Source organism: Micromesistius poutassou (genome assembly GCF_964030765.1).
Source record: "Micromesistius poutassou genome assembly, chromosome: 9".
NCBI classification, from domain to species: domain Eukaryota; kingdom Metazoa; phylum Chordata; class Actinopteri; order Gadiformes; family Gadidae; genus Micromesistius; species Micromesistius poutassou.
In genome coordinates this window covers 11,554,097-11,624,083 of record NC_140279.1, presented here as the reverse complement: position 1 = coordinate 11,624,083, position 69,987 = coordinate 11,554,097, and the positions used below count along the sequence as shown (strand labels likewise).

Genomic DNA, 69,987 nt, shown 5'->3' with positions numbered 1-69,987 from the left:
ATATTTATTGACTATTTATCCATTTCCCAGACGCTTTCACCCAAAGTGAATTCAGACACATTCATGAGCAGGTTAGTGTGATACACTTTGCAGAAAGATAACGAAAGACCGACAACGGCCCGGACTTCGGGTATCGAATCCAGTACCTTTCAGCTGGGAGTCAAACCCTCTAGCCCACTATTCTACCCCCATATTCATAGGGAAACATATCACTTAATAATCATCACTTACACGTCTCCATGTCTGAGTTTGCTTTTCCACGCATCGGACCAGTACCTCTACTGACCCAGACTCCCCCTGGCCTGGCCATGTTAGGCTGAGCTTGTGGCCAGACCACAAGGCGGCCATTTTCACCGGCTCTGGAAACTTGACTATGATTGTGAAGCATGAACAGAGGTTAAAAAGTTAATATAGCGATGTGTCTGCCATTGTGACATATTACTCCTTCTATAGTGTCTCTGGTTAACACTCTGAAGAATAAGTCCCGCCTCCGAGTCTCCGGTTCCCTCTGTCAAATGTCTATGGAAAATAACACCTACAATCCAAAAAGCCAGTCAAAACTAGATGGAAAATGTGTAGTTCAAAACGTGATGCAGCTTTTACTTCTTCGTCACCTACAGAGTTTGCTATGTACGATCATTCAAAAACCCCATGTTATTTCCCATAGACATTTGACCGAGGGAACCTGCCACTACGAAGTGTTGGGAAAAACAGTCTGCCTAGTTACTTGACCAGATAAAATGAGACAGAGAGGTAATAGTCTGTCAGCACGAGGGCCTCGGATTTATTGAGTAAAGTGGCAAAGGTAATACTGATTCATAAAGAGTGAGAGATCAAATATTCTACGTCCCCTAACAGCGCTGAGGTCGTCCGCAGCTTCGCCTCCGTGGAGGTTCTGCTTCGGAAGAGAAACTTATAGTTCTTTCCTAGCCAGGTGTGTGTGCTAAACTTTGTGTGGGTTATAGAGGGTTCTCTTGTCCCTGAGCCTCCGGGTTGTGTTGTCTTTCTGTGTGATATGTGTGTCCTCGCCATCTAGCTGTGGCAGTGTTCTCCGCAGACTGATAGGGGGGCTCGAGGGTCATCTTGACCCTCTTGAATGTGTGGTGTGTTGTGTTCGTTAAGTTTGGACCCAGAGTTGACTATATTCGTAATGTAATGTGTCCGTTAGTTATTTTTGCCCATCAGGAGCCAAACTTGTGTTGTTGTTGTTGTTGGGTTAGCTTAGCGTTACCTACAGTACTCAGCACTACAGTGCTGTTGTTGGGTTAGCTTAGCGTTACCTACAGTACCCAGCACTACAGTGCTGTTGTTGGGTTAGCTTAGCGTTACCTACGGTACTCAGCACTGCAGTGGTGCTGTTGGAGGTACAGGCAGCAGCCCCCACATGGGCGGTGACCACCATGGAGACGTTTCGGTTCCTGATCAGACAGTCGTCATCCAGGACAACCCGGTTGGTCCGTAGGCGCATCAGCAAACGCGCGTGGTCAAAGGGCGATTCTGTGGTGCTGATAGCGACAAACACAGTCATTTCAGCAGCACCAAATGATAATTCCGAGTCTAATCGCCACACTTGGGAAGCCATGGGTGATAAAACAACGGAGACTCACAGCTTACCATCGGCGATTTAACACAGCTATTTATTTAAAAGTAAAAATAATGCTCTCTGTCACACACATAATGATCTCTCACACGCACACACATTATCACTCAGCGTCTCTCTCTCTCACACACACACATACACATTATCACTTACTGTCTCTCTCTCACACATACATTATCACTCACTCTCTCACACACATTCTCGCTCTCTCTCTATCTCTCTCTCTCTCTCAGACAGACATTAAAAAAATCTTGTGTTTGGAGAACGTTACTTACTTGATTAACAGGTCATAGGTCACATTAGTGGCAGAGGAGGACCTTCCCCATTCACATATGTATTGATATGAACTGGAATTATTCCTAAAACACAGCGGGTTCCCAGGGGCCTCACATGCTGGACATTAGAAAGAAACTCTCAACTCTCAAAACACATTTGCCTCTCCCAGTTCAACTGTTGTCATCTGTTAGCTAACAAAGGCTAATGCTGTATTTATTGTTACCATTGTTTGAATGAGTATCACTGTTTTCTACACTGAGATTTAAAACAACTTAAAGAAGAATACAAAATATAACAAAAAAATCAAGGTTAAGCAGAAAAATAAAAACAGGTAAGACAGCTTGTTTAGCATAATAATCATTATTCTAATCATATATTTCCTGATAGTCAAAGGTAGTGGTGTCAAAACCACATTAATCTGTCTGTGGTCTTATCCGTTCAAGACAGCAGTGAAAAGAGAGATCCCGTTGATTGATAACCATGCGGCATTCAAGAAGATGTGAGGGTGTGATCTTGCGTGATTACCTTTGCTGACCCTGGCCGCCACCACCAAAACCATCACGGCTAACAGACAGAAGAACCGTGGGCAGCTCCAGCGGGTCAGGCGACCAGGAGATGGCATGATGGGCCGCGGGAGACGGTCTCACAGCCAGCCCATGCGTTATGGCGCATTTCTTTCACATGCCTTCCTGTATCTGACTGTGGCTGTGGTAAGGAAATGTCAAGGGGGTTTCGTACCTCAGCTTTGGTCAACCACAGGGGACGTGAGTCAGAGTGCATGCATGCATGCGTGCAGGCGAACAATGAGAACCGAAAAAGAGACTCGGTAATACTTAACAAAGGTACGCAAAAACGTGGGTAGTTACTGAGGAACGAATGAGTAACAAATGATGAACAGTTAAGGTAAGGTGACCAGATTTCTGAGACAAAATCCGGGGACATTTTGGGTTCAGCGGTGTAAAAACCTCCAAACATAGTGTTTTTGTCCTAGGAAAATTAAAAGGGGGACACTGCCCTTATCCTGGCGGACGGGACGAGGGGTGTGTGGGGGGGGGGCGGGGGTGGTAGGGGTTTGTGGGCGGACGGGATTGTTGACGGGGGGGGGGGGGGGCGTTCAGATCTTTCAGTCACAGTGAACCTGCTGGGACAGTCTGCTCCGGTAGCGCAGGTCTTTAGGGGAGCGTAGCTATGTTAACCCTGGGTCCTATGTTCCCCCGGTCGCTACTGTTCCGTAGGTTCCGTTGTTTCGTAGGCGGAATCCGGAAAAAGTACCGCCTCAAGCACTAGGATTGGACAGGCAGCCTGTCAGGCAAACTCACACGCTGACTCCTAACCCTAAACCTAACCATAACCGTAACCCTCACCCTAACCCTAACCGTAACCCTCACCCTAACCCTAACCGTAACCTTAATATTCATGATTATTCCGGATTCCACCTACGAAAAACACATCCGCTCCCTGGTCACATACAAAGCGGGGAACATAGGACCCGGGGAACATAGCACCCGGGGGGAGCATACCTATGTTCCCCGGGTCCTATGTTCCCGGTCGCGACTGTGTATTTCGTAGGCGGAATCCGGAAAACACAGTCGCAACCGGGAACATAGGGGGAGCGTACCTATGTTCCCCGGGTCCTATGTTCCCAGTCGCGACTGTGTTTTTCGTAGGCGGAATCCGGAAAACACAGTCGCAACCGGGAACATAGGGGGAGCGTACCTGTAACATATTTCAGCCATAATATTCTCCCAACATAACATAAGCTGTAAGACTTGCGCATAGCCACAAGGGGGCAACAGCTGATTCATACATAGATGAAGGGGGCGGGCTTTTAAAGCCACAGAACACGCCCACCTCTACCTGCCTATTTAACTCGGACTCCGCCATTTTAGAATCAGAATCTCTTGGGCGGCGTATCGATTAGATGTAAAGCTTAGAGACGCTCCGCGCGTGTTATATACGATCCCTCTCCTTTTGTTTCATAGACGATAGACAATAGACCAATAACCTTAACCAAATAAAGTGAGTTAAAAGCGATCCTGTCTCGGCGGCCTTTCCTGGACTAAAATACCATAACATTCAACATGCATATGCAACTCCGAATATTGTATTTCAAAAGTACTAAACATTTTCTCGGGGAATGAGACCTTTAAATGTGAATATTAATGTATATGTATTGTTAATATCTTTATTAAAATATGACAATCATCCCGTCTGTGCCCTGTTCATTTAATAACTAATTGTGAAATCCCAGGAAAATTCAGTTGCTTTCATAATCAATTTGTCAGTTTGCTAATTCACATAATGATTAATAAATACAGTATCCCCTAGTCTGTTTACCAGTAGCTCCTCAGTAGTTACTGAATAACTTAGGGCCGCAGTTAGGGCCCCAGTCGTTCATCATTCGCTACTCATTCATTCCTCAGTAACTACCCACGTTTCTGCGTACCTTATTGTAAAGTGTTACCAAAGACTCATTCAGCAAGGTACTCATAATCCCTGTTAAGCAAAATGTTTAAATATGTCCTCAGTTGTTTTTATATATATATATAGATTGTGTCTATTCTGTACGCAAGTTCACAGAAGGGATGCAGTATTATTATTGTACCACGGGGAGGCGCTATGTAAGAACGCAGACTTGCGTCATATGTTAATGAGGGTGTGTACACCTGATGCACATGCTCAAGATGATGAGTATTCTAAGTGAGCTTGGCTGAGCGTAAAGATGTATGAGAAAAATAAACCATGCCCAAAGGGTTCATAAAAAAGAGTTCATCATCTCTGTCCCAACTATTTCTCCCTGAGTGCAACATATGAGGAAGCTGCCATCCTTAGCGTCAACAATCCCCACTTTCGGTCTCAACCAACAGGTCTATGGACGGATATATTCAATCCTGAACAAAACATTTTAGCTTTAGATAAAATGGACTACTACGTAATACATTGTCCTTCACATAGGATGACCACGGAGTCCTGGAGGAGACATAGAGGATTTATTTTTTAAATACTTACTTTACGTACTTTACATACTTTTAGTACATACTATTAAGGGCTTGGAATGCTTTCTCCATTCTCTTCTCAAAAGTTAACCCTAAAAACCAGACAAATCTTGCGAGAGCTCATGTTTTATTTGTGCTGCATTTAATTTTATTTGAGGCTGGAAAGATACAAAATGAGGTGGGGAAAAATACGACGACAGTGACAGAAATGGCAGCTGCTGTCGTTTACAACATTGAGACAACATTGAGTATTAAACAAACTTGACGGTATATTTTTTAATTGCAGACTACTGCACTTAAATATTTTGTTGAGAAGAAGATATATTTTTATCACTCAGTGCTGCTCATTAGATGACTCCTTTCCCACCATGCCACATATTTAGTGGGTTGTAGACAGTGGCGGACTCAGGCCTTCACCTCTGGTTGAAAAAGCACGCTAAAGTGCCCTCAAGGGTGGCGAAAACGAGAGGAAGTGCCTTATTGGCTGCCCTTTACACATGCAAAACATTATTGGGTGCCCTCTAGGTTGCCCCTTTGCACAACAAATTATGATTATGTACCCTCTAGAGCAAGAAAATTAGATAACGTGCCTTAATGAGTGCCCTTCTAGTGCCCTTCTGCCCATCTGGTGCCTCCATGGTTGAAAAAGTGTTGCTTAAGTGCCCTCTGGTGGTGAAAACGAGTGGTGAAAACGAGAGGAAGTGCCTTATTGGCTGCCCTTTACGCGTGCAAAAAATTATTGAGTACCTTTTAGGGTGCCCCTCCATACAATCAATTATGATTATGTGCCCTCTAGAGCAAAAGTTTAAAGTCACAATTCTGACTTTAATCTCAGAATTTTGACTTTTTTTCTCAGAATTCTGAGAATAAGGTCAGAACTCTTTTTTTTTTCTTATGTGTGGCCCTAATCCTCTTCCATATAATCTTAATAAGGATGAGGACTATTTCATCATACATGATGCATCATAGCTTTTTGCGCGCTGGTGGGGCCCCATGTTGTGCAGAACATGCTCTTTTTATTTTTTCACCCCTGCCCTTCAAACAGTCTGAGTCCGCCACTGGTTGTAGATATTTCACATCTGACTTCATTGTTTTTGTTATCTGATCAAAAACTCCAATGCAGATGTTTTGGGGTTGATCAGGTTCTGTAATTCGACAACATGCCCTTCAAAGAAAATAAGTGTGAAAGAAAGCCTTTTTTCATCAAATGAGTAATATGTGTTTCTTTTCATCTTTAATTGTAAAATATCTCAAATATGCAGACAAAGGTTTTGTACCTGTACCTCGTTTGTAATCGTAGATTTGATCCGTTCATGAAAAATTTGTATTCAAACATAGAAGTTCTGTTGGAATGTGTGTTCACCAACAAAGAAATAGATGATGGGATGATGGGAAACTGAAATCCTGATAGGCTATCTGAAAACTGTTCATGTGTAAACTGTTAAAAAAAATTTGCAGATCGGTTTTTCACATATTTAAATGTATCGACACAAAAGGAATGAGCATTTACATATGCTATTACACAGCTACAATAATGTTGACCCAAATTTTATTCCATAGTACTCTTCGTTACATGTTGTTCTGAGGCACTAACTGGAAGTAGGTGCAGCCCACTGGGGTGTGGGGCTGGGACTATGGAATTTAGGGCCCCTAGGCAATCTAAGTGTGTTGTTTCTCAGATCTATAAGGCCGCCTGTACTTCTCAAAAAGTCCAAGCTTACTGTACAGGGCTGCTGCACCTCAGCTACCCATACACAAGTGGTTGTCAGGTGGGAATATTTGAATAGAAAATAATTGCATTTTATTTCAATAACTCCCGTTTCATGTGAGCGGTGTCATACCCAGCGCCGTCGTATAGGGGGGAAAGGTTATGACAATTATAAGGGCCCACAGCCGGCTAGGGCCCACACACAGCCCCCAGTAGCCTCTATGACAAAATGATTATGCATACACTGAACTAATATATATTCCTATGAATGAATCCGAATTAAAACAAAGCCACAAATCATACAATATTGTAATTTTAATAATTTCAATAATTAGCAACTGCCCTGGTCATCATACCGGGGGAAAACAAGTGAATGAGATGAGCAAGTCGTGACGAGTAGCGTGACTTGTGGTTAACTGCGACATGCAAATGCAGAGGTGCAAAAAAAATGTTAGAAGAGCGTCCTTCTAACGTGGGCTCAAACAGGCATTTTATTACTCAAAACCAGTGTCGGCCCGTAACTACACCAAAACAACATCGAACCTGTCCACTAGTCTCATGTCTGCCCTTCTCATTCACACATACAGACACTAGGGCTGTCAACGAATATTCTAAATTCAAATATATATTCGAATAGTTTTGAAAAACAGACATTCGAAGGTGAAAATTTATATTCTAATGTGGAAAAAAAACACACCCGCGGCAGCCGCAGCGCGGCTATCTGCTTTGCGAGTGGGCGACCAGAACACTACAATTCGGGGTTTTATTCGGGGCTAAAGCCCCGGATCAAATTGAAATAGCCCCGAATCTATTTTTGTTTGAAAAAATAATAATAAAAAAAAAAAAGACAATTCAACCTTCCGTTCCGTCCTTAAATTATCCCAATTGTAACAAGGTTCAAACCCTGATATATTATTCAGGGTCCATTCGATATGGGGTCGTATGCCCTTTACCCCCAAACCATGGACGAGGTCTCCGTCCATCAGCCGGTTCTGGGGGGAAAGCACCACTGGTTTGAGGACCTAGAGGAGGACATGGATGATGCCTTAATAGGAACTGATCATTTGAGAGCCCTGGTGATCAAGAGTCTGATAACTCAGTACAATGCAAGTGTGGCGGGAGCGGGTGTTAGGGTGTTTGCGACTCGGGACACCATATCGGTAGAACCATTCATTCAACAAAACCTGGGCAACAGTAGAAGCCTGCTGATCCCGGGTGGGAACAGCTATAGAGAATTTGCTAAAGACATCGGTCATGACAAGAACATTTTCAATGCCACTCTGGGAAGGTTCCAGCAGCGTGAAATCCACAGCCACAATCTCGTTTGGCCTGGATGCCAACAAATGGCCCATGAAGCTATGTGGTGTCGAGCCAGAGTCTTTTGCAACTTGACAACGTTCGCATTCTTGTACCCATCTCTTTATGTCTGAGGACATTCCTGGCCAATAGCAACGGCGCCTGACCAATTCGGTGGTCCGTTCAACGCCCTGATGACCATGCTGTTGGTGAAGTTGTGTCAAGGTTTCCTCTTTGAGAATGGCTGGTAGGAGAAGCTGAAAAATCTCCTCTCCACCATCAGGGTGGAAGATCCGGCGATGCAGCACCCCCTCATGTTCAACCAGGCGGTCCCACTGGCGTAACACGGCCATGACGGCTCGTGACAACTGATGCCGTTCAGCTGCAGAAGGCTGGATTTGTCTCTTCCAGAAAGACAGGACCTCCTTCAGGAGGGGATCAGCCTCCTGCAAGGAGCCAATGTCAACAGTGGAATGGCCTGGGAGGACAGAGACGATGGACTGGGTCAGCGTCACCCCCGACACTGGACCTGACGCTTCCTGAAGGACCTTGGGAACTGCTGTACCAGGCGCAAGTTGTTCGGTGGCGCTGGATACAACCTCAGGCTTACGGGAGAGTGCGTCTGCATTTTTATTGCTGCGACCTGAACGATACTTTATTTCAAAGTCGAAGATGGCAAGCTGTGAAGCCCATCGTTGCTCGGTAGCCCCGAGCTTGGCCGAACGAAGATGACTCAGTGGGTTGTTGTCTGTGAAGACAACACACTTGTGCCCCAGCAGATAGTCACGGAATTTTTCAGACATGGCCCACTTAAGTGCCAAGAACTCTGCTGCTAGCATAAGCCACCGGTCTTACGCCATTTTCTGTCTCCTGGGAAAGGACGGCCCCCAAACCACTATAACTCGCATCAATCTCCAGGATGAAGGGACGTGAGAAATCGGCATAGTTCAACACAGGAGCGGAAATCAGCCTAGACTTAAGGGCCTCAAAACTCTCCTCGCAGTGGGATGTCCAAGCATCACCCAAGACCTGTCCTGACCCTCTCCTAGACTTCGTGCCAGCAAGAGTCGCCACCAGCTTGTGGAGGGGGGCAGCCAGTTTTGCGAAGCCCTCTACAAAACGCCGGTAGTAACTCGCGAAACCAAGAAATGACCGCAACTCAACCACTTGACGTGGTCGTGGCCACTCTGCCACGGCCTCGATTTTAGCAGGGTCGGTGGAGACACCCTGGCTGGAGATGACATGCCCCAAATAATTGACCTGCTGCCGAAAGAATGCACATTTCTCCCGCTTAACTTTCAAGCCTTCTTGCTGGAGCCGGCCCAGAACGGCCTCCAGTCGTTGCAAGTGCTCACTGACCGACGAGGAGAAGACTATGATATCGTCTAGGTAAAGAAGCAAGGACTGACCTTGCTGGCCTCCGAACATTCTCTGCATTAACCGCTGAAAGGTGCTCGGGGCATTGCATAACCCAAATGGCATCCGATTAAACTCAAAAAGTCCAAACGGTGTACAGAACGCTGTTTTGGGTTTGTCGTCCTCTGCAACTGGAACCTGGTTGTACCCGCTAGCCAGATCTATCGTGGAAAACCAACGAGCACCACAAAGCAAATCCAAACTCTCCTCGATGCGAGGGAGAGGGAACGCATCCTTCCGGGTCTTAGCATTCAACAAGCGATAGTCTACACACAATCGAAGTTTACCATCCTTCTTCCTGACCAGAACAATCGGCGACGCAAAGGGACTGCAACTTTCCCTAATGATTTTGGCCTCAAGAAGTTGGTTAATGTGAGACTTTACTTCTTCGTACTCAGAGGGAGGGACGCGGCGGTAACGCTGCCGGACTGGTGCGTCATCCAACAGTGGTATGTGGTGTGATATGAGATTTGAACACCCCAGGTCACCATCATGAGTGGAAAAGACTGAATGGTACCGCTGCAACAATGACCTCACCTCCCTCTGGTCTTCCTCAGGCAATATGCCCAAGTCAACAGATGCTAGCCCGTCTTGGGCTACACTGGCGTCTCCCTGGGCAGAAACACTGGCTGTGATTGGATTGACTTCAGTCACACCCCGAGGTAGACTGATCACCTGGGCACCACAGAGGGAACCAAGACAAGTCCGAGGGTGTAGAAGAACATCCGTCGTACCCACATTGACCACCGGGATGTAGACCGTGCCTCGGGTGACCTGAACAAGACAGGGAGAAGCAAGCAGGCCGCATGGCAGACCAGAACCTGACGGCTCGAAGAGTACAGCCTGGCCACTGGCCTGCTCAGGGCAGGTGCTGGCAACGAGCTGAAGGACCCCACCAGGTATTCGTATCGTCCTCTCACCTCTGACCCTCACAGTGCCCGTGTGCGGGCTTGGCTTTTTGACCGAAGACTGATGGTACTTCTGCAGAGCTTCAAAGACCGGGCCTGGAACATGTGACACGGGTGGCAAGGCAAACAGGGAAGGACCATTAGTACCAAAAAGCTCTCTGTAACACTTGCGAATGACGTTCATCCCCAAGATGCCAGGGACAGACGATGCGGTGCCGGGGGGGTCTTTAACAACTAGCACTCCACAGCCAGGAATGACCTTTCCACACAATGCAACATCAAGCTCCAGGTAACCAACATAGGGGATATCTAACCCGTTAGCGGCACGCAGACGCAGCCAATTGCAAGACCGAAGCCGATCCTGGCCCCAAGACGAGAACTGCTGTTGAAAGAAGCTCTCAGTAATGGTGGACACCATAGACCCAGTGTCGACCAAGCAAGGGACATGAACACCACTAAACACAACATCAGTTGTTGGACATGATGACATCAAATCAGCGACCACCTCCTCCTGTGAGCCCTTGATTTCCCCATCTGAGCGGAGGCCCGCCGACTCAGAGGGCATCAGTTTTCCGGCTGATGGGCTGAGGAGGCCGTCCTGGGAACCTGAAGGTTCGCACCACTGAAAGAATTGGCCCGTGAACGAGGAGGTACAGTTGGGCCCCGGCACTCCCGTGCGATGTGGCCTGGCTGTTGACACCTTCGACAAATCAAAGGGCCCCTGCGAACGAAATTTCCAGGTGGTCGTGGGGCCTGCAAAGCAGCTATGGTCTGTGTGAGCTGGTCAAGCTGGGCCTGCTGACGGTTCAAGATTTCCATTAAATCACTCATCTCCGACCTGGGAGGAGCAATAGGATGACGTGAATGGGAATCACTTTGCACCCCATACTGGAGACCATAAGCTGATGGTACCGAATGACTTCGCCCCCTAAACCCACCTGGTTGGCCCTCCCTTTCCCATCTGATAGCCTCACTACGTACATCCAACAAGGAAGCTGTCGGCCTGTTGCGGACATACTGTTTAAGCGTTCGACGGAGAGAACTGTCAAGAGCATGCTCTACAAATTGGTCACGCAGAAGATCCCCAGCATTAGGTATACCATCTGGTGCGCACTGTTTAACCTGCTCCATTAAAGCCATCAGGCCCAGGGAATACTCCTGCAGAGACTCCCCCTCCTGCTGCCTTCTGGAGAAAAAGGCCTGCTGCAATGTTACATAGGACTGTGCACAGCCATACAGTTCCCTCAGAATAGCGAAAACCTTAACTGGATCTTCTCGCTCTACCCGGGGCCTAAACCTGATCTCCTCTCTGGCTTCTCCCTCCAAGTGATCAAAAACAAAGAGGGCCTGATCGGCTGCTGAAAGGTGGCGAACCCGCATGCATGCCCGTATCTCCTCCGTCCACTCAGCTATCCCTAAGCCGGTCTTCCCATTAAACGCGGGGCATTTACGGTCCCTGGGAACTACAACCAGCCGCTCCATGACAGGAGCAGCACTCGCAGACGGGGCATGGCTAACTGAACCAGAGGGGCCTGCAGCAGCTCCGCCAGGCACGTCCCGGAAAGCAGCCCGCTCCTGAAGCAGCTGCTCGTTGTCTGCCTCTAGTTGTGACACTAAATCCCTAAGTCGCTGCACCTCATCCGCCATACTGACTGTGAGGTATTACCAATACTCAGAATACCAAAGTCTGGTTCTTGGGACGGCCGCTGCTGTCCTGGCTCCTCAATAGTCTCTCCACTCGAGAGGCTCGCCTGTCGAAAAAGAAAACACAACCAAATACGCCAAACAACAAACAAAAAAAGAAAGAAAAAAAAAGAAACCACGCCTCGACCCTTTAATGTGATCCTGCCGTCAACGCCAGAATGTGGCGGGAGCGGGTGTTAGGGTGTTTGGTGTATGCGTGTGTATGTGTGATGTAGGTTGCCAACAACGCCACCTGGGACTCTACCCCAGGAAATAGCCCTCTAAAGGCCAACACAGGTCCGGAATCACACAAGGTCCAGAGGTCGTGGTTTCAAAAAGAATAAAATTTTATTTAACAATTATTAAAATAACAAAACTAAGAGTAATGCAGGGTGAGAACAAGGGCACCCAGATGGGACCACCACACTGGCAAACTAAACCAGAAGACACCAATCAGGGCTGGGCTTACCACGGCGGCAGGAAACTCAAAAGGGGATAAATGCAAACTAAAACCACCAGTGCACTGCAACAAAACTGTGTCAAACACCACCACCAGGGAAGGGCTGCCGCTCGCTGGGACCCAGCACCTATGGTACAAAACAAGAAAACACAAATTACAATCAGGCACAGTGTGGGGACATCTGGGACCTCTCAGTTAAAAGAAAGGGAAATCAATTACAATTATTGACAAAAAAGAAATATCAAAACCAAATAATACAAATTTATGTATAAACAACTTAACAAAAGAACGAAATCCTAATTTAACCCAATGAATGGCTGAACAGAAACAAATCAAAAGTCAAACAAAAGAATATATTATTAAAAATTTATATTGCTGCGTGAGGAGCAGCAATTACATAAAACACAACCAAGACAGGCGAGCCACTCGTTTGGAATTGTGTCCACACTGGACCGAAGCTGCGGCCACGTATAGCGACCCGAGCCAGTACGAGCTTCTCCGTCTGATTATTCTCGAACCAGGACAGCTTCGCGAACCAGGACAGCTTCGCGAACCAGGACAGGAGCGGACCTCGTCGTGGTGGCCAATGACTGGAACACCCCAGGACGCCAAATGGATCAGTGCAGCACTAGTGGGAGAGTGGGAGACGCTGGTTGCCGCGTCCCGCTGTACAGCGAGAAAGAGAGAGAGCGTCACAACTAGTGCAGAGAGGAAACTGCAGCAGCAGACAATTACGAGCAGCCTACCTCCGAGCTCCACTGCACCCAAGCACGCGCCCACCGAACTGCTCGCCCCCTCCGGCTCACCGTCACTCCAAGTACTGTACAACGGAGCGGGAGGATGAAACCGCAGGGCCCGATAAAACGAACACAACCTGGCAGTTGCAGTTGACACGGGATGCCTACCTTAATATTGCGACGCGGAGACATGGGCATGCACGCCGACCGAGACAGACGCACTGCAGTGTGGAGTAAAGAGGGAGAGTAGTGCCCAACACACCTGTTTTAAATCACGCACGCAGCGCCGCCCCCCCAATTAACCTGTGCACGGCTGGCAGAGCATCATGCAGTGACCAGGAGGGAGATGGCTCACCCGGTCACACAAGGAAAGCAGAGAATGTGCCAGAACAGCTGATAACGAGCATACTAGAGAGACGTTTTTATTGGATGAATCGAGTGATCAGAGGTCCAAAAATCCCTCCGGTGGGTCTTAAAGTAAATAACGAACAGTCCCTTAAATGCCACTGTCCAGATACCCTACTCAGTGGGTTATTCTCACGAATCACAATCCTGACAAAGAAAATACATACGTAAACATAAAAATGTTTACATTAAAAAATCCTCCAATATTAATTATATATTTTAAGACATACATATTTTATTGTAAGGCATTTAAAAGATCCCCTTTATATTGCCTAGTAGGTCCCTCAGATCATCGCTTACGTTTCATACGGAACTATTTTGACGGGACACACATCGTGGCGCCTGTAAGTGTGGCCGATGCTGCTGCTACAACTGTTGTGAATGCTGTTTGTTTTTTGGGCATTTAATCCGTTTAAATGTATGCATTTGTTTGCATTAAATGCAACGCATGGCTGATCCAAAGCAACTACCTCGCCGTGAGTTACTGAAATAAAACACATTCAACACAAATCCCGTATTAGTTACAACAGGACGTGTTGCTGCGTTGGCTGTTTTTGTTTATTTTGATCACGCACGTTAATAAATACCCACTATTTATCCATCCATCTATTAACAATCGCAGGTTCATCCAACTGTCAAGTCTATGACATCAACTAACAATGACCTGGACACAAACATGCCTTTCCTTGGGACTGTTGTAGAATAAACGCCACTGCGATCCCAGCGCCCACCATGGACCGAGATCTGCTGAGGCAGTGTCTGACCCACCACGGAGAGTCCCTGTTCAACACCCTGCAGTGTGAGCAAACGGAGAACCCCGACTTCCAGGCGGTAGCCTCTGACCTGGCCAAGGCCACCTACGAGAGGTACGGGTTCAGACGTGACCATTTTTGGGCGTGCATCCCTAATAATGCATTAGGATGTTGATGCATGATGCAGGGCTGTATTTTTTTTACCATTCCTTTTGTGCATCCACTATAAGAAGGTTTCCATCTGGGTTACAATAGCATGTCTTAAACGGCTTGACGTCTCAACGTCTTCCAAATGTTCTTCCAGGTGGTCTTAAGGCTAGGGTTCAGGGTTTAAGACCCACTCCCCTTAAAAGTGTTTTCCCTGTGGGTAAAGGATTTGGCCGTTTTGTTAAGACTATTATTGTTATCGTTATGTTAATTGTTGTTGACTAATTCGCCACCGTTACCATTTTTCTTGCATTCATTTTGTATTAAGAGTGAATGAAACTAATGATTGTGAATGAGAAATCAGTTTATTGAGAAATCCAGGTATTTATGGGCGTTCCTAAAGCCATATTTGAGGAATTATTGAGAGTTGACGGGGTGTGGCCCTAAGTCTGTTCGCATGCAACTTTGACGTGCACGTTCAAATTTCCCGCTGACCATTTATTTGCGCGGAGACACCTACGCAGAGCTCTATTCATGTTGCTCCAGGAAAGGGACTGATTTAAGTCTATTTGTATCCCCCAAATCCCTGTTCCCCTGACGGAGATCTGAGTACAGCCAAAGCCCCTGATCAGTGTGTGTTTCTGTCTCCCTATGCAGGAGGGATACGGGGGAGGGAAGTCCCCTGGTGGAGCAGTTCATCGCCCGGAAAGCCGACATCCTGTTCTGTCCCACATGGAGGACCGCCGTTCCCTGTGAGGATGAGTTGGAGGACGAAGAGGCTACAGGTGAAGACAGACACTGTTGTTCTGATCTGAAGTAGAACCTGCTGTTTCGTGAAACTCCCTGGATCAACTGTGTCTATGTTTCCTCTGTGTGTTTATGTAAGATAATATTTTGTTGATCCCTGACTTGAAATACTGCCACAGCAGCAAGTACAGGATAGTAAAATGAGAAAAAAATAAGAAAATAAATAAGAAAGGCCGTTCTGTCTCTGCCACGTAGCCACTCTCTGTCCATCATGTATTGTCTATCATGTATGGTCTTATATGTCCTGTGTATGCGGTCTCTACTCTGCCTGCTAGCTTTTAGAAATCACCCCTCTGGGATAAGTAATATCTTTCAATGGAAAAAAATATATATATTTATAAGAAAGTAGTATTATATATATTTATATATATAAGAAAGTAAGCAAGGGAGAAGGGTGGTCCAGAATTACAATCAGAAAGTGCAAGTGTCCATGTTATGTGGCTGGTGTTGGCATTCATACCCATCTGTACCCCCCTCCGTCCCCAGAGCCGTACGCCATCATGCCCCCGGCGGAGCTCTTCATGGAGGTGCCCTTTGAGGAGCGGCGGGCCATGCTGTACCGGGACCTGGAGCGGGGGGACGCGGTGGTGGGCCGCATCAACAACATCCGGGAGTACGGCTTCTTCCTCACGCTGCTGTGTGCGGCGGGGGGGCTGAGGAGGGACATCGAGGACCTGGAGCTGTCGGTAGGTCGGGCCCGCCCAGCGCCGCTCCCGCTTAGCTCAAGACTGGGCTCCTTTAGAGCGGACCACTTGTGATAGCCAATAGGCCGGCTGCGGGGTTAGTTTCACTTTACGGCCACGGACTAGTTGCTCATGGCTTCAGAACCAATTCTAGGAAATCTTCGAGGGTCCTCTCAGTGGCCACTCCCTCCCTCTGGAACTCCCTCCCCAACCACATCCGACAGGCTAACACACGCCCTTCATTCAAAAAGGACCTTGTTAAGATTGCTTTCCACACATAACCTCACATAACTATCTTTTTTCTTATATACATTAATGATTATATTAACGTATATTAACAATAATGATTTTATTTTGTGTTCACTCTGGAAAGCGTCTTATTTTTTTAGAAAAGCGCTATTTAAATTGTATGCATTATGAATGTATTATTGTTAATCCTCTCAGAAAGAGGAGAATGTAATCTGAATGCCATAGAAAGGTTTTTCCCCAAACATTATGGGGTACTAAAAAGACCTCATTACAACCTGAGGCATCCAATCCAGATCTGTAAATAGCAAATGTTGCAGTGTTCACCCTTTTGAAGAGGTACAACAGACCTTTGTTAGGGATGATTCTGTTGGGTTGACTCTTGTTTACTTCCACCAGGCCTTGTGTCACATCAAAGAGATTCCTTCCACCGGTAGCCATGACGACCCTCTCTCCTACTACCAGATAGGAGACCTCATCCGAGGTCAGTTTCCTCCTTCTGTAGCATGTAAACAAATGGGAGTCAGCCAGGCCAGCTCTTAGGGTTTAGGGAGCAGTCAGGGTGAGGCGTCTTGCTCAGAGGTGTCTTGCTCACTGCATTAAGAGAATGCAGTGCTAACCACAGGCTGTGTCTTCTGTCTCCTGGCCTGAAGGCGGTGTGAAGGACCTGGACCGCTACCAGGAGAAGATCACGGTGTCCCTGCTCCCAACCTCTCTCTGTCCACGCTTTGCACACATCAAACTGGGCGTGGTCGCCAGGGAGGAGCTGCCAAAACACTACAGGTACCCCCATCAGGGTGGAGCTGTGTGTGTGTGTGTGTGTGTGTGTGTGTGTGTGTGTGTGTGTGTGTGTGTGTGTGTGTGTGTGTGTGTGTGTGTGTGTGTGTGTGTGTGTGTGTGTGATCATATATTTAGTGTATCTGCACAAAGAGAATGTTTTATTAGAGCCTCCTACACTCCTTACATGTAGTAGGTCATATGGATGAAGATCATTTGCAGGACATAGCACAAAGGGCAATAAAACATAAATTGCTGAAATACATTTCCACTGCACAGCAGAGTTAAACAAGCCCGTCAATGCAGAGCTGATTCATTCTCACGTTGGGGCCGGTTAAAGCAAAGAGGCAGATAGGAAATAAATAAAGCCTGACTTCATGTTGAAGTCGGACTGTAGTTTATTCCACTTGCTGCAGCTTCTTTGCCTTACCCCAGCTTGGCTAAGATTAACTTCAATTTAAATATAAGATTGCTATCTAAGTGATACAGCTGGCAGACAGTAAGAGACTCAACTTGTATGGGTCCTTGAACTTGAGATGGTCGCCCGTCGTGCTGAACCTCTGTCACAACGCCGTCTCCGCAGCCGGGGGCTCCGCGTGGCCAACGACACTCGCGAGACATACGAGCGGATTCTGCGCGGTTGCCACGGCTACCACAACCCCTCTGTGGTGGAGTACCTGCTGGGGAGGGCGGGGGTCAGCGACGAGCGCCCCCCGTCGCTGATGAGAGGACTGCAGAGGTAAGTCGCGGTCTGTTTACGACTGTGATCTCCAACAACAAAATGGACATTTCTTTGGGTGTTCACTGGACTACGATATTGGAATATATAATATCTTTCTGCGATTAGATATTAAAATAAATAAACAATAATTCATCTTAGAATATTTGTTTGTCATTGTATAATGATTGGGGTGATTTTGTGGCGTTATACAGAGCTTTATGGTGGCGAATTAAATGGGAAAATACTAGTTGTGTTGCATTTGTTGTGGCAACAATTGCAAGGCACTCTGGACAAAGTACCTGTTTTTGGTCAACGTCGTCTTTTCTGTAACCAAAATAATGCCATACAACTGACGTTGTTATTGAATAAGAATATGATTAGTCATTGTGATTTAAAAAAAAATTAATTTGCACTGCACGAATATCAAACATGCACGTATCGAGATTTCGATGCAAAATTGATACATCGTGCAGCCGTACACTGGACCCTGTCTTAGGTGGGCTGTAATCAGCATGGTGAACAGCAGTGGTCCTACTTGATACGGTCTTTATCATGGTGACTCATGGTTCTGCTTGCTCTGCTTGTCCACAGTAAGCATTTCCACGAGGAGGACTTTGCGACTGTGATCAGGAAGAAGCAATCCGCCTCCTGGGCCCTGAAATGGTAACCCTCCCCTTCTCCCAACCTCCCCTTTATTTCCATTTTCTTTCTCTTTGGCGCCACCTCTGGAAATAATCTGTCGTTTTTCAAAGAGATGCAAACAGTCACCACCCAGTTTGTAACATTCATAATACTGCAAAATCAACCACCATTGTGTTACCTTGTGTGCTGAAAGATAATGATTTTACAGACATTCATTCACCTGAAAATCTTTGTGATTCCACTTCAACTGCAATTCCGCAATATCTCCCTGACCACCTTTTAATTTGAAATATTGTAAATAAAAGCAGTTTAAAAGATAAAACCACTTACCAATTAAAAGGCATAAATTCTTAATCTGATATTTTTTAATGTAAACTGTTATCTCAGTTAAGATTAAAGGAATTTCACAAAGAAATAAAGATGGTCAAACCACAGCCCAAAACAACTAATACAAACTGTAATTATTGAGACACTTACAGACAGGAAGGAGTTACATTTGGCAGGATAGAAAAAGTGTGTGTCTGTGTGTTGTTAGTGTGCGCTCGGGCGTGGACCACTTCAAGCACGGCCGTCACGTGGAAGCCATGAACGAGTACAACAAGGCCCTGGAGATCGACACCAACAACGTGGAGGCGCTGGTCGCACGAGGAGCCCTGTGAGTACCCCGTCACACTGCTCCTCCTCAGAGCTCCTCCTCACGCTCCTCCTTAGGCTCCTCCTCATCCACCCAGTCAGGCTGAGGTCTGGCCCGGAACAGAGGGCGGTGTGATGAGGAGGAGGTGCTGGTGGTGCGCGGAGCTCTGTGAGTACCCCTCAGCCTCACACACCTCCTCAGAGCCCCTCCTCATCCACCCAGTCAGGCTGAGGTCTGGCCCCGATACAGAGGGCGGTGTGAGGCGGAGGCCACCGTAGTAAACACCTCCACTTGTTACCAGGTACGCCAACAAAGGAGGCATGATGAAGGCCATCTCGGACTTCGAGCTGGGCCTGGAGACCTGCCCCGATCACCGCAACGCCAAGAAGTACCTGTGCCAGACCCTGGTGGAGAGGGGCAAACAGTGAGTAGCACAGAGCCTGGGGGAGAGGGGCAGACAGTGAGTAGCACAGAGCCTGGGGGAGAGGGGCAGACAGTGAGTACCACAGAGCCTGGGGGACAGGGGCAGACAGTGAGTACCACAGAGCCTGGGGGACAGGGGCAGACAGTGAGTACCACAGAGCCTAGGGGACAGGGGCAGACAGTGAGTACCACAGAGCCTAGGGGACAGGGGCAGACAGTGAGTACCACAGAGCCTGGGGGACAGGGGCAGACAGTGAGTACCACAGAGCCTGGGGGAGAGGGGCAGACAGTGAGTAGTACAGAGGGGCAGACAGTGAGTAGCACAGACCCTGTGGATGCACATAAAACCATTGTTTATGCGGGCCGATTGAAGCGACGGGACAAGGTTCTTGTAGGGCGGCGACCGCCAGATACCGGGGTTTGGTCTTTCCTCTCAGCGTTTGATTTATTGTTTGTTGTCTGAATATTAAGGCAATTATCAACCACGAATGCTGCAATAATAAATGGCCTACAATATCTTTAATCGACCATACACACATTAATTGGATTTAAAAGCTCCCTAGCCAAGATAATAATTATAATCCTTTAGATTTATATAATGACTTACAATGAACCCAAGGCATTTGACAGTGAGAGGAGGAACCAGAATCAAGAACAGGAAACCAGAATCACATAAGTAAGTAACTAGGGGGATTGTCCAAAGAGTTGGGTCTTCGACTGACGCCTTTCATTGACACTCGTCATTCAGTTTGAATCGTGACGGATTTGGAGATGTGAACCCAATATGTGCGCCGGCCATAGTTCCATGTAGATTGGATCACGGAGCAGCCCCGCCCACACTGAAGTCTGCGTTCCCTCTCCAGGCTCCAGGAGCAGGAGAAGTTTGTGACGGCCGAGGGGCTGTACCGGAGGGCGCTGTCGCTCGACGACTCGTACCCCGAAGCACAAGCAGCCCTGCGCAGGATCACTGACACCATCCAGGTGAGTTGGCACACACACACACATACACGCACACACATACAGCCTCCAGAAGGCCATGGTTCCCATTCCCGTAGCCCGTTAATTACAGGCATGTGGGGGGAAGTAAATGCGACGAGAGGTGTAAGCCTTTGTGTTTGCTCTACAAAGGCTGAGGTTACTTCGTTTTTTCTCAATGTGGGCTGGCGTACCTTGTTACTAAAGATCGCATGCGTGCGATGGAAAAGCCAGCGTACATGTACACACCTGAAGCGACTGCGGTTTGTAAGACTGATGAAGTGTTTTGGTGTGTGTGTGTCTGTGTGTGTCTGTGTGACACTACCTCCTCCTCCTGCTCCTCCTCCCTCTCCTCCCTCACCCCGGGGATTCTCTGATTCTCTGCTCCAACCTCTACCGCCTCCTGGTGACGACTGCGTGTGCGGCTGGGCGGTGAACCAACGACTCTGCTCTGGGACGCTTCTGTGAACCACGACTACCCCGGTCCAAATACTGACGGTTACAACTATACCCTCTATGTGGGAAATGTCGGGGGGCTGGGAAATAAAAAACACCTGGACCACTGCTGTATCTGTTGGTGTTGGACACACCTCTCTGTCTCTCTCTCTCTCTATCTGTCTCTCCCTCTCTGTCTCCCTCTCTCTCTGTCTCTCTCTGTGTCTCTGCCTCTCTCTCTCTCTCTATCCATTTCTCTCCCTCTCTGTCTCTCTCTCTCTATCCTCCTTTGGACTCCATGCGGGTGGACCTCACTCTCGGGATCAACTGGCTTCTGACACGGTAAAATGTTTCCTTTGCATAAGCCTATTTGTCTATCTGGCTCTCTCTCTCTCTGTCTGTCTGTCTGTCTGTCTGTCTCTCTCCTTTTCTCTCTGTCTCTCCTTTTCACTCTCTCTCTCTGTCTCCGTCTCTTGCTCCTTCTCACTGTCTCTCCCGGTCTGTTTGTCTCTCACTCTCGCCCTCTGCTCAACTCTCTTTCACTCTCTCTCTTGATCCTCTTCCTCCTCTGAATCCTCTTCCTCCTCTGAATGCACGGCCGGCTGAATGTTGTGTGCGGGGAATGGCCTGGTGGTGTGGGTGTCTGTATCGCCGCCCGCGTGCGCGCGCTGGTGTACCCCTGGCCCTCTGCCCATCTCCCCCGTGTGCCTCCAAAAGAAATCAATCCGTCTGCGAGAAGAGGCTCTGGCTAAAGAGACCGAGAAAGCTAAGTCTGGGAAGACCAGTGCACAGAAATTGCGTAAGATCTTAAAAGATGAAAAGAGGTGAGTTTGCCCACCGGTTACGAGGGACGGAAGGTAACGACTGCTGTTGAATAATGTTTCAGAGAAAGTGTAAAAGGTGCTTGGTTTGTAATATGACAATAAAGTTAATATCTGAGGTAAAGTAATACTACATGCACTATACACATATCTATATAGATATTTTGTTTTTTATTTTGTACTCATATTTGCAGTTTTAGTTTTTCTGTACATCTATGTTGTCAACGTAGACCCCAGACGTCTTCAGGTTGAACCCTCATTCCCTGTCCTGTCGTCGCCTTCTCTAGGATGAAGAAAAAACGAAAGCGGTCGTCTTCCTCCTCCTCCTCCTCTTCCTCTTCCTCAGAGCGCCCCTCCTTGTCCCCCACCTCGACCACCTCCTCACGCCGGAGGTCCAAAAAGAGGAGGCGCAAGCGGGGGGGCTCGGAGCGGGGGAGTCAGCGCCACCGCAGGCGCTCCTCCAGAGACGACGGCTCAGGCAGGAGGAAGAGGAGTGAGGAGGAGGAGGAGGAGGAGGAGGAGGAGGAGTACCCAGCTCCCCCCAACACGTCCGCCACCTTCCTGTACCGGCAGGGCTTCCTTGGGTCGGGCTCTGGGCGGGGGGGGGGAGGTGAGGAGGAGGATGAGGAGGAGGTGGTGGTTGACGACAGGAGGATCTCTCAGCTCTACTCCTTGTCCGCAGCGTCGGAGGACGAAGGGTCGGACCCTCGGGGGGGTGGCAGGGAGGGGAGGCAGGGGAGGAAGGACCGGGAGGAGAGGAGCTTTAGCAGCGATGGCAAGGGAGGGAGGAGGAGGAGGAGGAGGAGGAGCAGGAGCAGGAGAGGGAGCAGCAGTGAGAGCAGCGCAGAGAGGAAGCAGGGGAAGGCCAGGAGGAGCAGTGGAGAGGGGGGGAGGAGGAGCAGTGAAGAGGGGAGGAGGAGGAGCAGGGGGAGGAGCAGTGAAGAGGGACGGAGGAGGAGCAGGGGGAGGAGCAGTGAAGAGGGGAGGGGGAGGAGCAGTGAAGAGCGAGGGAGGAGGAGCAGTGAAGAGGGAGGGCGGAGGAGCCATGAAGAGGGGAGGAGGAGGAGCAGGGACACAGTCACAACGGGGAAGGGAGGCGACGTGGGCCAGAGTAGTAGCAGGAGGAGGAGGGGAAGCAGCAGCAGCACAGATGAGGGCAGGAGGAGGCGGAAGGCGTCCACCTCCTCACTCGAGTCCCAGCGCTCGCGGAAATCGACCGTCGCGGCCGAGCGGCCCCCGGCCTGTCGGAGGTCCAGCTCCGGCAGCCTGGGACAGCCGGCCCCGGCCCCGCCCCCCCCGGCCTGTCGGAGGTCCAGCTCCGGCAGCCTGGGACAGCCGGCCCCGCCCCCGCCCCCCTCGATTACACGGAGGACCTCGCTGGACGGCGGCCGGTCCCAGACCAGGCCGGGGTGGGGGACGGAGCTCAGGGCAGGGGGAGTACAGGGAGGGGAAGGCCCTAGAGCACCGGCCCCCTCCACCTCCACCAGTAACGGACAGGGGGGCGGGGCCAGACCCCCGCCCCCCCCGCCGGCCGCAGGAGGGGGGGTGGGCAAGAAGGGGCTCCCTCCCAACCTGATGGACATCTTTAACAAGATCGCCAAGTTTGAGAAGGAGAAAGGAGTCGGGCCGAGGAAATAGGACCTATGTGAGCGCTATGAAGGCCGCTCTGTGTCTTAAAGTGTCAGAGCGAGATGTGATGGGAGCGGGAGACCAGTTAACACGATGACATGGTGTTGACTTCTAGGTTATGGAATCCAAGCCTGATCAAGAGAATCCCGTTTTGTTATTTCTTATGTTGTAGTAATCCGTTAAGTGTATTTTTTTTAGCATAAAAAGACGGGATTTATCGAACCTCCAAGGCCTTATTGTCCATTTTGCTATTGATAGAGATGCTTTATTGGTGTCATGTGCTGCGTCTCTCCCTCTGTCCACCGTTACCGTCGGTTACGGACGGAGATGCTCCCAGTGTGGTGTGGAGGTTGTGTTCTTAAACACTGGTACCCACAATGCAGTGTGATTTAGATCCTGGCTACGCAGCATCACCATGGGCATTCTATCGTTAATAAATGGTGTAACGACAGCAGGGCTGGTGTGTTTTTGATTTTAATGTGATTTTTTAATTTAATGTTGTGGCAACCCCGATCGTCGGCGGTGTAGTGTTTCTTAAAAGACGCACTGAAACAGGGTGGCGGTGCAGCGGTTTTATTACTTGCAGCTCACAAAAAAAGGAAAATCATACGGCAACTCAGGTACTTCCCCAGCGGGGCAAACAAAAAAGGAATGCCCCTCGGATTCGGGTCCGTTCGGGAGGGTGGCGTGAATCTTGCTCCCGGCTTCCACCCGCTCAGTACTGTGGGTGAAACGCATAGACGTTAGTGCTCTGTCTCGGTACGTGTCTCTTACCGCGTCCGTCTTCCACTCGACTTTTCCCCCCGTCTTCCCCGGGCCCGGCCCTTAAATCCCCTCTCCCGTCTGGCCCCCTCAGGTGATCCCAATGTCCCTGATTGTCCGGGTCTGCTCGACGCGTCCTCTAGCGCCGCCGCGCTGAACGGCACATATCTCCCGCGGACTACCTGTCCGCGGAGAGGGAGCCGCTCCTGGTGCTGGCGCGCCAGTCAGCGCGGGGTTGCCACAATGTGCAAACAATACAAAATATCCTCCATTTCTTTATTTGTGTGATATACATAGATATATGTGTAGGGACAAGCCAGTGCCTCTCCAACTGATACGAGGTGTTATTTCCAACAATCCTCCATTTGTTTATGTCCTTACAAGGACGAACCAAATGCCAGTCCCAGGCCGTCTGGGTCATAGCCAGGAGGGCCATAAACCTTATCAAGGGAGACACTGCTTCTGCTCTCTGAAGCTGAAACCTAACAACACGTGTTGTCCACTGGAAAGTAGATATCACATGCCGAAATAAAGTTCCACCTTTATGTCTCACGTCACTTTATGGCCCCATACAAGTTCAATATTACGGATCACTATTCAGTCTTCCTCCAAAAACCACAGAGCTGACAAGGAGAGCCGAGATGTGGTAAGAACTGGCTATTTTGACATTAAATACAATCCTTTATACTCTATTATATCTTTGTATACGGGGAATGGGTTAACCAAACAATTGTTGGTGCTTGGCACTTGGTTCTATGGGCATCCTTACTGTACCGACAGATATATTGTTGTTTCTCATCTGACAAATGTACTTAACTTTTTTTATTAGATATTAATTATCTTAAGTTTCTTTGAATAAAAGCACCTGCTAAATGTACATTTAAATGTATTCAACATCAGCAAGATGGTTTATATCCCAATAAAATAGGACCAAATTAAAATTTAAATATAAATGATGCGTAAAATGTTAAATCCTGGTTATTTCTTATCAAACATGAGATGAAACATCGAAAAACTCAAATCTTCTTTGTCTTTAATTGGCCCTTCAGTGCACTTCCAAGTCCCCCGACCCTGAGGGCCAAACTGGACACCTTAGAGTGCCACTTCACGTGGGACCTGAACAGCCACAGAATACAACTTCTCGGTCTCAGGGACAGACTGGAGGACATCGGCACCGAGGACGGCAACCGCTGGCTGGGACACATCTACAACCTGCAGGCCCACGTCCACTTCCTCCTGTCCTCCGGAGAAAAGGAGACCCCGGGCTCCACCATGAGCGACGCGCTGCGCTGCTTCGGCCGGGTGGCGGAGGCCTTTCGGCAGGTGAGGAACACCGTGGCGGACGAGGGGCCCTGGCTGCTGGTCAACTACGCCAACCTGGCCTGGCTGCACTACCACCAGGACGAGTGGTCCGAGAGCCTCTCATACGTGGGCAAGGCAGAGGCGCTGCTGCGAGAATACCCGTCTCCGGTACCGGGGCAACCCCATCAGGAGGTCCTGGCCGAGAAAGCATGGACCCTCATGAACTTCGGCCGGGACGGCCAACGCAGAGCGGTGGAGCTCTTCAGGAAAGCCATCGAGCTGGAACCAGCAGGCCCCGTGGAGTGGACCACCAGCCACGCGTTGGCCTTGGCAACTTCTTCTCCTCCAGATGCCTCGTCACCAGAGCAGGAGGCGGCCATCTTGGAGACCCTGCAACGCGCCGTTGAAGGCGATCCAGACAACTTGTACGTGGCTACGAAGTACCTCGGGAGACTCGCCATGACCGACAGCAGAGGGATCGCAGAGCGAGCCCGTGAGCTGGCCAAGCGGGTGCTGGAGAGGCCCCAGAGCAGCTACAGCGGGATCCGACCTCTGCTCAGAGTCTACAGACTGCACGTGTCCCTGGATGAGGCCATCGACGTGGCGAACAAGGCTCTAGAGAGGGATCCGACCAAACGGCATATCAAATACGGCCTGGCGAACTGCTACAAGTGGAAGATCTTCTCAGACGGGGACAGTCCCCGGATGGAGGGCCTGAGGAGACGAGCCATCGTGCTCTTTGAGGAGCTTTGCAGCCTGTATCCTCATTCTTTCCTATTGGATAGGATCACCCTGGCGGATTTATACGCCCAGTCACGCAATCATGACAAGATGGAGGGTGACAAGATATTTAAGGAGTTGTTGGAAATTGATTTAGAGCCTGCCCAGCGGCAAATACTTTGCAACAAATATGCAAAATTCCTCAACTTCAGCCTTCAAGACCGACAAGGGTCAATAGAGTATCACATGAAGGCAGCAGAAATACTGCATTCCTCCTGGTTTCAGAGGAACAGCATACACATTCTGACCCAGATAAAGAATAGAAGGATGAACCGAATGTGTGGAGAAATTGAGGACTTTCTGGCCCAACTAACCTTGTAGCTCAGCACACAATAAAAAGAAAATCACGTTACCTAATTAGACGAAATCCTTTATTTATTAAATATGGCCCCAACGGTCAGTGTGGAAATCCCCCATACAATGAAAGAATGGTTACAAAGCACATTTTGTAATGACCAACTACTAAATTATTTTTGTACAAGGGGATCTACAAATGGGAGTTTTATTTAAGACAGAAAAAAAATACAATTAGGCAAATTAATATTCGTATTGCCTCTTCTCAATTGTTTTATGATTTGTGCTATCACAAAGTTATCATACCGTCCAAAGGCCAGGGGAGTATTACATGAACGGAACTGGGTGGGGATCCTCCACCTCCACGCACCATCGGCTATCGGGTCAAAGGTCCTTACAAACGTGACATGTTTTGGAATGGCATTTTCCACTTTTATTTTGAAGTCTCAATAAGAATGAAAAAAGACACAGAACACGCTAAATTGAAATAATACGTAGAAAGACAGAATGGACTAGTCGTTTCCTCTTCGGCTCTTCTTGTGACTTTTCTTTGAACTCCTGGTATGAAAAACAGAGGTTGGATTAAGTCATTCAATCAATGTTACGATTTGGGCTTTTTGTTCATTGCTTATTTAGACATGTTTATTGCAGAGAAATGATCAGTGAAGAATAAACAAAAACAGTGGTATCCTGATTCTTCTGTATCATTTTTCTCACACACACACAGTATTTTTATTTTCATGCAACACATTCAGACTGCTCAGTTTAGCCTCACCTCTCTGGAGACTTGGAATGACTGCGATGTCTGTGACTTCTGTGGTGACCTGGTGAAAACATTAAGATGAGTGACTCGTTATAGTCACATATACTGCAATATACACCGTTATATTGCAGTAATATATATATATATATATATATATATATATATATATATATATATATATATATATATATATATATGTGTGTGTGTGTGTGTAATATATATATATATAGTATATATTTGTATAGCCCTTAATCACAGGTACAGTCGCAAAGGGCTTTACAGGCCATATATTGTCACAACCCCCTGAATAGCCCCCCAGAGGGCAAGAACAAAACTCCTGTAATTGGCAAGGAGGGGGTATTGCGGAATAATGCAGAGTGGGGATCCCTCCTTCCAGGGATGGTCAGGAGTGCAATGGGTGTCATAATTGACAGACATAAAAGCAAACATTTTAAATAATTTGGTTAAGAAAAACCTGCTGTCACCGGCTTTATATGTTCACCTTTTTTTCCTTACACACATTATCTGTCTGAATACAGACGGCAGCAAGGGCTTTTAATAAAACAACACACACACACACACACACACACACACACACACACACACACACACCTTACACAGCATAAATGTTTATGAATGATCATAAATGACATGGCATGCGTCACCCTATTTGTAGTTACTTTAGGGCAGGTTGAGTGATCCTACATTTTACGAGATGTGATGGGAGCGGGAAACCAGTTAACACAATGACATGGTGTTGACTTCTAGGTTATGTAATCCAAGCCTGATCAGACGGGGACAGTCCCCTGATGGAGGGCCTGAGGAGCCAAGCCATCGTGCTCTTTGAGGAGCTTTGCAGCCTGTATCCTCATTCTATGCTATTTGGTAGGATCACCCTGGCGGATTTATACGCCCAGTCACGCAATCATGACAAGATGGAGGGTGACAAGATATTTAAGGAGTTGTTGGAAATTGATTTAGAGCCTGCCCAGCGGCAAATACTTTACCATAAATATGCGAAACACCTCAACTTCAGCCTTCAAGACCGACAAGGGTCAATAGAGTATCACATGAAGGCAGCAGAAATAGGGGACAGCATAAACATTCTGATAAAGAATAGAAGGAGTAAACTAATGTGTGGAGAAATTGATGACTTTCTGGCCCAACTAACCTTGTAGTTCAGCACTCAATAAAAAGAAAATCACATGTTACCTAATTAGACAAAATCTTTTATTTATTAAATATGGCCCCAACGGTCAGTGTGGAAATCCTCCATACAATGAAAGAATGGTAACAAAGCACATTTTGTAATCACCGACGACTAAATTATTTTAAATTTTTGTACAAGGGGGTCTACAAAAGGGAGTTTTATTTAAGACTGAAAAAAATACAATTAGGCAAATGAATATTCGTATTGCCTCTTATTTCAATTGTTTTATGATTTGTGCTATCACAAAGTTATCATACTGGGTGGGGATCCTCCACCTCCACGCACCATCGGCTATCGGGTTAAAGGTCCTTACAAACGTGACACGTTTTGGAATGGCATTTTCCGCTTTTATTTTGAAGTCTCAATAAGAATGAAGAAAGACACAGAACACTCTAAATTAAAATAATACGTAGAAAGACAGAATGGACTAGTCGTTTCCTCTTCGGCTCTTCTTGTGACTTTTCTTTGAACTCCTGGTATGAAAAACAGGAGGTTGGATTAAGTCATTCAATCAATGTTACGATTTGGGCTTTTTGTTCATTGCTTATTTAGACATGTTTATTGCAGAGAAATGATCAGTGAAGAATAAACAAAAACAGTGGTATCCTGATTCTTCTGTATCATTGAACAGTGAACTAGAACTCTTTGGAGCTTGAGAGAAAGCTATTTCTCAAAATGTGTATTAAGTTAGGGTAACTCAAACCATTTCAAGTATAGCCCTTAATCACAGGTACAGTCTCAAAGGGCTTTACAGGCCATATATTGTCACAACCCCCTGAATAGCCCCTCAGAGGGCAAGAACAAAACTCCTGTAATTGGCAAGGAGGAGGTATTGCGGAGAAATGCAGAGTGGGGATCCCTCCTTCCAGGGATGGTCAGGACTGCAATGGGTGACATAATTGATATACATACAATATTTTTTCATTTAATTTGTAGTTACTTTATGGCAGGTTGAGTGATCCTATACATTTACCGCAGTGTCTCTCACAACACACTTAAGGATCAGGGTGTAACCTGTACTAGCAGCCTTAGTCCACAGTATTCCCACGCAGGAGGAGGAAACCTACCAGGGGATTTGGAGCGGTGGCGGTGGTCCCGGGAGCGGCTCCGGGGGCTCTTGCTGCGGTGTTCTCTGCGTTCTCTCCTCGGGGGGGCTCAGGGCAGGGGGAGTACAGGGAGGGGAGGGCCCCAGAGCACCGGCCCCCTCTACCTCCACCAGTAACAGGCAGGGGGGCGGGGCTACCCACCCCCCCCCCCGGCTGCAGGAGGGGAGGGGGGCAAGAAGGGGCTCCCTCCCAACCTGATGGACATCTTTAACATGATCGCCAAGTTTGAGAAGGAGAAAGGAGTCGGGCCGAGGAAATATGACCTATGTGAGCGCTATGAAGGCCGCTCTGTGTCTTAAAGTGTCAGAGCGAGATGTGATGGGAGCGGGAGACCAGTTAACACGATGACATGGTGTTGACTTCTAGGTCATGGAATCCAAGCCTGATCAAGAGAATCCCTTTTTGTTATTCCTTATGTTGTAGTAATCCGTTAAGTTTATTTATTTTTTTAACCATAAAAAGGGATTTATCGAACCTCCAAGGCCTTATTGTCCATTTTGCTATTGATAGAGATGCTTTATTGGTGTCATGTGTTGCGTCTCTCCCTCTGTCCACCGTTACCGTCGGTTACGGACGGAGATGCTCCCAGTGTGGTGTGGAGTTTGTGTTCTTAAACACTGGTACCCACAATGCAGTGTGATTTAGATCCTGGCTACAAAGCATCACCATGGGCATTCTATCATTAATAAATGGTGTAACGACAGCAGGGCTGGTGTGTTTTTTGTACAAAGGGAAAATTTAATGTGCAAACAATACAAAATATCCTCCATTTGTTTATTTGTGTGATATACATAGATATATGTGTAATGACAGGCCAGTACCTCTCCGACTGATGCGAGGTGTTATTTCCAACAATCCTCCATTTGTTTATGTCCTTACAAGGACGAACCAAATGCCAGTCCCAGGCCGTCTGGGTCATAGCCAGGACCTTATCAAGGGAGACACTGCTTCTGCTCTCTGAAAATAAGCTGAAACCTAACAACACGTGTTGTCCACTGGAAAGTAGATATCACATGCCAAAATAAAGTTCCACCTTTATGTCTCACGTCACTTTATGGCCCCATACAAGTTCAATATTACGGATCACTATTCAGTCTTCCTCCACAAAACACGGAGCTGACAAGGAGAGCCGAGATGAGGTAAGAACTGGCTATTTTGACATTAAATACAATCCTTTATACTCTATTATATCTTTGTATACGGGGAATGGGTTAACCTAACAATTGTTGGTGCTTGGCACTTGGTTCTATGAACATCCTTTCTGTACTGACAGAGATATATCGTTTCTTTCTTCTGACAAATGTACTTATTGTTAACTTTTTTTTATAAGATATTAATTATCTTGAGTCGCTTTGAAAAAAAGCACCTGCTAAATGTATTCAACATCCGCAAGATGGTTTAAATCACAATTAAATAGGACAAAATTAAAATAAAAATATAAATAATGCATAAAAAATGAAATTCTGGTTGTTTCTTATGAAACATGACTTAAAAATTACATCAATCTTCTTTGTCTTTAATTGGCCCTTCAGTGCAGTTCCAAGTCCCCCGACCCTGAGGGCCAAACTGGACACCTTAGAGTGCCACTTCACGTGGGACCTGAACAGCCACAGAATGCAACTTCTACGTCTCAGGGACATACTGGAGGACATCGGCACCGAGGACGGCAACCGCTGGCTGGGACACATCTACAACCTGCAGGCCCACGTCCACTTCCTCCTGTCCTCCGGAGAAAAGGAGACCCCGGGCTCCACCATGAGCGACGCGCTGCACTGCTTCGGCCGGGTGGCGGAGGCCTTTCGGCAGGTGAGGAACACCGTGGTGGACGAGGGGCCCTGGCTGCTGGTCAACTACGCCAACCTGGCCTGGCTGCACTACCACCAGGACGAATGGTCCGAGAGCCTCTCATACGTGGGCAAGGCGGAGGCGCTGCTGCGAGAATACCCTTCTCCAGTACCGGGGCAACCCCATCAGGAGGTCCTGGCCGAGAAAGCATGGACCCTCATGAACTTCGGCCAGGATGGCAAACGCAGAGCGGTGGAGCTCTTCAGGAAAGCCATCGAGCTGGAACCAGCAGGCCCCGTGGAGTGGACCACCAGCCACGCGTTGGCCTTGGAGACATCTTCTCCTCCAAAGGCCTCGCCAGTGCAGGAGGCAGCCGTCTTGAAGACCCTGCAACGCGCCATTAAAGGCGATCCAGACAACTTGTACGTGGCTGCGAAGTACCTCGGGAGACTCGGCATGACCGACAGCAGAGGGATCGCAGAGCAAGCCCGTGAGCTGGCCAAGCGGGTGCTGGAGAGGCCCCAGAGCAGCTACAGCGGGATCCGACCCCTGCTCAGAGTCTACAGACTGCACGTGTCCCCGGATGAGGCCATCGACGTGGCAAAAGAGGCTCTAGAGAGGCATCCGACTAAACGGCATCTCAAATACGGCCTGGCGAACATGTACAAGTGGAAGACCTTCTCAGAGAGGGACAGTGCCCTGATGGAGGACCTGAGGCAACAAGCCATCGTGCTCTTTGAGGAGCTGTGCAGCCTGTATCCTCATTCTATGCTATTTGGTAGGATCACCCTGGCGTGTTTATACGCCCAGTCACGCAATCATGACAAGATGGAGGGTGACAAGATATTTAAGGAGTTGTTGGAAATTGATTTAGAGCCTTCCCAGCGGCAAATACTTTACCACAAATATGCAAAATTCCTCAACTTCAGCCTTCAAGACCGACAAGGGTCAATAGAGTATCACATGAAGGCAGCAGAAATACTGCATTCCTCCTGGTTTCAGAGGAACAGCATACACATTCTGACCCAGATAAAGAATAGAAGGATGAACCGAATGTGTGGAGAAATTGAGGACTTTCTGGCCCAACTAACCTTGTAGCTCAGCACACAATAAAAATAAAATCACGTTACCTAATTAGACAAAATCCTTTATTTATTAAATATGGCCCCAACGGTCAGTGTGGAAATCCTCCATACAATGAAAGAATGGTAACAAAGCACATTTTGTAATGACCAACTACTAAATTATTTTAAATTTTTGTACAAGGGGATCTACAAAAGGGAGTTTTATTTAAGACTGAAAAAATACAATTAGGCAAATTAATATTCGTATTGCCTCTTATCTCAATTGTTTTATGATTTGTGCTATCACAAAGCTATCATACTGGGTGGGGATCCTCCACCTCCACGCACCATCGGCTATCGGGTCAAAGGTCCTTACAAACGTGACACGTTTTGGAATGGCATTTTCCGCTTTTATTTTGAAGTCTCAATAAGAATGAAGAAAGACACAGAACACTCTAAATTAAAATAATACGTAGAAAGACAGAATGGACTAGTCGTTTCCTCTTCGGCTCTTCTTGTGACTTTTCTTTGAACTCCTGGTATGAAAAACAGGAGGTTGGATTAAGTCATTCAATCAATGTTACGATTTGGGCTTTTTGTTCATTGCTTATTTAGACATGTTTATTGCAGAGAAATGATCAGTGAAGAATAAACAAAAACATTGGTATCCTGATTCTTCTGTATCATTTTTCTCACACACACACAGTATTTTTATTTTCATGCAACACATTCAGACTGCTCAGTTTAGCCTCACCTCTCTGGAGACTTGGAGTGACTGCGATGTCTGTGACTTCTGTGGTGACCTGGTGAAAACATTAAGATGAGTGACTCATTATAGTCACATATACTGCAATATACACCGTTATATTGCAGTAATATATATATATATATGTGTGTGTGTGTGTGTGTGTGTGTGTGTGTGTGTGTGTGTGTAATATATATATATATACAGTATATATATTTGTATAGCCCTTAATCACAGGTACAGTCTCAAAGGGCTTTACAGGCCATATATTGTCACAACCCCCTGAATAGCCCCCCAGAGGGCAAGAACAAAACTCCTGTAATTGGCAAGGAGGAGGTATTGCGGAGAAATGCAGAGTGGGGATCCCTCCTTCCAGGGATGGTCAGGAGTGCAATGGGTGTCATAATTGACAGACATAAAAGCAAACATTTTAAATAATTTGGTTAAGAAAAACCTGCTGTCACGGGCTTTATATGTTCACCTTTTTTTCCTTACACACATGATCTGTCTGAATACAGGCGGCAGCAAGGGCTTTTAATAAAACAGCACACACACACACACACACACACACACACACACACACACCTTACACAGCATAAATGTTTATGAATGATCATAAATGACATGGCATGCGTCACCCTATTTGTAGTTACTTTAGGGCAGGTTGAGTGATCCTACATTTGACCGCAGTGTCTCTCACAACACACTTAAGGATCAGGGTGTAACCTGTACTAGCAGCCTTAGTATTCCCACGCAGGAGGAGGAAACCTACCTGGGGATTTGGAGCGGTGGCGGCAGTCCCGGGAGCGGCTCCGGTGCCTCCGGGGGCTCTTGCTGCGGTGTTCTCTGCGTTCTCTCCTCGGGGGGGGGGCTCAGGGCAGGGGGAGTACAGGGAGGGGAGGGCCCCAGAGCACCGGCCCCCTCCACCTCCACCAGTAACGGACAGGGGGGCGGGGTCAGACCCCCCCCCCCCCCCCCCCCTCCGGCTGCAGGAGGGGAGGCGGCAAGAAGGGGCTCCCTCCCAACCTGATGGACATCTTTAACAAGATCGCCAAGTTTGAGAAGGAGAAAGGAGTCGGGCCGAGGAAATATGACCTATGTGAGCGCTATGAAGGCCGCTCTGTGTCTTAAAGTGTCAGAGCGAGATGTGATGGGAGCGGGAGACCAGTTAACACGATGACATGGTGTTGACTTCTAGGTCATGGAATCCAAGCCTGATCAAGAGAATCCCTTTTTGTTATTCCTTATGTTGTAGTAATCCGCTAAGTTTCTTTTTTTTTTTTTTACCATAAAAAGGGATTTATCGAACCTCCAAGGCCTTATTGTCCATTTTGCTATTGATAGAGATGCTTTATTGGTGTCATGTGCTGCGTCTCTCCCTCTGTCCACCGTTACCGTCGGTTACGGACGGAGATGCTCCCAGTGTGGTGTGGAGGTTGTGTTCTTAAACACTGGTACCCACAATGCAGTGTGATTTAGATCCTGGCTATGCAGCATCACCATGGGCATTCTATCGTTAATAAATGGTGTAACGACAGCAGGGCTGGTGTGTTTTTGATTTTAATGTGTGTTTTTTTAATTGAATGTGCAAACAATACAAAATATCCTCCATTTGTTTATTTGTGTGATATACATAGATATATGTGTAGGGACAGGCCAGTGCCTCTCCAACTGATACAAGGTGTTATTTCCAACAATCCTCCATTTGTTCATGTCCTTACAAGGACGAACCAAATGCCAGTCCCAGGCCGTCTGGGTCATAGCCAGGAGGGCCATAAACCTTATCAAGGGAGACACTGCTTCTGCTCTCTGAAAATAAGCTGAAACCTAACAACACGTGTTGTCCACTGGAAAGTAGATATCACATGCCGAAATAAAGTTCCACCTTTATGTCTCACGTCACTTTATAGCCCCATACAAGTTAAATATTACGGATCACTATTCAGTCTTCCTCCACAAAACACGGAGCTGACAAGGAGAGCCGAGATGAGGTAAGAACTGGCTATTTTGACATTAAATACAATCCTTTATACTCTATTATATCTTTGTATACGGGGAATGGGTTAACCTAACAATTGTTGGTGCTTGGCACTTGGTTCTATGAACATCCTTACTGTACCGACAAAGATATTGTTGTTTCTCTTTCTTCTGACAAATGTACTTATTGTTAACTTTTTTTTATAAGATATTAATTATCTTGAGTCGCTTTGAAAAAAAGCACCTGCTAAATGTATTCAACATCAGCAAGATGGTTTAAATCACAATTAAATAGGACAAAATAAAAATAAAAATATAAATAATGCATAAAAAATGAAATTCTGGTTGTTTCTTATGAAACATGACTTAAAAATTACATCAATCTTCTTTGTCTTTAATTGGCCCTTCAGTGCAGTTCCAAGTCCCCCGACCCTGAGGGCCAAACTGGACACCTTAGAGTGCCACTTCACGTGGGACCTGAACAGCCACAGAAACCACCTTCTCCTTCTCAGGGACAAACTGGAAGACATCGGCACCGAGGACGGCAACCACTGGCTGGGACACATCTACAACCTGCAGGCCCACGTCCACTTCCTCCTGTCCTCCGGAGAAAAGGAGACCCCGGGCTCCACCATGTGCGACGCGCTGCGCTGCTTCGGCCGGGCGGCGGAGGCCTTCCGGCAGGTGAGGAACACCGTGGCGGACGAGGGGCCCTGGCTGCTGGTCAACTACGCCAACCTGGCCTGGCTGCACTACCACCGGGACGAGTGGTCCGAGAGCCTCTCGTACGTGGGCAAGGCGGAGGCGCTGCTGCAAGAATACCCGTCTCCGGTACCGGGGCAACCCCATCAGGAGGTCCTGGCCGAGAAAGCATGGACCCTCATGAACTTCGGCCAGGACGGCAAACGCAGAGCGGTGGAGCTCTTCAGGAAAGCCATCGAGCTGGAACCAGCAGGCCCCGTGGAGTGGACCACCAGCCACGCGTTGGCCTTGGCGATTTCTTCTCCTCCAGATGCCTCGTCACCAGAGCAGGAGGCGGCCGTCTTGGAGACCCTGCAACGCGCCGTTGAAGGCGATCCAGACAACTTGTACGTGGCTACGAAGTACCTCGGGAGACTCGCCATGACCGACAACAGAGGGATCGCAGAGCGAGCCCGTGAGCTGGCCAAGCGGGTGCTGGAGAGGCCCCAGAGCAGCTACAGCGGGATCCGACCCCTGCTCAGAGTCTACAGACTGCACGTGTCCCTGGATGAGGCCATCGACGTGGCGAACGAGGCTCTAGAGAGGGATCCGACCAAACGGCATATCAAATACGGCCTGGCGAACTGCTACAAGTGGAAGATCTTCTCAGACGGGGACAGTCCCCTGATGGAGGGCCTGAGGAGACGAGCCATCGTGCTCTTTGAGGAGCTTTGCAGCCTGTATCCTCATTCTTTCCTATTGGGTAGGATCACCCTGGCGGATTTATATGCCCAGTCACGCAATCATGACAAGATGGAGGGTGACAAGATATTTAAGGAGTTGTTGGAAATTGATTTAGAGCCTGCCCAGCGGCAAATACTTTGCAACAAATATGCAAAATTCCTCAACTTCAGCCTTCAAGACCGACAAGGGTCAATAGAGTATCACATGAAGGCAGCAGAAATACTGCCTTCCTCCTGGTTTGGGAGGAACAGCATACACATTCTGACCCAGATAAAGAATAGAAGGATGAACCGAATGTGTGGAGAAATTGAGGACTTTCTGGCCAAACTAACCTTGTAGCTCAGCACACAATAAAAAGAAAATCACATGTTACCTAATTAGACAAAATCCTTTATTTATTAAATATGGCCCCAACGGTCAGTGTGGAAATCCTCCATACAATGAAAGAATGGTTACAAAGCACGTTTTGTAATCACCAACTACTAAATTATTTTTGTACAAGGGGATCTACAAATGGGAGTTTTATTTAAGACTGAAAAAATACAATTAGGCAAATTAATATTCATATTGCCTCCTATCTCATTTGTTTTATGATGTGCTATCACAAAGTTATCATACCGTCCAAAGGCCAGGGGAGTAGTACATGGACGGAACTGGGTGGGGATCCTCCACCTCCACGCACCATCGGCTATCGGGTTAAAGGTCCTTACAAACGTGACACGTTTTGGAATGGCATTTTCCGCTTTTATTTTGAAGTCTCAATAAGAATGAAAAAAGACACAGAACACGCTAAATTAAAATAATACGTAGAAAGACAGAATGGACTAGTCGTTTCCTCTTCGGCTCTTCTTGTGACTTTTCTTTGAACTCCTGGTATGAAAAACAGAGGTTGGATTAAGTCATTCAATCAATGTTACGATTTGGGTTTTTTGTTCATTGCTTATTTAGACATGTTTATTGCAGAGAAATGATCAGTGAAGAATAAACAAAAACAGTGGTATCCTGATTCTTCTGTATCATTTTTCTCACACACACACAGTATTTTTATTTTCATGCAACACATTCAGACTGCTCAGTTTAGCCTCACCTCTCTGGAGACTTGGAGTGACTGCGATGTCTGTGACTTCTGTGGTGACCTGGTGAAAACATTAAGATGAGTGACTCGTTATAGTCACATATACTGCAATATACACTATTATATTGCAGTAATATATATATATATATATATATATATATATATATATATATATATATATAATCCAACCTCCTGTTTTTCATACCAGGAGTTCAAAGAAAAGTCACAAGAAGAGCCGTATATATATATATAGAATATGAACTAGAACTCATTGGAAAGCTTGAGAGAAATTAATTTCTCAAAATGTCTGAAAAATGTCAAAAAATCTGTATAGCCCTTAATCACAGGTACAGTCTCAAAGGGCTTTACAGGCCATATATTGTCACAACCCCCTGAATAGCCCCCCAGAGGGCAAGAACAAAACTCCTGTAATTGGCAAGGGGGGGTATTGCGGAGAAATGCAGAGTGGGGATCCCTCCTTCCAGGGATGGTCAGGAGTGCAATGGGTGTCATAATTGACAGACATAAAAGCAAACATTTTAAATAATTTGGTTAAGAAAAACCTGCTGTCACCGGCTTTATATGTTCACCTTTTTTTTTTTTTTCCTTACACACATTATCTGTCTGAATACAGACGGCAGCAAGGGCTTTTTAAATAAAACACACACACACACCCACACACCTTACACAGCATAAATGTTTATGAATGATCATAAATGACATGGCATGCGTCACCCTATTTGTAGTTACTTTAGTGCAGGTTGAGTGATCCTATACATTTTCCGCAGTGTCTCTCACAACACACTTAAGGATCAGGGTGTAACCTGTACTAGCAGCCTTAGTCCATAGTATTCCCACGCAGGAGGAGGAAACCTACCAGGGGATTTGGAGCGGTGGCGGCGGTCCCGGGAGCGGCTCCGGTGCCTCCGGGGGCTCTTGCTGCGGTGTTCTCTGCGTTCTCTCCTTGGGGACGGGCTGGACAGACAAGAGACGAGAGCCAATCAGCAGAGCACCACAGACCACCAGCGGCCCAGACACACACACCGCCACTCGCTCCTCGCGACCACCAACAGCCACGAGGAATAGAGAGCACGGGTCAAAACATAACAATACGATCGCATCATCACAGAGTAAATGATATCTGGAGTTGGGCGATGGCGTACCTTCTCCTCTTGGGGGACCGGCTCCTCCTGGAGAAGGAGGAAGGAGAGAAGAGGCCATTTTTTATCAGTTTCAGGAAGATGACAAGACAGAGGACTGACCGCAGAAACAGATTTAGTCTTCAATAAAAAAATGCAATCAAGTAAAAGATGGAGGCTAACCGTCTGGGGGAGCGGCTGCGTCGGTAGCGCGGTGAGGGGGAGCGGCGGGGCCTGTCGTTGTCACGGTAACTCCGTCTGTGAGCTTCAGGGGTCGGTATCCTCTCCGGCTGAAAAGGGGATGGTGATGACTACCGAGAGGCGTTTCAAAGGCGTAAAGGCCACGTAAACGGTTTTAAAACAACCGTTCAAGGGAATGTGGTTTATTTAAAAGGTGACATATTATACCACCAGGTGTGAGTGTGATTAGCCGCTACAATCCGGTTTGAAAATGTGCCACTTCTGACATCACAAGTGGGCGTGTCCACCTAGATGTGTGTTGTCTACCAGCCTACCCAGTGGACTGTTGCAAAATTTGCTCATCTATCCAGCACACATTTAGGCTTGTAACGGCTTATCACACTCACACCTGGTGGTATAATAGGTCACCTTTAAAAATTGTGGAAAATGAGCAACACAATTCTGTGTGAGAATAGTTCAGAGACTTTGGGCTGGCAGCATTGCCCAAAGGAGCGCCATAAGGGACGGGGAAAGAGGGCAGTTCACGTCTAGCATACAAACCACTGAAAGTAAAAGTCATGTGACCAGTCGAGTTACCTTTTCCTCCTCCTCGTCTTCCTCATCGCTGCTCTCCACCTCGTCCAGGTCTTCCTCCAGAGCACTGATGCGTGTGTCCAAGAGTTCCGCCTCCTCAAGGACCTGCCGTTTCTACACACACACAGTTCAGTTAAAAAACGTAATACTTTTTAAGAGCTTGCCTGCGTTCTGTCCGTGTCCACACACACACACACACACACACACACACACACACACACACACACACACACACACACACACACACACACACACACACACACACACACACACACACACACACACACACACACACACAGAGATGTCTGCTAGTAAAGACATGATGCCCACATACCTGCAGCCTGGGCAGAATGATGTCACACATCCTCTCTGCGTGAAGAAGTTCGTCGATGAACTCGTCCACGTGCATCACCTCAAACTCTGTAACAATACGAGGGGCGAGTGAGTCTGTTATATTGTGACGCGTCAGGCCAGTGGACCAATGAAATGTCTTCATTCACAAGTTGAATGAAGTTGAAACAAACGAGTATTGAGTATTGTACATTAATCATTGGGGTGAGAGTTGTGTTTTACTCAATGCAAGCACCGCATAATCAAACCACAACCAAAGGTACTCTCACAAACAATACAGTCGTCCTTAAATGGTCTGTGTACAAACAATATTCACTAACCTCCATTTCGGTTCTGGCTCTTGATTTTCCTGTAGTCGTTGTATAGAGGCTCCAGGTACTTATAACAATCCACCGAGGTGCCAGTTAGCCTCATGTACATGGCTCCGAGCAGGCGGACATATCTAGGAGGAAAAACAAGTAAAGAAATTAGTTTAACCACTTTGTATAGCGGTTAAAGTGTCCAGTGTGTGACTCCATAGCTGCTTGTGTTCATACAGGATCATACGGTGCGCAGGAGCCACATATGGGGTGTAACCGTATGCTATAAGTCAGGGCACATTGACATATGTACTCAAAACAACAATAGTTCTTCTACATAATGGACAAGCATTGCGTCCAACATACTTGAAATCCTCGTTCTTGATGAACTCCACGATGATGTCCTTCTCGGGTTGGATCTGCAGCATCTTCAGCGTGAGGCAGAGGAAGGGGGTTGGTTTGATGTTCCCTCCGTAAACCCCCCCGACAAACTTCAGCTCCATGGCCTTGTCCACCACCAGCTCGGCTGAGGAGAAGAGAAGGGGTGGTTTATAGACTCTCATATTATACCATCACATAACCTCACGGCTTCAATCATCTCTTTAAGTCCACCAATTAGCTCCACCCGTAATCAGGGAAGCTGACTGTCAAAATATTCAAAGCAAAGCTAAAAACACACCTCTACAGCCTTTTGTTTGAAACATAGGGGTGCGAAAACGATAATACATACTATAAATACAACACAATAACAAACACAATAAATACTGATGCGATGTGAAGACCTCTATTTTATTTTTTATTTATTAGTTTATTTGTCAGGGACAATGCAGCGCACATTATTACATACATAGCTATCACAATCAATGCCATAAAAATGTCTGTAGATGTGTTACATAAGAGGTTTCTAGCCGTTGGCTAATTTGCAACCCCAGTCCCTGGTCAGACCTTTCTAAAAACATGTTGTAGTCCAAAGTTATTCTAAAAAGTGTAGTATACGTGTGCATACACCTCTCTATACACATAGAGACCAACAAAACATCAAGGGTAATCTTAGTGTTCATACCCTAACCATACACATCAGAACAACCACAACATACATAGGAACATCACAAACAGCAAGTCACGTAACACAAACTCTGCGTGTTTGTTTACATTTCCACTATGCACTTTATCCCTTCTAATTCACTATTCTGTCTGTTCTAGGGTGTTGCAGTGACTGCAACTGGATGCCTGGACTCTCCTCATGGCCAGCACCCCATCAGCAATTTAATATGTTTTGTCTGTATGTATGTATGTCAATTATGGCACCCACTGCACTCCTGACCATCCCTGGAAGGAGGGACCCCCCACTCTGCGTTCCTGCTAAGATTTCTTCCTTGCTAATTAAGGGAGTTTTTTCTTGCCCTTGTGGGTCCAGAGTAGCCTGAAAATCCAGACCCACATCTAGAAAGCTGTAGACTCGCTGAACTAATTCAAATTGTGCTCTCGCGAGAACTCTGGATTTCCAGGGTAGGTCCGGAGGGGTATCATAAATATTTGGCCTGTTACGGGCCAATATTTAGCCCTGTAATGGTGATCAAGGGCTATACAAAAATGGAATTTAATTGAATTTAACCAGTTAGCTCATCAGGCTAACCAGTGGACCGGCCACCACGACCCCCCCAGTACACCACTCACCGGTCAGGCCGAAGCACTCCTCCTTCCAGTACTTGGACTCGTAGATCCGGGTCCTGATGATCTTCTCCACCAGGTACTGCGGGTTGGTGCCATGGATGCTGTTGGCGTCTTTCACTGTCCTGTTCGCCATGGCAGCCGATAGTGTGCGGGTTCCGCTGAAAGAAACAACCCCCCGCCTGTGCTACGATGCGTTTCCGGGGTCAAGGACGTTTACTTCCGGTTTCGACGGAGGCAGCGCTGATTGGTCCGCCGCTTTATATGACGGCAATGACGCAGTTTTCGCGGGAACCGCGGTGTCTGAAGTCCGCGTCGAGTCGAGGTTAGTTTGAAAGAACGCGGGCACGTCTCCGAGCCTCGTTATCATCTTAAACAAGTATTGTTATTCGCTTTATCAGTCTCCTGTTTGGTGTTTTTATTAAGTTAAGATGGTCAGGTACTTTACCAGGAACAGGGTGCGACGGATCTACAAGTGGGGCGGCTCGCCTGTGAGCCACGATAGGAAGTTAAAGACCGACGAATATGAGTGAGTAGCGATAACAAGCGAGTTTCCGGTTGTAGTTGTATCATAGTGATTGTTTTTGAACGATTCTGTTGAACTTCATTGACAAATGTCCGTTGTGTTTTCGTCTTTTTGTCTCTGAAGCTCATTGCGCATCAGCCTGGAGGACCTCCCCAGGACCACTGTGATCACCAGTGGGCAGTACATCCTGATAGAAGGCGTGGACGACGACCACCCCTACGTGGCAAAGGTCACGAAGCTCATCGGTATGGGACGACACCATGCACACGCAGGCCCATTATATAAGATAAGATAATCCTTTATTAGTCCCACAGTGGGTACATTTGCAGGGTCACAGTAGCAACGATGATGCAAATAACAGATAACAGTAATGCAAAATACAATAAGAAAATAACAGCTTACCAACCCTAAAAGATGCACTTATTTTCAATGCAAATCATAAAAAAATGCAAAAGCATCCCAACAGCAAAGGGGTACGCTTTACTTTAATCATTGTGTTGTGTTCATCAGAGAGTGACAAGAAGAAGAAGGCTCTGGTTCAGTGGTTTGTCCGTGTGGGCGAAGTGCCCCCAAACAAGATGAAACTGCTGGGCAGGGAGCCCCACCCCCAGGAGATCTTCTACTACGAGGGCCCCACCTGTGACGACGAGATCAACGTGGAGTCCATCCTTAACACTGTGCAGGTAAGGAAGGGGTCGCTGGTTCATTTAAACAGGGCTCCTATTGGTGCTTAAGAACAGGGTCAGTTTTCCTTATGGCTGATATCCGGAAAATGCTCTAAAACAACAAGGATTTAAACTTTTTCTGTCTGTCTGTTTTCTGTCTGGCGGTTTCCGCCAGTGGCGTTGATTTTTGTTGCTTTCCTAAAAAAACCTTAAAATAAGAAAGTAGGTCAGCTGCTGCCATTCTTGGGCTTTACCATGAACAGGGATCGATAGTGCTACTTATCATGGTAGGATGGGACCTGGGATGCATTGTACGCACATTATAAGTTATTTAAAAAGTGGTTTGCCTAAACCTTCCCATTTGGGGTTATTGCAGGGCAGAGGGAGCTACATGTGCTAGCACTGGCCCCATGCGCTAATATGTTCCTCCTCCTCCTCCTCCGCAGGTAAAGTTCATTCCAGCGGAGGTGCCGTTCCCTGACGTCGACCGGCAGGAAGTGCTGTACGTGAAGCTCTCCTGGAACACAAAGGTCTTCAAGGCCGTGAAGCCAGAGCAGATGGTGACCGCCGCTGTGCCCCGCCTCGTCTCCCCCCCCGGCCGCCTCCATACCACTCTCCCTCCCTCGCCGCCCTGCTCCCCCCCGGTGGCGGCGACCCCCCGGTCCAGGGCCCGCCGGGCCCTGCCCACGCCGGACCCCATGGTCATGAACCGGGCGGCCTCCGTGGGCGGGCACGGCGTCCGGGGCACGGCCAGCGCCGGCAAGATGGTGGCGGCGGAGGCGGAGTCGATGCACTCAGCCTCCAAGCTGTCGGCCTCCAAGTGCCTGAGTGCCAAGAGGAGGACCAGCGTCACACGGACCCCCGGCGTGCGCAAGAAGCTGGAGCTCAGCAGTGAGTGTTTCTTTAGGGCGGCACACCCAGCCTGAGGAATTCTGCTACCATTTCGATAGCTAGGACGGAGATACGAGCAAGTGTGTATTTATTGTTTTTGTGAGTTCTTATCTTGACCACCCACAGCAATTTAAATGACATGGAAGTGCAAAGGAAAAAATTTTGGTGAAATTAAGTGTGTCGCTTATTTAGACCTCATCACTTCTTATATCCCCCCCCCCACCCCCGCCTCAGGTCCTAGGAAGAGCTTGATGGACGGGGACAATGGGCTCTGCGAGCTCCTGGACCAGGACCTGGAGGAGGACATGCTGCTGGTCCAGCGCTCGGCCACGTCCCTGATGCGCCTCATGTCCCAGCCCTGCGGCCTGACCCCCGTCAGGAAGGCCCAGAGGGCCGCCGGGTCCCTGAGCATGCAGCCAGTCCTGAGCCGCCTGAGCCTGGGGGGGGACAGTCCACCGGAGTCCACTCAGCAGGTCTCTGACAGGTGAGCATGGTGGGCACCCATAAGGAGCCAGGGTCCTGGGTTTAGGAGTGGGGGGCCCCCATAAGGAGCCAGGGTCCTGGGTTTAGGAGTGGGGGGCCCCCCATCAGGGGCCAGGGGCCTGGATTTAGGAGTGGGGGGCCCCCCATCAGGGGCCAAGGTCCTTGGTTGAGGAGTCCTGTAGTGTTGCTCATTCTGCAGTATAATTTTGAGCAGATGATGTTGATTCTAAGAAGTTCTACACAGGCGTTTTATTTAGTAGTTCCCTTTTTTGTGTTTTTGTTTCGTCCTGAAAATACTAGTTTACTTTTTTTTTTAAAATAACATCAATAACTTGATTATTCCGTATATGCTCTTTGAGGCAAACTTTCTGGCTTTACTGTGCGTTCACGCCAAACGTTGCGGGGCGACACGTTTCAATACAAAGTCAACGTAGAGACACGTATCGGGTGAAATTTGTCGAGGCACAAACCTGCGGCAAGATTTGATTGACGGAGCGACATTTTTCCACGTGAACGGCGAGCGCGTTCACGTGGATTTGCAGCGCGACAAGTATATAAATATAGTATATAAATATTTTTCAACCATGGCCGAGATAACCACCATTGCGTGTCTGTACCTGTTGTGGAAGAGGGAGAGACGTCAGAATGCCCGTCGTTTATGGGTTAATAATATAATCCGGAGGCGCACGCCACTTTGTGCCGTGATGTTATGTATGTATGTATGTATGTATATATATGTGTATGTGTGTATGAATGAGAGATAGAGCGGTCGCCCTGCGACACGTTTCAATGTGCGGTGTGAACGCACAGTAGAGTTTCTAGCATTGTGTGCTACTTATCCTAGATGTCTTTGTTATACACAGGGAAGGGGTTAACCTTGGTTCTATGAACATCCTTACTGTACCGACAAAGATATATTGTTTAACCTTCTTCTGACAAATGTACTTATTCTAAGTCGCTTTGGATAAAAGCATCTGCTAAATGTAAATGAAAATATTAAAAGGAGGCAGAGAACACGCAGGCGGCCGGGTCCACCCCTGAGCCGCCGCTGTGTTGAGACTGAATGCGGCCTCTTCCAGGGAGCTGTGTGGCGTGGCGTCCCTGGAGGACGAGGTGTTTGACATGGGGCTGTCCCTGACTCCCAGGAGGAGACAGGCCACCCCCAGGAGAAACTATGCCACCAGGGGGCAGAAGTGAGTCAGCCAGTCCCTAGCCCGGTGGTTGGTGCTCACGTTTTTGCTAGGACCAATCACGACCCGGTTTCACAATATGAAGTCACGGGGAAAAACATGAGCAGTGGACGGTTTAACAAAAGGGAGGCTCCCATAGGGCTTTATTATTTGTAGTAATAATAAGCCTGCATTTGATTCACATCACATTTTAAAGAAACCTTTCATCACTTGATGTGAATTATTATGCCTTCACTTTTTACCAGTCGAACGCTCCTGTTTGGCCCTGTTCATGTCACGATTTCCGAAACACACTTTTTGTTGAGTTTTGTGGTGTGCACGTGGGGCGGGGGGTGTTGTTCATGGAGGGGGTATTTTGCTGGGGGGGGGTCTCTCAAAACCCTCTGTGGATGCAGACAGAATGTTCACCCATGGAGGTGACGGCTGCTGTGTTTGCTCGGTACCTGGTGGCACACAGACAGAACCAAGTTGTTTGGTGGCACATGTATTTATATACAATAGGTCTATCTCTGTAATGTCACCTGACCCTGCCTCTGGATGTTCTGTCATCAGAGCGTCCACACCATCCAGGAGGGCAGAACGGGCCGCCAAGGAACCCTCTCTTGGGGTGCTGTAAGTACCTCCATCACAACTACTTTATACAAACAAAGCTGACATGGAAACAATTTTAACATTCCCATTAATGCTAGTTAATTAGAAATTATATTTTTTCAAAGTAAAAGACCATTTAAAAAGGACAGGCTGTTCTTTTTCAAATGGTCTTTTACTTTGAAAAAATGATCTGTTTCCATAATTTGCTCCCATAGAATATCTGGTTGGTTTTCCTTGTATTTTAACACGGATCACAGTGAGTGAGGTCTGAGTGCCTGGCTGTCCGTTCCTGGCCTCACTAACCCCGCCCCCCGTTGGACGTTCGTCCACAGAGCGGAGGAGAACGAGAACTCGCCCATGGTGCCTGCAGTGCCCACGCCGCGGACCTCCAGGAGGAAGTCCGCCCAGCTGGTTTCCTCTCGGATCAGGAAGCAACTGTGAGTGTCTCCATGTGGCTCAAGAGGCAGAGCGGGTTGTCTGGTAACCGGAAAGTTGCTTGTTCGATCCCCGGCTCCTCCTAGAGTGTCGAGGTGTCCGTGAGCAAGACACCTCACCCTGACTGCTCCTGTGGAGCTGGCTGTCGACCTGCTGATACTGCCGGTGTGTGAATGTTAGGCAATATTGTAAAGCGCTTTGAGTGGCCAATGGTTAGAGAATCACTATCTCGAAGTAGTCTAGTCTTTTCAAGGGGGGGATTCCTAACTCATGAGCTCAATGTGGAATTTAGAATTCAGTTCCCCGCATTTAGAACCAAGACGGGACGCCGGGCGATTAGACCCATTGTGTGGGTTGTTCGATCTCTTGGCTAACGTTACTGTATTCCTGAATTAGTTCAGTTTTTTGTTAGGGGTGTAGCGGGGACATCCCATCATTTTGTATTTAAGTTTCAAAGACTTTTGTCCTTCCGCCTTTTTTTTTTTAGATCAGTTGAACCCTTAATGTTGGTGTACATCCAGTTTTTCTTTTCATTCATCATAAATCTTCTTTGCCGTTCTATATGTTGGTGCCTTTCCTTCTGGGAACGCGCAGCGCTGATCTGTGAAGGTGTTTTCCTTCAGGAATCTACTGAACGACGTTCACTCTGACGGAGACGACAGCGATGAGTTCCTCCCGTCCGCCAAGGAGCTCCGGAGCAGCAGCGACGAGGAGCCGGAGCAGGAAGAGGACGAGTTCTGCGGGACGTTGGACAGCGACGACGAAATCGTCGCCAAGAAGAGCAAACGCGGCGCGGCGGCCCCTCGTACGCCCCGCTCCGCACAGAAGACCCGCGCGTCCACACGCACGCCGCGCAAAACGCCTGTGAAGAAGGTACGTTGGGGCTACTTCCTGTCGGTGGGGGGGGGGGGGTAGTTCAGATGGAGAGCTGTGCAGAAGCAGTGGTTGAGGGTTTCAAACGCAATGCTTTTGTGCACCATAGGCCACGCCCATGACGCCACGGACCCCTCGCCATGCCACGCCCAGTATCCCGAGCCGCTCCCTGCCGGCCAGACAGCCCGGGAGCGCTTTGGAGGAGGCCCGGGCCCGGTAAGGAGGCTGAGAGGAGGAGACCGTGGATGTCCTGTGTGTCTGCCCTGAGTCTTTGTTTTTGTCTTGTATGTCGGGCTCTGTCCCTTCTGAAGCATTATGAATTCACACACCTACTTCATGACCTAGGTTTCATTTTGGAAGAGGAAAGCCTCAATGTGGAGCTGGAGTCTATTTGCTGCCATCTAGTGGTCAGATCGTTTTTTTTATTTTTATATTTGCGTTTCTTGATTAACGTTGGCTGTATTTGTGATATGGCTTCCTTCGTTTGGAATGAGGAAAACCCATAAGGAACATAACATATTGATCTAATGTGACGCAATATACATCTCCTCTCCCTCGGTTATGTTTATTGAAAGGCATAGCATCCATCGACCACATCGATGGGTCCGTAACTCTTGGCTATAAAGTGTGTGTGTGTGTCCGTCCCTCCAGGCTCCACGTGTCCTCCGTGCCAGAGTCCCTCCCCTGCCGGGAGCAGGAGTTCCAGGACATCTACAACTTTGTGGAGAGCAAGGTCATGGACGGGACCGGAGGGTAAGGAGAATATCTTCATTCAAACCCTTTGTTGACATCCTACCAGAGAGACCCTCCACACTGTATAGGGACGCACAGCCATTGGTTGGTGAGCCGGCCCGCCCACTCAGGGCTGTGTGTGTTCGTCCAATCAGGTGCATGTACATCTCGGGGGTCCCAGGCACGGGTAAGACGGCCACGGTGCACGAGGTGATCCGCTCGCTGCAGCAGGCCTCCGACGCGGACGAAATCCCCGCCTTCACCTTCATCGAGATCAACGGCATGAAGATGACGGACCCCCACCAGGCCTACGTGCAGATCCTGCAGGTGAGGGAGGATGTTTGTGGGCCGTTGTACAAACCTTGGTTAGGGTTAGCCTAACCTTGAGGAACCTTGAGGAACCCCTCTAGGATTGAACCATGGGTCAGTTTTGTCAGTTATGGCCAGTGTGGTTAAACCTGAGTAGTAATCTGATTGGATGAGTAGATACGATGCGTTGCTATCGTTATGAAGTCATCGCTGTCTCTAGAGAGTCTTAGAGTTTAGTGTAGATTGTGCGTCAATAGTTTTGTGAGAAAATGGATGTTTTTAGTATTAAATTAATACTACTAAAATAGCTTTGTGCCGCAGTCTTGAGAAGGACTCTCTGGAAGAAGAGAAGTTGTATCTCAAATGAAGGATCCAATTTTTAATTCTGTTCACTCTCGTTCCCAACATGAGTCTTAAATGTGCAGATGCCATGTGCATCCCTTAGACAGCATTGAGCCTTCATTTAGATGGTCCCTGACCGCCTCCCCCCCCCCCCCCCCCCCCTGTGTCTTCTGTGCAGAAGCTGACTGGGCAGAAGGCCACCCCGGACCACGCCGCAGCCCTGCTGGAGAAGAGGTTCAGCCACGCCGGGCCCAAGAAGGAGAGCACCGTGCTGCTGGTGGACGAGGTGAGTCGATGGAGTACAATGGCGATCCGTGGTGGAGTGATTCACTCATAAATTCATGCATGGGGGTCTCATTTGTGACAAAACAAATGTTGATCGACGCATCCATCCATCCATCCACCCACATCATATACCATATACATTGAACGGTGGTCTCATTGGCGTCTGTCTGTTTCGGACCTCAGCTGGACCTGCTGTGGACCAGGAAGCAGAACGTGATGTACAACCTGTTCGACTGGCCCACGCGGCGCCACGGCCGGCTGGTGGTCCTCACCATCGCCAACACCATGGACCTGCCCGAGAGGATCATGATCAACAGGGTGGCCAGCCGACTGGTGAGCGTTCACGCGCACGAGACGCACACACGGAGACCCACACGCACGCACACACACACACACACAGTTCTGGGTTGATTCGCCGCGCCCAGTGGTGGGCAGTAGTTGGGAGGTGGCAGTCGGTGAGAAGTACGATTGCACTTTTTATTTTCTAGCACTGGGCGTACACAGGGATCTCTTTATCTTTATATTTATATATATATATATATTTAAAAAAAAATAATATTTTAGAGTCTTTTCTCCAAAGCAGGGGTTCATAAGGCACATTCACATACCGACCAACCATGCAGGGCGACAGCCAGCTCGTCGGGAGCAGTAAGGGTTAAGTATCTTGCTCAGGGACACTCGGCTAGGAGGAGCCGAAGATTGAACTAGCAAACTTCTGATATCAAGTCACCGCTCAACCTCCTGATCTAAGCCTCCCCTCCCCTCTCCTCTCCCAGGGCCTGACGCGGATGTCGTTCCAGCCGTACAGCTTCAAGCAGCTGCAGCAGATCATCATGTCCAGGCTGAACAAGGTGAAGGCCTTCGAGGAGGACGCGCTCCAGCTGGTCTCCAGAAAGGTACAGACTCGCAGCACTCACCGTTACGCCTGACTCCCCCCGGTGTCCCCGACCACACCTGCAGCCTCCTCCCTCATGGCCGCAGATATAGGGGGCTGAATCCACAAGAAAGCCCAGCTGGGGAGTAGTTGCTTTGTACTCATTCATGTTTTGAATGTGTGTCTTTATCGAACTGAAGAAATGAGGGGCTCAGCGTCCTGGATGTCGGCTATTGGGTTACACACAAGCCTTTTGAGGGTGTAGATTGGTCTTCTACAGAGAATCACCATTCTTTTACATTTTTGTTACCAGCAGCAGAAACAATACAAATTTGGCTAAATAAGTGGACGACTTTAGATAATTAATCTTGCTTCTAAATCTTGAGTAGCACTTGCCAGATATTGACATTAAAGGGGACTGGAATCTAGCCTGGAATTGTCAGACGAATTGCAATCTGCAATTAGTCTGGAACCTCTCCGTTCATTTTTCACTCAGGCACGGACAAAAACGCCTCTGGACACAATAATAACCAACCAATGGATAACCAACCAATCATAGCAAAGAGGTGCAGTCATTTGTTATTCTTTTAGTAAAATATACTGTCCAGTTTGGATAATACTTTCAAATGAATGGTTGTGTGATTGGTCGATCTATCTCGTACCAGGCAGTAATCCTTTCGACAGCCAGACCTTACCTGCAGAGGAGCCAGCGAGCTTTGTCCGGTTCTCGGGCTACCTGGGATCCAGGCTGTTGTTGTGACGGCTTATAGTGGAGTCCATCTGTAATGGCGGCCCTCCTCTCCCAATCGCAGGTGGCTGCCCTGTCCGGGGACGCCCGCCGCTGTTTGGACATCTGTCGCCGGGCAACAGAGATCTGTGAGCACACCTCCTCCAACCCAGCCGTGCCCGGATTGGTTGGAATGAGTCACGTGATGCAGGCGCTGGACGAGATGTTCTCCTCCGCCTATGTGACGGCCATCAGGTGAGGCCTCAGTCCGTTTGTTCAGACCTCCTATGTTGCTTTAGTTTCTCTCTCGTGGGTGTGTTATTAAACCTCGTTCCCATGGCGACGTCTGGCCACGATGTGATGAATGAGAAGGTGAACTCAGTAGGGTCATCTGACTTCCTGTTTCCCTTCAAGTATCAAATTTGTATTGTTGTTTAATAAATGACCCCCAACACCTCCCAAAAAAAGAGCAATCGGATTATGAAGAGGAATTGGCACCTGTATCAGAAATCCTCCCCTAGGCTGGACAGATGTTTTGTATGGCCTATATTCAGTGATGTTACTAGGATGGGTTAAAGGTGTGACTGTGTGTCCAGGTGTGCGTCCATCCAGGAGCAGCTCTTCCTGCGGGCCGTGCTGGCTGAGTTCCGCCGGCTGGGTCTGGAAGAGGCCACCTTCCAGCAGGTGAGACTCTCGTCCTCACCCTCCTGGGGAGAACGCGACCACGCTAGAAACATGACTGATGTTCTGCTTATAAAACTATGAAAAGCCCGTCACAGTTGAGCAGAATACGAAGTGTGCAGCCACAAAAAGCTGAATTAAGTATTGAGTAATGATGTAATGATGAAGTTCTTTACTGTACCGACAGCGATATATTGTTTCTTTCTTCTGACAAATGTACTTATTGTTATTCGCTTTGGATAGAAGCATCTGCTAAACGCCCTAAATGTTAAAGGTCCCATGACATGCCACCAGGTGTGAGTGTGATTAGCCGTTACAAGCCGTTTTGTAAATCTGGCTCCTATGACATCCCAAGTGGGCGTGTCCACCTAGATGTGTCACGGATAGATGAGCAACGTTTGCTACAGTCCACTGGGTAGGCTGGTAGACTGATCTATCCAGCACACATCTAGGTGGACACGCCCACTTGTGCCAGATTTTCAAAACGGCTAATCACACTCACAGCTGGTGGCATGTCATGGGACCTTTCTATGACGTCTTTGCATTTCGGTTTCTACTTACTAAAAATCGGTCAAATGTAATCTATGTATTTTCCGTCGACCCCTTCATCGTTTCCTCGGCCCCACTGGAACCTTTCTATAGACCTCTGAAGTCCCGCCTCCGAGGCTCCGGTTCCCTCGGTCAAATGTCTATGGGAAATAACATGGGGGTTTTTGAATGATCATACATAACAAACTCTGTAGGTGGCGAAGAAGTAAAAGCTGCGTCACATTTTTGAACTACACACATTTTCCATCTAGTTTCATCAGGCATCATCTGGCTTTTTGGCTTGTCGGTGCCGTTAAAGTAGTACACGATTATAAATGCTATTTTAACGGCACCGACAATCCAAAAAGCCAGTCGAAACTAGATGGAAAATGTGTGTAGTTCAAAACGTGACGCAGCTTTTACTTCTTCGCCGCCTACAAAGTTTGGTCTATTGTATCTAACCCGGTGGTTCCCCTGTCTCCCCGGGTAGGTGTTTGTGCAGCACCAGGCCATGTGCCGTGTGGAGGGCCTGCAGCCCCCCAGTGTGTCGGAGGCCCTGGCCGCGTGCCAGCGCCTGGGGGCCTGCCGCCTGCTGCTGCTGGAGCCCAGCCGCCTGGGGGTCCTGCAGAGAGTCCGGCTCAACGTGAGCCAGGATGACGTGCTGTACGCCCTCAAGGCCGACTGAGGTGTGTGTGTGTGTGTGTGTGTGTGTGTGTGTGTGTGTGTGTGTGTGTGTGTGTGTGTGTGTGTGTGTGTGTGTGTGTGTGTGTGTGTGTGTGTGTGTGTGTGTGTGTGTGTGTGTGTGTGTGTGTGTGTGCCTTTTTTTTAACTGAACTGTGTACAGCGGAGGTGACTGAATTCTTATTCTTAATTGAATGACCTGAGGTGTTTTAGTTGCGTGTAGACCAGTGCAAGTCTGATAACGCATGCAGACACTTTTTAATTTAGTTTTTCTTTTAATATTATTACCGCCACGTCGGAAACTAATTGGAAGAATCTCTCGGATAGACTTGACATTCTGGGTGTTGCTCGGATGTTTTTGTGAGGCTTTTCGTGTCCTGTTGAAACCATATAGTGAGAGAAGGCAATAGATGATAGAACTACACAAATGATAGCCATTTGAGGATATGGGCCACTTTTAACAAATGCATTCTCACCATAGTTTATGCCCAAGCCTAGTTTATTATTTTATGTAGCTTTGTGATGGGAGAGTTTGTTCTATCCCCAGTGAATACCAACATTACCAACATTTTATGAATGCTGTGATTTTATTTCTGTGACATGTCTGCATTTAATAAAGATATCTAATATAATTATTGTTCCCTGTTTTAAATCTTCATCCCCAAATGTATGCAAGGTCTTCCGATCAAATTAATGATTTTAATTTAGTTGATGCACTGTTTGACCACAAGATGGCGTATTGTTGACTACCGGTATCTAATCTCTTGGAAGGACAGGGTCAAGGTTCAAGCTGGGCAATACACATTCAAATATTAGGACTTTGGGGAAATTTTACTTTGGCTTATGTTAATATTCATTTTAAATTGTTCGATTTAAGAAAAAAAGGATTTTATAATTATAACAACTTTAAATCTGAGTTAAGGCTAAATCAGTGTGTATGCATTTTTAGAGGAATACACAAACTTGATTTTGGATTCACAACACAATTGCCCTAGTACCCTTCCGGTCTTAAAGTGAATTCTGAGTTAGAAATTCGTACTGCTATTGTGGTCCCTTTAAGCCTATTGAAACCACACACCATAGGTATAAATACAATAGTGTGGTGTGTGTGTGTTCCACTGCCCTCCTGCAGCTGTCGGCTGAGTGGAATGGCGAGTAAGCAATAAAACAAAGTGCTTGTGTACTAGGTGTCTCTTCCATCTGAGCCCCACTCACAGGGTGGGTGTGGTCCAGGGGCTCTGTCCAGTGGCAGGGACCGTATCCCCGGAGCGGTGGGGCGAACAGGTAATAAATGCTGTGGGCGTACATGGAGAGGAGGCCTCATAGACGCAGCCGAACCTGATACCTTAATAATGGATGAGGCCTGACTGTGTGCAGAGCCACCTCACTGAGCTCATTAGGGACCGTCTACAAAGAGCCGTCTTTGTTCTTCCAGAACATATGCGAAAAACCAACTGTTAATCAGTGTTTATTACCGCCCCAGGGGCCACTGCTACACTTTACTAAGCAAACACACAAGGCAAACAAACACATGTACAGATATGGCACACAATGAGTTATTCTGAGAGGAAAAACATGTAAGGAACTCTGATGTTGATGCAGGACATCTGTGGACAGACATGCAGACTGACTTACTTGCAGTTGAAATTATGTGTTTAATTCGTGTTAGCCTGTGTTTGTGTCACGATATAAAGATGATAGAATAATACCAGAAGCTGGAAGACATCTCAATCCGCGGTGTTCAGGAGAAGGTAGGCCCGTCCCTGGAGTCTCACTAAAACATTTAACCAGTAAGATATTTTCTGTGATGATGAATAAGTCAGTCTTCTTTCGGAGGAACGGTGGCCCACTGGCCCTCCCATCTCAGAGGGGCTGCCGCTGGACTGCAGGAGCCTGCTGAACTGGGTTTACTGGGTGATATGGGGGAGTGTTTGTAAGGTATAGGATACGCAGGAGTTACACATCTCTTTATTGTAAGTTATGAAATAAATAAACATACATATATTCGTGTGTGTGTGTGGCGACATATATAAACTATGAATGTTTACAATTATATTATAATTAATTATAGTTATGTATATTATACATATATAACTATTTTATTTCATTCTCCTCGGCAAAATTTTAATTTTTTAACTTAAACGCGTCTGTTGATTGCTTTGCATGTACCCCCCCAATATAAATCCTGATAATAATATTCCTGGCAGTACGCTGTGACAGCTGCCAGAGGTCATTTGAGGGCATTAATCAGCATCTTAAAGGATGAGGTACTGTTTCCGGTGCATGCATGTGTGTGCTGGTTGTGCACGCAGGTGCGGAAGGACGTGCACACGCATGATGTGTGATGTCTGATGTCTGAGAGAGCCTGTGTGTGTGCGCGTATATATATGTGTGTGTGTGTGTGTGTGTGTGTGTGTGTGGGGGGGGGGGGGGGGGGGGGGGTGTAAGTGTGTGTGTCTGCCTCGACCAGCCCCCCTCTCTCTTTGTCCCTCCTCAACAGTGAAATCCAGGCGCGCGCCATCAATCTCCCCGCGCATCCCGCTTCCCACAACAACCTTCACTTCACTTTCACATCCGCTTACCCCTCGATCACAGACCAAGTCGCCGCCGCAAGAGATCCATGTTCCGCCTCCCTGAGATGCGACACCACCACACCGTTTACCGGAGAATATCGTCCGTCCGCTGAGCGAGAGCATGCCCGACACGGCGGGCACCGCGAGCGACGGCGCCGCCGAGGGCTCGCGGCACCGTCACCGGTCGCAGGGGGAGGGAGAGAAGCACGAGCCGCACGCCGGCCCGCCGCCCAGCACGACCGGGGTCCTGGGTGAGTCCTCCTCTCTCCTCCTCCTCCGTCCTCCTCCTCCTCGTCGTCGTTAGGGTGTCTGTGAGAAGGACGGGACAGGTGGATGTGATGGGAGCACACGACGTGCTTCCAGCGCAGGGCTCGCTTCAGTACCTCTCGAGACCTTTTGTCTTCCGGAGACCCTCCACAGACCAGGAGCCGGACCCCTATCGGCCCCCCTGGTCTGATGCGGGCTCGGCGGCATCCCCGCTCAGCAGAGACCCTCGTTCAGCGGCCACCCGGTTCGCCCTGTCTGTACCGCGCCGCGGGCTGACCGGCTGTAGTCACATTTATGATGTCATCCGGGGGTCTACTGTGATCCGGTCTCTGATGGGCACCCGGTCTATGATGACAGACCACACAGACCCCGATCCTGATATCATTTACCTCTCCATCCAGGCTGGATGAGGCGACAGTTTTAACAGCCGTAACGGGGTTTGGGGGTAGCGGAGGCAGGTGCATATGGTGTTATTTCAACAGCTCTGATCTGATGAAACAATAATTCGCCCTCCCCCCGATGCATCATCCAGATAAACGCGTAAGCGTGGTAATATGTGTGTAATAACGTCGGTCAGTGTGTGTGTGTGTGTGTGTGTGTGTGTGTGTGTGTGTGTGTGTGTGTGTGTGTGTGTGTGTGTGTGTGTGTGTGTGTGTGTGTGTGTGTGTGTGTGTTAGCGAGACGATATAGCAGCATCCTCGTGTGGAAAAGTTCCCGGTAACGATAGCAGCAGGCGGGCTGTGCAGCAGCCCAGAGTCGGGCTCTCTTTCCAGGGTCTACGGCAGCCTGCCGCTGCTCCCTCTCTCTCTCTCTCCAAGAGTGGTGCTGCAGCATGATGCAGAGCCCGGAGAGGAGCGGGTCGGCGGGGATGAGGGCCCGTGTCGGTGAGTCGGTGTGCAGCAGTATGTACACCGAGCTGCTGTGGCTGTGCTGCTGCTGCTGTTGCTGCTGGCCACAGTGATGTCATGGTTGTTGCAGAAACATGGTAAAGTTGCAGAAACCCACCGATGTGTGTGTGTGTGTGTGTGTGTGTGTGGCACCTACCTTGGCACAGTGTGTAGGCACCTCTGTGTAGGATATAGTTGTGTAGTGGTCATATGTGTCGGTCACATCTGTGTTTTTAGACTATAGTTGTGTAGAGATGTTTGTGTTGGTCATACACATCTAGTTGTGTAGGCTATAGTAGTGTAGGGATGTACAGTATGTGTAGGACATACAGTAGTTGTGTAGTGATCTTTGTTTAGGTCATACACATCTTGTTGTGTAGGCTGTAGTTGTATAGTGGTAATATGTGTAGGTCATACACATCTTGTTGTGTAGGCTGTGGTTGTGTAGTGGTCCTATGTGTTGGTCACATCTCTGTAGGATATAGTTGTGTAGTGATGTTTGTGTAGCTCATACACATCTTGTTGTGTAGGCTGTAGTGGTATAGTGTGTAGGCAACATCTTTTTGTAGGGCATAGTTGCGTACTGTTGTTTGTGTGGGTCATACACATCTTGTTGTGTAGGCTGTAGTGGTATAGTGTAGGTCACAACTTTGTGTAGGCCATAGTTGTGTAGTGATGTTTGTGGGTCATACACATCCTGTTGTGTAGGCTGTAGTTATATGATGTGTGCAGGTCACATCTCTGTGTAGGACATAGTTGTATACTGATATATTTGTAAGTAATTTACATGTCAGTGTGTCGGCTATGGTTGTATAATGGTGTATTGTAGATGACATCTGTTTGTACACCAGTGGGATATTTGTCGATCATAAACATCTCAGTTTAGAGGTTATAGTTGTTTTTGTAGTATATGTGTAGTATATGTATAGGTCGAATACATCTCAATGTGTAGGCTATGGTTATATTAGTGCATATGTGTAGGTTGTATACATCTCAGTGTGTAGGCTATGGTTGTACTCATGTGTATGTATATAGCTCATAATGATGTTCCTCAACTTTAAACTAAAGACTTGGCTTTCCCCACGATAGCCTACAGGCAATCCCATTGCAATCCCATCACATTGCAATACTTATTAAGAGACCTTTATGTGTAGCAAAGTGGTACCCCCTTTTTCCATGGGGTGTAGCCCTGGTGTTGCTGGGGGGGGGGGATTACAACAATATCCTATGACATGATGCCTGACACATGTCCCTGTCAGTCAGCTGCTGGCCCTGCCAGCAAGGCAGGCTGGGTCTGCAGTGCTAATGGTGGTGGTGGTGGCTCCAACTGGGGAGGATTTGGCCGAATGGTGTCTCGGATGCTTGATGGGTTTCTCTTAATCTCTTCACTGGGATGACTTTGATCCTGGCATTCATCTCCCTTTTGTAGCTCTGTCCGTCAGTGGAAGGACCCACGTGAAGTTTCAGTTATTCCGTGCCTCTCCGCAGGCTAATCCTGATGAGATGCTGGGCTGTGGTACGGAAATAGGCCAGTGTCATATTGTGGCAGCTCAACTAGCACTAGCTAGAGCAAGCAGTAGAACTTGCTGGTGAAGAGCTAGTTCTAGCTCTTCAAACTGGCCAGGATTTGGCCCACTGGTGGCTTTTTGTTTTTACTAGCTAGTGCTAGTTGAGCTAGCGCTCAGCACACAGGTTTAGATGCAGCACTTGGTTGGTGAGATTAAAACGTTCAATGTTTCATTTCATAAAAGGGAACAGTTGTATAGGGTACAGTCACAGACTTGTCAGCAATACTCATCTCCACAACTAGTTTCATTTCAGGAAAATCTTTTTAACCGAAAATATAAAACAATAAAACCGTTGGATCACAGGGAAGTCTTATTGGTCCATGGACGAAATACATGTACACTTTAAGGTTTGCTTAATACTTTCAGCATGTTCTGTATTCTAAGATGCGTCTGTAAATGCAAAGCATCACAGAGAGACAACCAGCCTGCCTGCCATGCAGGAAAATGAAGCACTTAGACTAGGGCTGCTTGATTATGGAAAAAATCATAATCATGATTATTTTGGTCAATATTGAAATCTTGATTATTCAAACGATTATTTTTGAGTTTGAAAACATGATGCATTTATTCATAATTTCTCTCCAAAAAAACCACTTTTTAAATGAGAACTTTGAAATTTCCCCTTAAAAAAATACACAAAATGGTCAAATAGAAAATAAAGTCCAGATATGAATCCAGCTGTTCTGCCATTTATATTAAAAAAAAAAAAAGTTTCAACTCGATTATATTAGTTTGGTGATCGTTTCACTCTGAAATCGAAATCGCGATCAAAATTCGATTAATCGCCCAGCCCTAACTTAGACCCCACCATCGGAGACGTTCACTCAGCACTCGCTCTCTCTCTATACGTCTACCTCACGTCACCTCTCAGTCTGTCTTTCCTCCAGAGCACCTTGGTGCCTTTTGAGCCAGTAGTTAAGAATACCCGAGCTCCGCTTTGAACAGCTTTAGCTGGGCTCAATGTCACACAGGGTTTCTTTAGAGTAAACCCTGTGTGTAGCACGAGTGTTTCACTGCCAGCGCACGTCCCGCTAAACCAGCAAACGTCCAACCAGACGACTGCTCCCCCAGCTCCACTGAACGGATCATGATGGATATGATGTCCTATCATCACACCAGCGTGAGTCGCTGCCCTTCTCTGTGAACCCAGTGGCCTTCCCTCTGTCTTCCTCACATGCTGCACGATGAAAGAGGAAGTGTAAATGGAGACATCTTCTTTCCATGTCCCAAGGCCTGAGTGCCATAGCTGCACATTAACCGCATTAACTGAACAAAGGACTGGTTTCTGGATGTCGCGGGGTGACCTTGCTGGACGTGATGAGATGATTGTCAGATTGTCTTCGTATAGCAGCCGTGTTCTCCAGGGTTGTTCCCATACGGCCCCTTTTTCCTCTCATCCTTAATAAGCGGATGGATTAATGGATCTTCCTCACGTGATGCCTTTCATATGCGATGCAGCAGGGGATGAGGAAGGACCTCTGACCGGGTGCTTAGTTACTCAGTAGTCCATCAAACTAGGTGATGAGTCAGGTTTTCTGTAACGATTCTGTTTGGGAGTTAGGGGAGGACTAGTGAAGAATCAAATCTGTGGCCAAAAGTGTTGAAGTGAATTAGATTGTAGCGTGCAACACTCCAACATGCACCCCAGCCCAGGGAAGATAAGATGGTTGTTTACCGTCGACCGACCATTGTTGTTGGTTCCATTCACCTGTATCCAGTTGCATGAGGGTGACCTCATTACACTGAGATACACTCTGCTCTATATCTCCCCTCAAACAGTTCAAAAAAGCTGAATGGCTGTGATTTTGTAAATGGCAAATCCTTTGCATAGTAATTTGGTGCATCGATCTGTTTCACCTGTCGTGAGTTTTGTGCTAGTTCCAAGTTTATGTGGTTTAGTCATAGAGTGCTTCAACGATTCTGACCAACCATAGGAATACATCCCCATTTAATGTGCATTTTTAGTATTAGCAGAGGGCTTAGGGTTTTAAATAATTAATTATTAAATAATGTAAAAATAATAGTATCAAATAATAGTATCAATAATATCAAATAGTGTCTATGTCAACATGTCAACATGGCCAACAGGTCAACAGGTCAACATGAACACTAGTAGTAAATGTTGTTAATTATTACTTGACCATGAGTTAGCAGTTACTTAACTGTTAGTTTATGCTTATTACTGCATGACCTAAAGTAAATGAATGGTTAATTAATGTTGATAATTATTGATTAATGCCAGTGAGAACTAGCAGAGCTTATAATCTTTTTGTTGTAAAATATCTTAGAAGTTCGAAATATGCTGGAAAATTACTAATTTCTTTAGTATTTTAAGGGTAATTATCTGTTCCCTCCTATGTACAGACCAGGTTGTTATAGTTGAGCACAACCAGAGTGTAACAACAACCATGGTGAGAAACGTTACACAACTGCTCTACAGTAACTCCTAATGTACTCTCTCCACTATTTATAGCAACGTTAACGGATCTCCAAAGGTAACCTATTGGGCGTGCCAACTAGTGCACTGTTAGTGTAGAGCAACACTACTTCCACAGTTCTTCTTAGGAACATGCAAACAGCAGGGCTATCTCTTATATCAATATCTCACAGTGCTTCGTATCATGTTTATGTATTTATTAGCTGTATGATTAGTGAGGCATGCAGGCTCTAACTGGTTTGTTACCAGTGAAGTGAGACACACTAGGGTAGCTTGAGGCAAGGTTAGGTGTGAAATGAGTTGGAATTCAATACACAGACCTATTCTTGGCACAGGTTACCGCAGCGATACCAGTGAATGATGTTCTAAATTTAGTTCCAGTGTTGACTGTACAATCACTTTTTATGATTTGCATCAATATTGATTCATTTTGCCACTTAATGCAAGTTCTTGGCTCATTTGACTACATATTTTTGCCTATTTGCCTAATTGCCTATCTGATGTTTTTGACATTGCATAAACTAACATAATCATTGATTCCTTCCGACTTTGAGTCCTTGTGCCCCTATGAGGTTAAGAACATTGATCTAATGTACAGGACCGGCCCTTCTCCCCAGGGTGACTCTAAGGGCGTAGTGTGTGTAACCTACAGTGCTATACAGCCGTTTCAGCTGAGGCATTAGTACACAACCCGCATGGACCTTCGTTCAAGCAAGCAAGGCAGTTATTTTGGCCTCTGCCTCAGAGACAAGGTCATATTTCTCCCTTTTGCCCCCCCATTCTAGCCTTTGTCCCAACCAACTTGTCTTTTTCGGTTTTATTCATATTTGAAATTCAATTACTATGAAATACGCTTTCAGCAAAAAGTTTCCTCTATAGTATATTCCTGTATGTATCACAATGTGCGTGTCCTCATCTCTGCCTGCCAAAAGTAGCGTTATCGATCTTCCGCAGCTAGGATGCGCTGCAATCCGAAAAACTTGCTAGCTTTCATCCTCACTCAAACGGGAGGTTTTTGTAGTTCTGTGTTAAAATCGAAGGATGATGATGATGACCTATGTTCCACTTGGCTTTATAAATGGTTGCAGCTATATATATATATATTGCATGGTTGCTTTTGATCCTGACTTCCTTTTGTTCCTTTTGTTGACTATAGACGTTGGATAAAAAGCTTACCCCAGTTAGCTTAGACAAGTAACTTACCGTTAGACAAAACAAAACAACATTGTTGAATTATTTCAACATTTAGTAACACATCAATGACCTCCAGCTGTGGTCAGTGACACTGTTCACTACACCACAACTTTGTTAGTGTTAAAGCATCCAGTTGACCCACTTCTGACGAGACACGCGTGTGATGGAGCTGAGGAGGTAGCTGACAGTTGAGCTGCCCACCTCTCTGACTGATTAAGACACACCAACACTTTACTTACTGTTACTCGCCGCTGGTTTAACCGAGGCCCGCTAGCCAACAACATCTTTATAATTTATTAGAATCTGAAATTAAATATTGATGCATGAATTGAGTGTTCCCAATATTGTTTCAGGGAGGTGGTCCTCTTTGTTTATGGATTATGAAATGAATTGGTTGACATTGTCATTGTCTACACATCGGTTAAGTTTTGCATTATTGCTGTTTATTGCTTATTTATCATTATTGCTACTTTATTTTATCTTAAAACTCCAGCCAAATGAAAGAATGTCATCAAATAACATTTAGATTGGCTAGATATTGATCTGTGTGGAATGTGTAATAAAAATATTACCCCGCCAGTGCGACCACTCTGCGTCAGGACTCCACAGAAGCCATGTCACTCCTCCATTTGAAGGGCACAACTAATGTAAACGTACGTTTCCTCCGTGATATGGAGACGAATGGGAAGGCACGGGGCAATGGTAATAGCATCCGAATCCCTTGGAAGACCAGAGCTATTGATCTGCTCCGAAGCCTCCACTCCACTGATATCTCCTGTCCAGGAATAGAACAGCACATCTTCTGAAGGGCTTTCTTGAAGAGCTCATTGACCGGCCCGCTGGACTGACTCATCATCCTTCCACTGTTGTTTCAGAATATGTAATATAACGGCGTTGGCCCTCCAACACAAACTTAAACGCCTTTGTTAATGCTGTGTTGGTGCAGCGCAAACCATTAGACACGCGTGATTAAATCAGTCTAAATGAGAGTCTAAATGAGAGATTACATTGCGCTGGTAGCATTGTCGTGCCGTCTGAAAGTCATCCATTTTGTCATCCTCTTTTGTTCCGATGTCTGCTCTAAACTGTGTTCCTCTGCAGGGAGGCTGTAGGATGATGGGGAATACTTTATTGAGACTTTATCTGGAATATATTCTGCAGGAACGGCATTGCTAAACAGTCTGATCCAAGGGTTTCAAAATAGGTCAGAGCCTTAACCAATGTCTTATTGGATCTACTCTACCCAAATCAACAGACTTAGAAAGAGAGAGAATCACGTCCTAAGCCTGCTTGTTAAGGCAACAGACTTCTGACAGCACTGCTGTGGTTGACGTCCAAGTGACAGGCTATTGCTAGGTGACTGAAAGGTTTACAGGCAGTTCAGTAGTCAGACAGTTTACCACATCAAAACTTGGTTTATCCCTTTGGAATAAATCAAATGGCCACCTTCATTCCTTCATTTCTGCCATAGACTCTATATAAACATTCTAGTCTTTTGTCTCCTTAATATCTCTCTTGTTTTCTACTCACTATATCATCTTCTTTATCACTATTATTATATTATTATACTGCATAGAAAATGGTGTATTATCCATTCTGTACTTCAAACAGAAGGATGCCTGTATCTGAAGGGAGACGTTAAACTACTTGGTGACCTATTGAGTTGATACAGAGTTGTGCTACTGTGACGATTAACCTTCTTAATGCCTCGCTGTGTCGAGTGATAAATCCAATCCAACCGCCTGCATCTCACTGTGCCCATCGCTCTACCTCCAGAATGCTGTATTCTGCTTCAGGCTGAAGCAGTTCAGAGCTGCTCAACAATGGGGCCTGTTGGCCACACAAAAGCCACCATTCATCAGACTGAATTCATCACCGCTCACTCATTCATAATTTGTGACACTGCCCACCCTCCCCTCCCCATCTCACCCGAACCCTAACCCTGCAGACAATGTCCAATTCAGCGCGTTGGGTCCTCAGTGGAACGGGGGTCTGCTGTGTGACCTGTGCTTCAGCCCCTAGCCTGAGTGGATCGGACAGAAACTAGCTCAGCGTCGCTGGCTCCATCTATGAAATACTGAAACACTCCTCCACCACCTACTGTTGGAGCTCCTCCACACCTTTAAAGGCCCGCATAACACCTCCCCAGATCAGTTCACCATGAGACCTACACTGACCCTCAGATAGAGAAAGAGTGATTGATGAAAAAAGAGAGTGATTGATACTAAGAGGTGTCCCCACGTTTCTTGGGAGATGGGATGAGGCAAAGCCTGATCCCTTTCAGTAGCTGGTTGCTTTGGTATGATCTCCTTTGGTTCCTTGGTACCTCGTCCCTCCTGTCAGGGCTGCCGGCGGTCAGACCGCGCTGTGGTCACATGTAGTCCCAGAGGAGGCTGAGGACCTGTGTACCATCATCCACACGCCACCGGCTAATGAGGGAGCACAGGAAGGCCGCCGCCCCCCCAGGCCCCCCCCCCCCCCCCCCCCCCCCCTCCTTCGTCTCGCTCCTCAGAGGGCGGAGAGACACACTGGCGGTGGCTTACTGGGACAGAGCCTGCTGTCTGCATGCTGGCCCTCGTTAGCAGCGTCTAATGGACTCTGCTGTGGAGTCATGTTAAGATTTTATTTACAGCAGCCCTTTTTAATAAGTTCTGCAAAAGGTTTTGTGTTGGATTTCTAAATACAAGGAGCAGCTGAAGTGGGACTGGGAATATAAATATTCCTCAAAAACTTCCTCATGGAGCCGAGATCGTGCACTTTTGACCTTTGCAGTCTGGTCTGAGAAAGCCAGTAGCTACGATGCTAATGTCATTGCTAAAGCGAGGGGGTTGCCTTTTCAGGTCGCACCAACTTGACAGCTCTCGAACAACTCTCTCGCTGGCCAGCAACAGTACGAGACATTATGTGCACGACACGTCCATCCCGGTCACGTGCACGTCCATCCTTGTCACGTGCAAGTCTATCCCCCCTGTCACGTGCACGTCCATCCCCCCTGTCACGTGCACGTCCATCCCTGTCACGTGCACGTCTCTCCCTGTCACGTGCACATCTATCCCGGTCACGTGCACGTCTATCCATGTCACGTGCACATGTCTGTGTGGCCGTATGTCAAGACCGTTTGAATACATGAAGGGAAGCTAGTATGTGCTCGGGTGCTTTTCGTGTGATTGTTCTCAGTGACACAATATTTGTCTAAAGACTTGGTGTCCTTTTTGAGCTTGTGTCTTCCTTTGTCTGTGTGCTGGTACATCCTGTACCGCAAAAGTTACATCCAAAAGCCCAGTGAAGGATACTGAATGAGATGGGGGGAGTGTCAGAAGGGAGAACGAGGAGTAGTTAAGAGGAAGAGAAGGACAGACAAGCAGAGAGAACCAATGGACGGAGATAGGACACATGGTGATGGATGATGGGTGTTCGGTGTAAGGACAGTGAGAGACAGAGAGAGAGAGAGAGAAATGTCGTTTTGTGGAGGTGCAGCCAGAATGTTTGATTGACGTTACCTGGCGACCCAAAATTGTGTGAAAAAGTCGAGATTTGGACCAGTATCAATCCACCCATTACTTTTAATTAAAAAATAGTTTGTTTGAGGGTTTGGTTTTCCGTTGAAAGGAACAACTCTACATATTGCTATTATCGACCATAAGGTAATATCTGATATCTCTGACTGGTCACCATCTCTTGGCCCAACATCCCATTGCTGAACAGACAGATGCACTTACTCACTCACTGGGCGGACTGGGTTCAGCTGCTATGGCAACCAGGCCGCCGTAATAGCAAGTTTTAGCTCCAGTTTAGGGAATTTTGTCCTCTTCCACACTACCACGAGGTTTGCTTGAGTTAACTCATCAATAGTTTGGTCAATCACAACCTCAAACCAGCCAATCAGTCAACCAGTCAATCAGACGTGTTCATGAAGCACCTACAAGCAAAACTTGCGTTCAAATAAGGCCTCATAGCCTTGAGTCTATAGACTCAAGGTCAAGGCTATGAGTCTTTGCCTTGAGCCCTTAGACTCAAGGCTATGGGTATTTGCATGAACGACAAGGTTTTGCATGATTGCAAGCAAACCTCGCTCCTGCGTATGCAAGCAAACCTCAAGTTTAAGGCAAAGACTAATAGCCTTGAGTCTGTAGACTCAAGGCTATGTATCTTATTCATAATCCTTAAGCCAAATGTGGGGCCTGGCTGTCTTTCCAAACTAAAGTAAGACATTGCTTGATACTTATTCTGGGAGCCCATGTCATACTATGGCTCTAGTAACACAAGACAGATGAGGTAAGCTGTGGAGAAAATAGTGACAGAGACTACAGGCGCTACGACAGAGACTGTGAGGGAGAGAAAGGGAGAGAGACTGCAGGGAGAGAGGGAGGTGGGGATAGAGAGAGAGAGAGGTGGGATAGAGAGAGGTGGGATACAGAGAGAGGGTGGGATAGAGAGAGAGAGGGGGGGGAGGGAGGTGGGATAGATAAAGAGAGAGAGGGAGGGAGTTTGGATAGAGAGAGAAGGGGTGGTGGGATGGACAGAGAGAGGGAGGGAGGTGGAATAGAGAGAGGAAGAGACCCTGATATGAGGGGTCGTAGTGGTGATCTTGTAACATCTTATTTGTCAGACTGCCAACAAGGCCAATAAAAAGACAAGGTGTTCAAGATTTAGCAGCCTTATGTATAATATGTGTGTGTGTGTGTGTGTGTGTGTGTGTGTGTGTGTGTGTGTGTGTGTGTGTGTGTGTGTGTGTGTGTGTGTGTTCAGGAGTATAAAGGATGTGATGTGGAGGGGAACAGGGATGGGTGGGTTAATATGCATTCCTCTTCCCCCCCCCCAAGGCATTTGGCAGCGTTTGCAAGATGCTGATATTCCTCTGCCTCTCCTTTTCCAGATCGTAGTTGGGAGTATTTTGGGATGTTTGTTTCAGACTGCAAGAGTCTGCTATCTGCTTTGCATGCATAATTGTGCTGCTCTTTATTACGGCATAGGTTTTTCCTTTTACTTTCAATTAATTGTGTTTATTTTGGCACGCTTTTATTTTGAAGTTCACCTCGTGCCCAAGGGGTTTATTTTGGCATGCATTTATTTTGAAGGTCGCCTCGTGCGTTCAAGGGTTCCGGGGCTGATGCTCGTCCGTACAGGATGCAGGCGGATGGAGGAAAAGACGCAGGAGCTTCTAATTGCCTGAAGCTGATTAGATTATCTGGGCCACGTACTGATGTCATGCCCCTAATGGGGACGCTTTGATGGCATTTCCCAGCTTTGAGTCACGTGATTTCCTGCACTGCTCATATGTTACCATGAATGAGAGAAAGATTATGTTTTTTTCAGTGTTGCATAACACGTTTTTTCTTCCTTTCACACGTTTTCTATCTATCGCTTGAGGAGACAATGGATGGCCGTTTGAACTTGGCAGTGACATTCAACAAGGTTAATAATGTGTATATTGTTATGCAAGGAAACTCAATTTGCTTATAGGTGTTTTCAATTATAGAGAGTGCATCAGACAAATAAAGAGACCATTAACAAAAAGAAAAGTGCTTTTCTAACCATTGGCCACTCAAAGCGCTCTAAAATATTGCCTAACAATTAACCATTCATTCACACATTCACGGCGGAGTCAACCATGCAAGGCGACAGCCAGCTCGTTGGGAGCAGTCAGGGTTAGGTACCTTGCTCAGGGACACCTTGACATTCAGCTAGGAGGAGCCGGGGATCGAACTAGCAACCTTCCGGTTACAAGCCAACCCGCTCTACCTCCTGAGCCACATGCTGCCCCTACTAATTAGTAACTAATGAGTACTTCAAAAGTTCTTAATGTATTTAGTTGTATAGATTTAGTGGTTACTCTAATTGTCGTGGCAATTCCCTTTAACAGAGATTGCGTCTAGGCCAGATGAGATTCCCACTGCAAAAAAGCACACAATACATTGGAAAGCAATTATCCTAGGTTTAATGCATGCATACATTAGACTCCTCTCTAGCAGAGTGAGTCCAGAATACAGTTTGACAGAGTTATTTATACCTTTTCAGGTCCTCCCCATATTGCAGATGTCAATAATCAAATCAAGTAATGTTTGCCCAAAACACAGAGTTGCCTGTGTTCTTATCAAGTAGAAGAGTGCCTAAGAGGATGTCTTCTCCTTTGTGACCGGTTTACCCAAGTACGAAGGTTAACACTATTGGTTGACTCTAAGGAAGGTAGGCCAGCGACCCATAGAGAAGGGAATGTGGGACCACTGACCACAGCACAAGGGCATTGATTCTAAGGAGGAAGGTGGGACAGCTGACCAGAGCACCTGGGATAACATTTTGACGACATCTCTCACTTGTGAGGTGGCTGAATCAAGCACGAAGGTCAATGAATAGTCGACTCTGGGGAAAGGCAGGATGGCAAGACAATATGCGAAAGGAAAGAACAAGGCCTAAGTTATAAAAACAAACAACATGTAGATTTTTCCATCACAACATTCTGTTTCTGTAACTGCCATTTGTTGATTGTGCCTTTTCGCTGACACCCTTGGGTTGGTCAAGGGTCACAGTGTCCAACTGAGAAGTCACGACTATGAGACCCCACATTACAATTGTCAATGATCAAATCAAATAATGTTTACTTAAAGGACAGAGTTTCCTGTATTCTCATTAAGGAGAAGAATGCATAAGGGGATCTCTGCTCCCTCGTGACCGGTATACCCCAGACACAAAGGTTAACGTTAAAGCCCAGGAACAAGTAGAGTGGACTAGACAGTGCAAGGAATAGGAAACAGAGCTTACATGATGAAGGGGAAACAACATAGCAGAGCTGATCTCAGCATTTCTGAGACCTGTGCCACTGTATAAGTCCTTGCTTTTGTCAATGCATTGGACTTCAGCCTGCGGCTCTCTGGAGAGACGCAGGATGAATTCCCATCTGGGGACTTCTCCTTGCGGAGCTAATAGAGAGACGCAGGGGGAACTCCCATCCCCTTGGCCTTAGATTATTGTATGTTATGTTTTATTGTTTGTTGTATGATGGTTGTATGTCATTGTACCGTTATTATCCAAATATATGACCATAATTGTTATAAGTTCAGATGACTCTTTATTCTACCCAGTTTGGACAGTTATGATTGACTTGGTTCCGGAATTCCCACCACAGTTAGATCCAATCAGTTTAATCCAGCGACATGGATGTGGAGTGGAAAGGCTTTACCGTGTGCCATTCTGCCATCTTCACTCCTAGTTAACTGTAGATTATCAGTATATTTATTAACTATTAAGTTATTAACTCGTGCACAAACTAGGACCTACTACTAGGACCTACTACCACTTGGAGCATTGTATTCAGCCAATCAGGCTGTATATATAAACCAATAAATGGAAATGTTTATGTGGATGAGAAATGATACAGTTTAAAACAGACCTGGACTTTAAGACACTTGACTGTTAACTAGACTTTCCACAGCTTAGGAAGAGACTTTGCAGCTTGTATCTGTGACCTTCCTTTGATCCTGTAGAGAAATAACATCGCCCAATCACACCTCATCTCTCACACACAGACACACGCACACACACACACACACACACACACACACACACACACACACACACACACACACACACTCACTCTGTAAAGCCGACTCTGATCACAGGCACCCTGCTGGCTGTGGGTGTCTGCTGGGTTTCTGATAACAGCAGTATGCCCTGGAAATGCAATCCTCCCTCCGTCTTAGCACGCTTAAGGAATACTGACAGTATATCGGAGGCTGTAATCCTGAAGTAACCTGACGATCATTTCCATGGCGATGGGAGACTGGGCCCATTTTCTTAAAGGTCTTAAACATATTTTATTACTTATTGATTGACTGGATTCTCGACGCAAAGTTGCTTTACCTGCCAAATTGTATTGCTGTTTTTTGGTGAAACTTGCTAAACTAAAATTGACTGCATACTTGACCGCCTACTTGCTAGATCCCTTGAGAAGGAAGGCAGAGTGGGGGATCCCTCCTTCCAGGGACGGTTGGGAGTGGACTGGGGGCCGTCATGGACAGACACGATGGTAGCATAACAAGAGAAAGTGTAACAACTGTGTCAGACTGCAAGGTGATCGCAAGTAGAGCGCAGCATTTCACTACACGCTGCATGACAACAGAGCGGTTCTGGGTTATGTGTGTCTGTTTATTTAAGCGGCATGTGGCTCAGGAGGTAGAGCGGGTTCGGTTGGGTAACCGGAACGTTGCTAGTTCAATCCCCGGCTCCTCCTAGCCGAGCGTCGAGGACCGGTGTACCCGAGCAAGACGGCTCACCCCGACTGCTCCCGACGAGCTGGCTGTCACCTTGCATGGCTGACACCGCCGTCGGGGTGTGAATAGGCGTATGAATGGCTGAGTGTTGTAAAGCACTTTGAGTGGCCACTGGTTAGAAAAGCGCTGTATGAATGCAGTCCATTCACCGTTTAACCATTTAAAGCGGCTCTCACCTTGGCTCTCGGCCTGTCTGAGCGGAACGCCGACCCCCTGCTGCCCCTGAGCCCTGTGCTTGTAGACCTCGTCCCTGATGAGCGACAGAGCACTAGCGGGACGGCG

General features: G+C 47.3%; 6 protein-coding genes and 1 pseudogene across 9 annotated transcripts in view; 5 read left to right on the top strand and 2 right to left on the bottom strand.

Annotated features, from left to right (window-relative positions):
- The window catches only part of LOC311353433 (uncharacterized protein), a 12,297-nt gene extending 9,768 nt beyond the window's left edge, over positions 1-2,529 (bottom strand). The window contains exons 1-4 of the mRNA XM_084473344.1: positions 2,402-2,529; positions 1,876-1,993; positions 1,330-1,505; positions 232-371 (exon numbers count right to left, since the gene is read on the bottom strand). Of these exons, the coding sequence (XP_084329470.1) occupies positions 232-371; positions 1,330-1,505; positions 1,876-1,993; positions 2,402-2,498 (531 nt within the window). The 5' untranslated portion in view covers positions 2,499-2,529. The remainder of the gene's footprint in view (positions 1-231; positions 372-1,329; positions 1,506-1,875; positions 1,994-2,401) is intronic.
- Positions 2,530-13,822: 11,293 nt separating this feature from the next.
- On the top strand, positions 13,823-23,628 carry ttc14 (tetratricopeptide repeat domain 14). 2 transcript variants are annotated; one of them, XM_084473279.1, is made up of 13 exons: positions 13,823-13,961; positions 14,187-14,351; positions 15,042-15,169; positions 15,678-15,877; positions 16,520-16,604; positions 16,774-16,903; positions 17,481-17,636; positions 18,210-18,281; positions 18,796-18,915; positions 19,196-19,318; positions 20,181-20,298; positions 21,445-21,551; positions 21,836-23,628. In XM_084473279.1, the coding sequence occupies exons 2-13, from the start codon at positions 14,218-14,220 to the stop codon at positions 23,184-23,186; spliced, it is 2,724 nt and encodes a 907-aa protein (XP_084329405.1). In that variant the 5' UTR covers positions 13,823-13,961; positions 14,187-14,217; the 3' UTR covers positions 23,187-23,628. The 2 variants fall into 2 exon arrangements, with proteins under 2 accessions (XP_084329405.1, XP_084329406.1); XM_084473280.1 differs by having other exon boundaries at positions 13,836-13,961; positions 14,108-14,351.
- Positions 23,629-23,828: 200 nt separating this feature from the next.
- LOC311353699 (interferon-induced protein with tetratricopeptide repeats 1-like) lies at positions 23,829-26,342 on the top strand (the record flags this gene model as incomplete). Its single annotated transcript, XM_084473589.1, is given in 5 exon segments — positions 23,829-23,895; positions 24,034-24,148; positions 24,324-24,416; positions 24,418-24,585; positions 24,989-26,342. Coding segments are annotated over 5 exon segments (1,797 nt in total).
- Positions 26,343-29,591: 3,249 nt separating this feature from the next.
- LOC311353698 (interferon-induced protein with tetratricopeptide repeats 5-like) lies at positions 29,592-32,277 on the top strand (the record flags this gene model as incomplete). Its single annotated transcript, XM_084473588.1, is given in 5 exon segments — positions 29,592-29,686; positions 30,277-30,314; positions 30,317-30,363; positions 30,367-30,533; positions 30,927-32,277. Coding segments are annotated over 5 exon segments (1,698 nt in total).
- Positions 32,278-33,337: 1,060 nt separating this feature from the next.
- LOC311353696 (interferon-induced protein with tetratricopeptide repeats 1-like) lies at positions 33,338-36,729 on the top strand (annotated as a pseudogene). The gene is made up of 4 exons: positions 33,338-33,369; positions 33,981-34,112; positions 34,713-34,979; positions 35,376-36,729. The product of its transcript is annotated as an interferon-induced protein with tetratricopeptide repeats 1-like (transcript).
- Positions 36,730-36,791: 62 nt separating this feature from the next.
- Positions 36,792-41,895, bottom strand: prpf38a (pre-mRNA processing factor 38A). The gene is made up of 10 exons (XM_084472978.1): positions 41,706-41,895; positions 40,395-40,554; positions 40,050-40,171; positions 39,713-39,798; positions 39,382-39,492; positions 38,788-38,894; positions 38,629-38,655; positions 38,343-38,440; positions 37,478-37,526; positions 36,792-37,260 (listed from the first exon to the last, which is right to left on the bottom strand). Exons 1-10 carry the CDS (start codon positions 41,833-41,835, stop codon positions 37,215-37,217), a joined length of 936 nt encoding a protein of 311 aa, XP_084329104.1. The 5' UTR covers positions 41,836-41,895; the 3' UTR covers positions 36,792-37,214.
- Positions 41,896-41,988: 93 nt separating this feature from the next.
- On the top strand, positions 41,989-53,119 carry orc1 (origin recognition complex, subunit 1). 2 transcript variants are annotated; one of them, XM_084473284.1, is made up of 18 exons: positions 41,989-42,228; positions 42,349-42,470; positions 42,736-42,908; positions 43,337-43,781; positions 44,016-44,265; positions 45,344-45,457; positions 46,007-46,066; positions 46,378-46,482; positions 47,104-47,353; positions 47,463-47,569; positions 48,005-48,106; positions 48,241-48,412; positions 48,915-49,022; positions 49,205-49,354; positions 49,798-49,917; positions 50,708-50,877; positions 51,219-51,306; positions 52,322-53,119. In XM_084473284.1, the coding sequence occupies exons 1-18, from the start codon at positions 42,131-42,133 to the stop codon at positions 52,514-52,516; spliced, it is 2,829 nt and encodes a 942-aa protein (XP_084329410.1). In that variant the 5' UTR covers positions 41,989-42,130; the 3' UTR covers positions 52,517-53,119. The 2 variants fall into 2 exon arrangements, with proteins under 2 accessions (XP_084329410.1, XP_084329409.1); XM_084473283.1 differs by lacking the exon at positions 45,344-45,457.
- Positions 53,120-69,987: the final 16,868 nt, after the last annotated feature.

What these genes read in the sequence shown, in the direction of transcription:
- orc1 (XM_084473284.1), top strand. Translation starts at nt 42,131, where the DNA reads ATGGTCAGGTACTTTACCAGGAACAGGGTGCGACGGATCTACAAGTGG. An exon ending in TCTCGGATCAGGAAGCAACT is followed by an intron (nt 46,483 to 47,103) that starts GTGAGTGTCTCC and finishes GTTTTCCTTCAG; the next exon opens with GAATCTACTGAACGACGTTC. An exon ending in TCCAGCTGGTCTCCAGAAAG is followed by an intron (nt 49,918 to 50,707) that starts GTACAGACTCGC and finishes TCCCAATCGCAG; the next exon opens with GTGGCTGCCCTGTCCGGGGA.
- prpf38a (XM_084472978.1), bottom strand. Translation starts at nt 41,835, where the DNA reads ATGGCGAACAGGACAGTGAAAGACGCCAACAGCATCCATGGCACCAAC. An exon ending in CGCAGCCGCTCCCCCAGACG is followed by an intron (nt 38,656 to 38,787) that starts GTTAGCCTCCAT and finishes CTCCTTCTCCAG; the next exon opens with GAGGAGCCGGTCCCCCAAGA. An exon ending in CACTCCAAGTCTCCAGAGAG is followed by an intron (nt 37,261 to 37,477) that starts GTGAGGCTAAAC and finishes TTTTCATACCAG; the next exon opens with GAGTTCAAAGAAAAGTCACA.
- ttc14 (XM_084473279.1), top strand. Translation starts at nt 14,218, where the DNA reads ATGGACCGAGATCTGCTGAGGCAGTGTCTGACCCACCACGGAGAGTCC. An exon ending in CTGATGAGAGGACTGCAGAG is followed by an intron (nt 17,637 to 18,209) that starts GTAAGTCGCGGT and finishes GCTTGTCCACAG; the next exon opens with TAAGCATTTCCACGAGGAGG. An exon ending in CTGGTCGCACGAGGAGCCCT is followed by an intron (nt 18,916 to 19,195) that starts GTGAGTACCCCG and finishes ACTTGTTACCAG; the next exon opens with GTACGCCAACAAAGGAGGCA.